This window comes from Mus caroli, unplaced genomic scaffold, assembly GCF_978045245.1.
Source record: "Mus caroli unplaced genomic scaffold, Mus_caroli_1 scaffold_10, whole genome shotgun sequence".
In the NCBI taxonomy this organism is placed as follows: domain Eukaryota; kingdom Metazoa; phylum Chordata; class Mammalia; order Rodentia; family Muridae; genus Mus; species Mus caroli.
This window is the reverse complement of record NW_028227265.1, coordinates 46,130,671-46,202,535: the sequence shown is the minus strand read 5'-3', so window position 1 is coordinate 46,202,535 and position 71,865 is coordinate 46,130,671. Positions and strand designations below refer to the sequence as shown.

The 71,865-nt window shown below is 42.5% G+C and overlaps 2 protein-coding genes across 8 annotated transcripts in view; one reads left to right on the top strand and one right to left on the bottom strand.

The window, feature by feature from the left end:
• Nucleotides 1-11,120: 11,120 nt before the first annotated feature.
• Clgn (calmegin) lies at nt 11,121-47,841 on the top strand. Of its 3 annotated transcripts, none has more exons than XM_085843776.1 (15): nt 11,121-11,258; nt 16,651-16,800; nt 18,155-18,231; nt 18,783-18,841; nt 21,068-21,209; nt 27,893-27,974; nt 29,211-29,403; nt 30,076-30,265; nt 37,219-37,332; nt 37,434-37,584; nt 43,065-43,280; nt 44,094-44,219; nt 44,550-44,712; nt 46,077-46,177; nt 47,081-47,841. In XM_085843776.1, the coding sequence occupies exons 2-15, from the start codon at nt 16,660-16,662 to the stop codon at nt 47,159-47,161; spliced, it is 1,836 nt and encodes a 611-aa protein (XP_085699902.1). In that variant the 5' UTR covers nt 11,121-11,258; nt 16,651-16,659; the 3' UTR covers nt 47,162-47,841. The 3 variants fall into 3 exon arrangements, with proteins under 3 accessions (XP_085699902.1, XP_085699901.1, XP_085699903.1); XM_085843775.1 differs by having other exon boundaries at nt 11,133-11,378; XM_085843777.1 differs by lacking the exon at nt 11,121-11,258 and having other exon boundaries at nt 16,651-16,816.
• Nucleotides 47,842-55,242: 7,401 nt separating this feature from the next.
• Nucleotides 55,243-71,865, bottom strand: part of Scoc (short coiled-coil protein) — a 21,582-nt gene continuing 4,959 nt past the window's right edge. The window contains exons 2-5 of one of the 5 annotated variants that reach the window (XM_085843781.1): nt 62,659-62,880; nt 58,251-58,322; nt 57,822-57,902; nt 55,243-56,308 (exon numbers count right to left, since the gene is read on the bottom strand). In XM_085843781.1, the coding sequence (XP_085699907.1) occupies nt 56,166-56,308; nt 57,822-57,902; nt 58,251-58,322; nt 62,659-62,880 (518 nt within the window). In that variant the 3' untranslated portion in view covers nt 55,243-56,165. Of the gene's footprint in view, nt 56,309-57,821; nt 57,906-58,250; nt 58,323-62,440; nt 62,572-62,658; nt 62,881-71,865 lie in introns of those variants that run through there. The other 4 variants (XM_085843780.1, XM_085843782.1, XM_029480942.2 and 1 more) reach the window with 4 other exon arrangements.

The following is a 71,865-nucleotide window of genomic DNA, read 5'->3' as shown; positions in this document are numbered from 1 at the left end:
CCTCTGCCTCCCAACTGCTGGGATTAAAGGCACGAGCCACCACTGCCTGGCCCTACTAGTTAATCTTATCATTCTCTTATGCTTGCCTATTGTACTGTACACCTGGAATCGAAATGATTATAGGAATTATTTTTGTCTGAAGACTCAGATCCAAATTTTACTGTGTTTAATTATGCCTACAATAAGTTTGCCTAGAATTAAACCCCTCCCAAAGTCTGAGTCAGGTTGACAAAGTCAGTCTGCACTGAGTTTTCCTTCTCATCCCTTCCTGTGGCTTGCTTCTCTGTCTGACAACTGCAAGGAGCACCTCACACACCTGCAACATGTGGATCTTCACAAGAACATTCCAGATTTGAGCTTTAACAGAGTCTATGAAGTACCTAGATGTGTGCATTATTTACATATCAATATTAATAGTGATAATTAGTGTCTCTTCATTCTTGTATAGAGGGGACAGACACCCTCTATTAAACTTAAACACCCCCACCCTGTGGCTGAATTATGACCAGAATAAAGAAAGACTGGCACTAAAATCTGGGCAGCTATTTCTTCCGAAATATTTCAAAAGTACCACTGACATTCATTTTGAGGTGCTTTGTTGACAGTGGACACTTGTGAAGTCATTTATATGAACTGAGTTTCATTTGGCTGATGTTAGACTTCTCTCAAGTCCAGATAAAATGGTGTGTGTGTGTGTAAAGATAGTTCATCCAAATGAATGCCAAACACAAAGCTCAAGCCAGACAGTTTTCATATAACAAAAAAACAAAACAACAAAAACAAGAAAGTTGATGGGAAGTAAAGAGCACAGAACACCCACCAACCCCTGGGGTCACCTGGGGTCGTCACCTCAGCATATATTTTTTGGCACTGAGTATTGAACCCAGGGATTTCTGCAAGGAAGGCAAAGCTTCAAAAACCCCAACAGTTATACTCCACTGTTTCTAAATTGTTTCAGATCACAGCACATTTCCACACTTTTTTGTGCTGTAAGAATAATAATCTAGATAATGATCACATACACACACACACACACACACAGAGTAGAGCAACAAATGCTAAATGATCCAAAATTCCTCAGTGCAATATTAACTGTCCAAGCTTCATCAAGACCACAGCAAAACATGTCTTGGTGTTTATTTCCAGGATGTATGAACCCTAGGGACCTCTTAGGAAACTTATTACATTGAATAAACTGGTTTCAGAAAGCATTTTGTTATTTTTATAGAAGCTGGAAAGATACTTAGAAAAATTCAGCATGTCTTCCATGCAAACATGACAGAGGATGGAGTTGGAGCTCAGGGGAAGAACCTCATAGAAATCCATGATCCTGCAGGGAAAAAAAAAAGATGATAATGCAGTGCATGGGTACTTCTTTGACATCAACTTCCTCTCCTACAATGCTTGTGAAAATATAAAATGTTGTAGAAATTTTAAATCCCAATCTAGATTTTCTACCCTGCCTTTGATCATTTTGTTCCAGGATAAAAGACACACAGCTTTTATTATTTACAATAAGCCTAAATCAGCACCAAGGCTGCTGTTAAAAATCTATTTCCTATCGAGAATGATAACCCCAAGTTGTTATTACGTTTCTTCTAGGCTGCTCTTGACTCCCTCAGAGTCATGCTTCCTCCATTCACCTCTCTCTCATGGTTTGGGAATCCTAAACCCCACCTATGTCTGTTCTGCCCAATGTTATTTGCTGTCAGCATCTTTATTTACAATCAGAACTAACTTGGGGATAAGGTCCCAGAGCTTTACCTAAATCTACATGCAGCAGGTTCTCTCATCTCTGGGGCAACCAGGTCTTGGGGACTGCACTTAATATTACAAAACACAGCAAAAGACCAAACCTCAACAACAAGACAATTCAACTGACAAAATACATTTAGTAATGTATGAGACAGCTACATAGTGCTTAAACAACTGAGATACTGTTGCTCAGCCACCCAAAAGGTTCAGATTAAAGATTAACCATGCTTAACAATGGTGGAGCAACAAGAACTCTTGCATATTGCTGATGGGATCTTAAAATCACACAGCCACATTGTAAAACATAGCTTAGCATCTTCCTTCACAGATACCCCAGGCATCTCATCCATTCTGCTTTTAGCTACTGAAGAGGAGGGAGAACCTCTGTCCTAGACATGCCACAGGTTTGTCTAGAAATGCTTGCAGTATCCTTATTTGCAATAGTCCTGAACTGGAAACTGTACAAATGTCCATTTGAAAAGTAGAATTATAAACAGCTGCACATCAGTACAGTGGGAAGCCACAAAGCAATAAGCAAATGCAAGCTTCGGATTCGAGCATGTGGATGAACCTCAGGCTGAAAGGAGTAGGGGAGTATTTAAACTCCTTTTTTAAAATCACATTCCACAAGTCTGATTGCTAGGGATGAGGTCAAGAAAGCTTTTGGCAGCTGGGTGTGGTGGCACACGCCTTTGATCCCAGCACTTGGGAGGCAGAGGCAGACAGATTTCTGAGTTCAAGGCCAGCCTGGTCCACAATGTGAGTTCCAGGACAGCAAGGACTATACAGAGAAACCCCATCTTGGAAAAAAAAAAAAAAAAAAAAAGCTTTTGACAGTATATATATTTTTTTTGTGTTCCTTGGATATTTGCATATCCCCAACATAAGAAAATTTCACATAAAACATATTTTAAAGGACCAATTAAGAGACAATAGGATCGCCCTTCCGGTCCACTCCAGCACTGGGATGCCTTGCCTGCAGAGTCTCCAGACACCCACAAGGACCCAAACAGGATCCTAAGACCTCTGGTGAGTGGAACACAGCATCTGCTCCAATCCAATCAGGCCGGACCTGAGACTGCATTAACTAGGGAAGCAGATAACCCCGCCTGATCAGGGGCACAGGTCGCTTCCGGTCCACTCCAGCACCAGGGTTCCTTGCGCGTGGAGTTTCCGGACACCCCCAAAGTCCTCACAGGACCCTCCATGGGAACTTAAGACCTCTGGTGAGTGGAACAAAACTTCTGCCAGGAGGCAGGTTCGAACACCAAATATCTGGGCACCTTCCCTGCAAGAAGAGAGCTTGCCTGCAGACAATACTCTGACCACTGAAACTAAGGAGAGAGCTAGTCTCCCAGGTCTGCTGATAGAGGCTAACAGAGTCACCTGAGGAACAAGCTCTAACCAGAGACAACTTAACTACTAGCTTCAGAGATTACCAGATGGCAAAAGGCAAATGTAAGAATCCTACTAACAGAAATCAAGACCACTCACCATCATCAGAACACAGCACTCCCACCCCACCTAGTCCTGGGCACCCCAACACACCCGAAAAGCAAGACCCGGATTTAAAAGCATATCTCATGATGATGGTAGAGGACATCAAGAAGGACTTTAATAACTCACTTAAAGAAATACAGGCGAACACAGCTAAACAGGTAGAAGACCTTAAAGAGGAAACACAAAAATTCCTTAAAGAATTGCAGGAAAACACGACCAAACAGGTGATGGAATTGAATAAAACCATCCAAGACATAAAAAGGGAAGTAGACACAATAAAGAAAACCCAAAGTGAGGCAACGCTGGAGATAGAAACCCTAGGAAAGAAATCTGGAACCATAGATGCGAGCATCAGCAACAGAATACAAGAGATGGAAGAAAGAATTTCAGGTGCAGAAGATTCCATAGAGAACATCGGCACAACAATCAAAGAAAATACAAAACGCAAAAAGATCCTAACTCAAAACATCCAGGAAATCCAGGACACAATGAGAAGACCAAACCTACGGATAATAGGAGTGGATGAGGATGAAGATTTTCAACTTAAAGGGCCAGCAAATATCTTCAACAAAATTATAGAAGAAAATTTCCCAAACCTAAAGAATGACATGCCCATGAACATACAAGGAGCCTACAGAACTCCAAATAGACTGGACCATAAAAGAAATTCCTCCCGACACATAATAATCAGAACAACAAGTGCACTAAATAAAGAGAGAATATTAAAAGCAGTAAGGGAGAAAGGTCAAGTAACATATGAAGGCAGGCCTATCAGAATAACACCAGATTTTTCACCAGAGACTATGAAAGCCAGAAGAGCCTGGACAGATGTTATACAGACACTAAGAGAACACAAATGCCAGCCCAGGCTACTATACCCAGCCAAACTCTCAATTACCATAGATGGAGAAACCAAAGTATTCCACGACAAAACCAAATTCACACATTATCTTTCCACGAATCCAGCCCTTCAAAGGATAATAACAGAAAAAAACCAATACAAGGACGGAAATCATGCCCTAGAAAAAGCAAGACAGTAATCCCTCAGCAAACCAAAAAGAAGACAGCCACAAGAACAGAATGCCAACTCTAACAACAAAAATAAAAGGAAGCAACAATTACTTTTCCTTAATATCTCTTAATATCAATGGACTCAATTCCCCAATAAAAAGACATAGACTAACAGACTGGCTACACAAACAGGACCCAACATTGTGCTGCTTACACAAAACCCATCTCAGGGAAAAAGACAGACACTACCTCAGAGTGAAAGGCTGGAAAACAATTTTCCAAGCAAATGGTCTGAAGAAACAAGCTGGAGTAGCCATTCTAATATCGAATAAAATCAACTTCCAACCCAAAGTTATCAAAAAAGACAAGGAGGGACACTTCATACTCATCAAAGGTAAAATCCTCAAAGAGGAACTCTCAATTCTGAATATTTATGCTACAAATGCAAGGGCAGCCACATTCATTAAAGACACTTTAGTAAAGCTAAAAGGACACATTGCACCTCACACAATAGTGGGAGACTTCAACACACCATTTTCATCAATGGACAGATCATGGAAACAGAAACTAAACAGGGACACAGTGAACCTAACAGAAGTTATGAAACAAATGGACTTAACAGATATCTACAGAACATTTTATCCTAAAACAAAAGGATATACCTTCTTCTCAGCACCTCATGGTACCTTCTCCAAAATTGACCATATAATTGGTCACAAAACAGGCCTCAACAGATACAAAAATATTGAAATTGTCCCATGCATCCTATCAGACCACCATGAACTAAGGCTGATCTTCAATAACAACATAAATAATGGAAAGCCAACATTCATGTGGAAACTGAACAACACTCTTCTCAATGATACCTTGGTCAAGGAAGGAATAAAGAAAGAAATTAAAGACTTTTTAGAGTTTAATGAAAATGAAGCCTCAACATACCCAAACCTATGGGACACAATGAAAGCATTTCTAAGAGGGAAACTCGTAGCTCTGAGTGCCTCCAAAAAGAAACAAGAGAGAGCACACACTAGCAGCTTGACAACACATCTAAATGCTCTAGAAAAAAAGGAATAAAATTCACCCAAGAGGAGTAGATGGCAGGAAATAATCAAACTCAGGGGCGAAATCAACCAAGTGGAAACAAGAAGAACTATTCAAAAAATTAACCAAACGAGGAGTTGGTTCTTTGACAAAATCAACAAGATAGATAAACCCTTAGCTAGACTCACTAGAGGGCACAGGGACAGCATCCTAATTAACAAAATCAGAAATGAAAAGGGAGACATAACAACAGATCCTGAAGAAATCCAAAATACCATCAGATCCTTCTACAAAAGGCTATACTCAACAAAACTGGAAAACTTGGACGAAATGGACAAATTTCTAGACAGATACCAGGTACCAACGTTAAATCAAGATCAGGTTAATGATCTAAACACTCCCATATCCCCTAAAGAAATAGAAGCAATCATTAATAGTCTCCCAGCCTAAAAAGCCCAGGACCAGATGGGTTTAGTGCAGAGTTCTATCAGACCTTCAAAGAAGATCTAATTCCAGTTCTGCACAAACTATTCCACAAAATAGAAGTAGAAGGTACTCTACCCAACTCATTCTATAAAGCCACAATTACTCTGATACCTAAACCACAAAAAGACCCAACAAAGATAGAGAACTTCAGACCAATTTCCCTTATGAATATCGATGCAAAAATCCTCAATAAAGTTCTTGCTAACCGAATCCAAGAACACATCAAAACAATCATCCATCCTGACCAAGTAGGTTTCATCCCAGGGATGCAAGAATGGTTCAATATACGGAAATCCATCAACGTAATCCAGTATATAAACAAACTCAAAGACAAAAACCACATGATCATCTAGTTAGATGTGGAGAAAGCATTTGAAAAGATCCAACACCCATTCATGATAAAAGTCTTGGAAAGATCAGGAATTCAAGGCCCTAACCATGATAACCATGATAAAAGCAATCTACAGCAAACCAGTAGCCAACATCAAAGTAAATGGTGAGAAGCTGGAAGCAATCCCACTAAAATCAGGGACTAGACAAGGCTGCCCACTTTCTCCCTACCTCTTCAACATAGTACTTGAAGTCCTAGCCAGAGCAATTCGACAACAAAAGGAGATCAAGGGGATACAAATTGGAAAAGATGAAGTCAAAATATCACTTTTTGCAGATTATATGATAGTATATATAAGTGACCCTAAAAATTCCACCAGAGAACTCCTAAACCTGATAAACAGCTTCGGTGAAGTAGCTGGATATAAAATTAACTCAAACAAGTCAATGGCCTTTCTCTACACAAAGAATAAACAGGCTGAGAAAGAAATTAGGGAAACAACACCCTTCTCAATAGTCACAAATAATATAAAATATCTTGGTGTGACTCCAACTAAGGAAGTGAAAGATCTGTATGATAAGAACTTCAAGTCTCTGAAGAAAGAAATTAAAGATCTCAGAAGATGGAAAGATCTCCCATGCTCATGGATTGGCAGGATCAACATTGTAAAAATGGCTATCCTGCCAAAAGCAATCTACAGATTCAGTGCAATCCCCATCAAAATTCCAACTCAATTCTTCAACAAATTAGAAAGCGCAATCTGCAAATTCATCTGGAATAACAAAAAACCTAGGATAGCAAAAACTCTTCTCAAGGATAAAAGAACCTCTGGTGGAATCACCATGCCGGACCTAAAGCTTTACTACAGAGCAATTGTGATAAAAACTGCATGGTACTGGTATAGTGACAGACAAGTAGACCAATGGAATAGAATTGAAGACCCAGAAATGAACCCACACACCTACGGTCACTTGATCTTCGACAAGGGAGCTAAAACCATCCAGTGGAAGAAAGACAGCATTTTCAACAAATGGTGCTGGCACAACTGGCGGTTATCATGTAGAAGAATGTGAATCGATCCATTCCTATCTCCTTGTACTAAGGTCAAATCTAAGTGGATCAAGGAACTCCACATAAAACCAGAGACACTGAAACTTATAGAGGAGAAAGTGGGGAAAAGCCTCGAAGATATGGGCACAGGGGAAAAATTCCTGAATAGAACAGCAATGGCTTGTGCTGTAAGATCGAGAATTGACAAATGGGACCTCATGAAACTGCAAATCTTCTGCAAGGCAAAAGACACCGTCAATAAGACCACCAACAGATTGGGAAAGGATCTTTACCTATCCTAAATCAGATAGGGGACTAATATCCAATATATATAAAGAACTCAAGAAGCTGGACTCCAGAAAATCAAATAACCCCATTAAAAATGGGGCTCAGAGCTAAACAAAGAATTCTCACCTGAGGAATACCGAATGGCTGAGAAGCACCTGAAAAAATGCTCAGCATCCTTAATCATCAGAGAAATGCAAATCAAAACAGCCCTGAGATTCCATCTCACACCAGTCAGAATGGCTAAGATAAAAAATTCAGGTGACAGCAGATGCTGGTGAGGATGTGGAGAAAGAGGAACACTCCTCCATTGTTGGTGGGATTGCAAGCTTGTACAACCACTCTGGAAATCAGTCTGGCGGTTCCTCAGAAAATTGGACATAGTACTACCGGAGAATCCTGCAATACCTCTCCTGGGCATATATCCAGAAGATGTCCCAACTGATAAGAAGGACACATGCTCCACTATGTTCATAGCAGCCTTATTTATAATAGCCAGAAGCTGGAAAGAACCTAGATGCCCCTCAACAGAGGAATGGATACAAAAAATGTGGTACATTTACACAATGGAGTACTACTCAGCTATTAAAAAGAATGAATTTATGAAATTCCTAGGCAAATGGTTGGACCTGGAGGGCATCATCCTGAGTGAGGTAACACAATCACAGAAGAACTCAAATGATATGTACTCACTGATAAGTGGATATTAGCCCAGAAACTTAGTATACCCGAGATATAAAAGACAATTTGTAAAACACATGAAACTGAAGAAGAACGAAGACCAAAGTGTGGACACTTTGCCCCTTCTTAGAATTGGAAACAATCACCCATGGAAGGAGTTACAGAGACAAAGTTTGGAGCTGAGACAAAAGGATGGACCATCTAGAGACTGCCATATCCAGGGATCCATCCCATAATTAGCCTCCAAACGATAACAGCATTGCATAAACTAGCAAGCATTTGCTGAAAGGACCCTGATATAGGTGTCTCTTGTGAGACTAGGCCGGGGCCTAGTAAACACATAAGTGGATGCTCACAGTCAGCTATTGGATGGATCACAGGGCCCCCAATGGAGGAGCTAGAGAAAGTATCCAAGGAGCTAAAGAGATCTGCAACCATGTAGGTGCAACAACATTATGAACTAACCAGTTCCCTGGAGCTCTTGACTCTAGCTGCATATGTATCAAAAGATGGCCTAGTCGGCCATCACTGGAAAGAGAGGCCCATTGGACACGCAAACTTTATATGCCCCAGTACAGGGGAACACCAGGGCCAAACAGTGGGAATGGGTGGGTAGGGGAGTGGGGGGGATGGTATGGGGGACTTTTGGGATAGCATTGGAAATGTAATTGAGGAAAATATGTGTATATATATAATGTATATATATATATATATATATATATATATATTAGAAAGCGCAATATATATATATAAATATATATTTATATATATACATAATATATATTATTTATATATATATAAATAAAATATATATATATTATGTATATATATAATATATATATATATAAAAGAGACAATAGGATCATGTCCAAAGGCCACCAGAAGTAACTTGAAGACACCTCTGTAACTTTAATTTTTCAACGCTTCTTTTTAATGATGGTTCTTAAACCCTTTAACCTCCCTTGTAGCCCGTCACCCACTAGAGGTAATAGGTAAAAAAAGATATGGAGAGCCAGGCAGTGGTGGTGCATGCCTTTAATCCCAGCACTTGGGAGGCAGAGGCAGGCAGATTTCTAAGTTTGAGTCCAGCCTGGTCTACAGAGTGAGTTCCAGGACAGCCAGAGCTATACAGAGAAACCCTGTCTTGCAAAACAAAAAAACAAAAAAACCCAAAACAAACAAAAAAGATATGGAGAAATAAACCTATCCAGAAAGGTTCTTTGAAGGAACTTCTGGGCTGTCTAAAAATGGACAGTTCAAGTCACAGGTCAGTAGCAGCAGCTCGATCCACTCGCAAACACTTCACAGATACACCAGCAGTTCAGGTTGGTAGAGTCAGGTTAGCAACAGCAGTGGTATGACCTAGCAGAGACAGCCAGGCCTCAGCCTTGGCTTGAGTCAGCAGGAGGGACCAAGAGGAACACCAAGAAAAGTTCTGACTATGCCTCTCTCAACCAAGCATAGACCAACAAAGACTAGAGACTAACAAATGTTGCACAGCTAGCTCTATAAGCAAGCCTAGCTCAACCCGTCACTGTTAGTTGAGTCCTTTTTATACTCCCTCTAAACATCATGTGTCCTTCATAGGTCCTGCCTTAGCATGTGCATCTGTCTCAGTTGACATCACTCTGCCAATCAGCCCAAGTCTGCAAAAGCAACAAAAACTACAACACACTACCAACAATTCTTTAGTGTGTTTCTATGGAGTCCCGACAGACACAGCTCAACTACACAATGTAAGGCACACCGATAAATATGTCATTATCGAAGAATCCTTTATCACTTGTCCTTTCACATGCTTGCTTTAGCAGAACATCCTCTCTCCTGTGTCTGCTTCAGTGAAACATTCCTTCTTGAGTCTGCTTTAACCTTTCACACCTATGTCCACTTTAACAAAATGCTCCTTCAAGTGTTTGTCCCAGCAAAACACCATCCAACTGACTTTCCAAAGAACCCTTCACACCTCCTTCAGTTAAACCTAAGACAATTTGGGTACCACAGTAACTGCACACGGTGACTGGATAAAACACAGATTCTATGCCTAAATAGGATGGACTCTTGGATGGAGGTGTGTAAGTTTTTAAAAATGTTGCTTGTGCCTAATAAGGAATGAAGACAGTTAAAATTACTGTATTGAAACCACAGTAAAGTTGAGTCAAGAAAAAAAATGACTGACAGATCCTAAATCAAGGGGCAGACTTCAAACATTTATGAACAGAAAACAGAACATTTACGCAGACTCAAAATTTGGTCACACAAATTAATACTTGATACAAACAATATACAGAATTGTAAACATACAGAGAAAAAGAAAGCAGGCAACGCCTTCAAGGAGTGTTCAAGATTAATAACCAATTATGTGTCTGTGGCAAATTATTAACATTAATACTGACAAAATGAAAATGTACAGTTTCATTTATAATGTAATAGCAAGCCAGGAGCATATGTGAAATAGGAAGCTTCCCAGTTGATAACCATGAACAATCATCTACTAGAATACAAAAATATAGAGGGAAATTTCAGCGTATGAATTTGGCACGCCTATCCTGGCACTCTTAAAAACGTTGAGATAAAATTGAAGGAACAAAAGATGTGGATCAACTGATACAGAGCTTGCATAACCCCACCAAAAGGGCTTCAAACACTACTGCATAACAGTGTGGCGGTGAAAATCCAAAAGTCAGGAAGAAGGGAAGGAGGATCAAGAAGTTAAAGGTCATCAGAACAAAACAAGAGAAAGAAAAACAAAAAAACAAAACAAAACAAAATCATCCACCCATCTATTCATCATCCATCCGGGAGCCAATTAAGGCGCGACACGAAGAACTGAGCAGTCTGCGGAGCCAGCAGCCTGAGCTCCAGAGAGGGCCTGACGTTGGAAGGACCGCATCCCCCTAGGCGCGCGGCCGCTGGGTCCCGAGCGGCGGTTGAGCCGGCCGCTCGCGCACTGGGGCTGCCACTGCATCCTGCATCCTCCAGCGCGGCCGCTCGCGCACGCGCAGTTAGTAGTCGCTGCTGGGCGGCTGCCGGCAGGATCGCTCTGGGGAGACGCCGGGCACCGAGTAGCGGCCAATCGGACACCTGAGCTGCCGCTACTGGACACAAGCCCGCAGGACAGGTGTGTAGACCGCGGGTCGCCTTCCTACGGCTTGTTTTCTGGGGACCGGGTGAGAAATCGGATCCAGGTGCCCGGCAGCATCCTCTTCTGAGACTGGAAAGCTCAGCTTGGTGCAGCCAGGTGAGGCTGGAGAATGAGTTCAGGGATGAATGTGCGAGTTAGACTCTTGGGTGGGCTCTGCCAACCTTGGGGACAGAGATCAGCCCTGGATGGAAGGTCCGTGAGTCCCTTGGGTCCTCCCTGACACTGGGGAAGGCCAGGTTGCCCTGCCCAGCCTGGCGCCTCTCTCAAGTCCGTTATCCCAGCGGTTGCCACAGCTGCTGTTGCCACTGTGTGGCCCGGTTCCACGAAGCTCTACCACAATCCCTAAAGAGTTCTTCGCATCTTTCTAGAAAACGCAACAAAACCAACCTGGGCTCATTTGCAGCCCACTTCTCTGTGAAGCCAAAAGAACCCTACCTCCCCCACCCCCACGCTCAAACCTGGAGAAGGTGGCCAGAGAATCCTGGCCACTCCCTAGACACTTGGGTGGAGCCTAACAGGAGCCACTGGAGAGTAACCAGCGTGTGTTGAATCCAGAAAACCTTAATGACTAGAGACTCATTATCTAAAGCCTGTTTACTATCAATCAGATACTTTAGCTGAGTTTAAGTGGCATCTGCCTCACCCAGGAGGAAGAAGCTATTGCAGGGGTTTGTTTGGGGTTAAAGAGCAAAAGGCTAGGAAGTTGGGAGCTGGAGACAGAAGGTATAAACAGAATAAACAAATTAGGCAAAACAAACATTTAAAAATTAAGTGGTCAATGGTTCAATATCTCTGAAGAAGATTAACTTATGTTGAAACAGAATAGTAAATCATGGTTGTTTTTCTTGCCCTGAAAATTTGACATCTCTCTAGGTAGCCCTCTTTTTTTTTTTTTTTTTGGTAATTGTAATTTTGACCGTTTTCTAGTGTACAGTCTGTTGGTTTGGTCATCCAGACACATTGATCCTGTCCCTTAAACTCAAGATAGTCTTTTTTTGTCTTGTTTTGATTGGTCTTGTTGGTTTGTTGTCTGTAAATGGTGGTGTGTACTGATGGATATGCAGCTGGGGTGTGGGGTCAGGGCTCTGGGCTTGTTTGGTGTCAACTAAACTTTCCTTCTTTATTATGTAATTAGAAAACAGGAACCGTCAGCTTTGATAGGACTTTCTCTCAACTCATGGGTGACAAGAGGCCCAGAGAAGGGGACCAGTTCAGTTGTCCTTTGAACAATAGTGTTAGTCACTTAGTGACAAGGTATCAAGGGCAGGGAGCTTTCGAATGCCCTTTTCTGGCCTCCTCTGGCACCCACACATACGTGTACATAACCACACAAGAGAAACACATACATGTAATTAAAGTATATGTGTATGTATGTGTGTATAGATGGGTAGATATATGGCAAATACTCAGAATGAAAGAATGAGTCATGGAAGGGGCAGTATATGATCAGAATTACTAAACATTTTTTAAAGTAGAGTTTATTTTAAGAATTGGTTTTTTGGGGTTTTGTTTGTTTGTTTGTTTGTTTGTTTAGCAAACACCAGACTTACAAGATGGCAGGGGTTGGTTATAAAGGTTAGCAGGAGTGGACATGACACCAACTTACTAGTATCTGTCAGGAAGGCTAGGTCCCTAAGGAAGGCTGAGGAATCAAAATGTGTTCATTCCACAAATGCCCTCCTATTCAATTTAGTTATCAGACACCCCCAGGGGACCAGTGAGACTGTATTCTGTCTATTTTGCTTCATTTGGGGGAGCCCAGGGCCTTGGGGATATAGGCAAGCGTTCTGGCTGTGTTCTCGTTCCCAGCCCAAGTCCATACATTTGGAACCATTTGGTTGACTACAGGTGGTGTCAATTGAAAAGGGAATTAAAGACACAGAACAGCATGTTTACAATTTTTAAAATTACATTTATTAAACCAGATGTGATTCACTAAAGTAATCCTAACACTTGGGAGGCAAAGGCAGGCGGAGCTTTGATTTCTGGGCCAGCCTGGTCTACATAGTGAGTTCCAGCACAGCCAGGGGTACACAGAGAAATCCTGTCTCAAAATAAAAATTATATGTATGTATGTATGTATTTGTGGGGTGGTCGAGTACTGGGACACACATGTGGAGGTCAGAGGACAGCTTTAAGAATCAGTTCTTTCCCCCCACTATGTGGGTCCTGGGGATTAAACTTGGGTCCTCAGGCTTAGCAGCAAGCTCTGTCTGAGCCATCTCGATGGCCACAATATCAAGCATATCTCAATTCTGGGGAAAGAGCAAGTTCAAATTAAGGAAGGTGGTCGTCTTTGAGGGCGAATAAGTCCCCAAAGCTAAAGAGTGACCTCTGAACTATGAGTAAGGTTCAGGACTCCTCAGATAGCTTTCATAGAGAGAAACAAAAAGTATATACAGTGAATGAAGAAAATAAATAAATAAGGACAAAAGGAGAGGACATGACTGTTCCTAGGTGTGCTGCAGGAGCTAGATTCCCATAGACAAGAGGGAGATTAGCCAGAGGCAGAGACGTCTGAGAGAGTTCAGAGTCCTCAGGACACTGAGCCATGTGAGGAGAGCAGGGAGGGGGAAGGGGAGAGGGGAGTCAGGTCCAGCAGCTAGGAGGCCAACAGGACAAAATGGGTAGGTACCCGGGTACCCATTTAGTCTAGATTTAATTGGGAAGAGTCTCTGGGGGAAGGGCAGTTCAGCCCCTGGGCTGGAAAGTTCAGGGTAGAGGGTGGGGTAGGGACTGAGGGATGCTGGGAAAACCAGGTCTGCTTTGATATGTTAAATAGGCACCTCAGACTTTAGCCTGGGCTTAAAACTCAAGTTTATAAGAAGAGCTGGGCTTGGTGGCACACACCTTTAATCCCAGCACTTGAGAGGCAGAGGCAGAGGCAGGCGGATTTCTGAGTTCGAGGTCAGACAGTCAGGGCTACACAGAGAAACCCTGTCTCAAAAAAAACCTAAAAAACAAAAAACAAAAGCAAAAAGAGAGAGAGAGAAGCTAGTGTGTTGGCATGCATCTGTAATCCCCATGCTGGGGAGGCAGACAGCCCCTGGACCCCTGGGTACAACCAGTGTGGAAGGTACGTGAAGGTCCTCAGAAACTGAAAGCAGAATCGGCATATGGTGAGGTGGACAGGAAAGTTGTTCCTTTGTTCATTCTCTTGTTACTGAGACAGAAATACTGGATATAGGAATTTAAGGAGGGAAGGGTTTATTCTGGCTTACAGTCTGAGGGCACACAGTCGATTGTGACTGGGAAGGCCTGGAAGCTGCTCACACAGTGTTTGCAGTCAGGGAGTAGAGAGCTGGTCCTCAGCTCACTCTCCTTTGCAGTTCAGGGCCTCAGCCCACAGAATGCTGTCATCCTCATTAAGATGAGTCTTTATACCTCAATTAACACAATCTAGACACCCCATGAACAGGCCTGCCCAGAAGTTTCTCTCTAGGTGATTCTAGATTCTGTCAAGTTGACAATGTGAACTCTCCAGGAACTTAAACTGAAATTTTATTTTGAAAGAGAAAACATGGTTTCAAAGTGATATTGATGTTCTTTTTTTTTTTCTACATTTATTTATGGGGTGTGTGTGTGTGTGTTGTCTCTGGCCATAAAAATGGCAGTACCTGAGTATAGAAAGCTATTAAGGTAGATTTCTGTTTAGTGGTTTTCAAAATGTGTGTTTTCAAAGGAAACATTAGGATGGCAGCCACCACCTTTAGAAGAAATCAGGGTTATCTGGCTCGAACAGTCATCAAAGTTTTGATCTCAGGAAAAAGTTGTAGCCATTGAAGTAGTTAATGAGAATAATGCTTTTTGTGATCTGTATCATAAGCTGCTCTAATGATATGTAATGTGTATATTATCAAGTTCAAGTGCTTAATGTGTGTAATTATATTTATAGACTTGGGTTACCACTACCAGATTCCAATATTGGACATTTCATCGCCCTCAAAGGATCAGCCTCTAGCTCTCTCCCTGAGCCCTGACTAGCTGGTCTCTCATCTGTTCTCCAGCTCTATAGGTTTTCTGGCTTCTTTAAAGTGGAATGGTACAACATTTATGATTTATTTCATAACTGGCTTTTCCCTAGGCATAGTAGTTTTGTGTTCCTGCATTCCTGTCCTTCTGTTGCTGGATGTTTTCCCAGGGTTTGAGGGCTTCGGCTTACGTCCGTATGCTCATGAGTTGATGGATATTTGAGTTGACTCACATTTGCATCGATACACGAAATGTATCTTATGACCTGTGTCTATGCATTTGTGAGGATTTAGGCTTTGTTTATTTTGACTGTTCTTGAGTGCTATCACTGGACATGTTGAAACCTGCCACATTATTTCCTACTGCTCTTGGTATGGTACATTGCCATACTTCAGCAGTGTGTGAGGGTTTCAGTTCCTCCAGCCTGTGTGGTTTTCAGTCATCATTGTTTGTAACAGCAATTTTGGTGCTTGTAACGCCATCTCTGCCAGGCCCACCCTTCTTAAGTAGACCCATATACGTCTATAACTATCTATTTTCTAAAACGTCTTAGAGTTCTAAGAATCTACCTTAAAATTTTCCCCATGTTGACGTTATCATTATAGAACAGCATGCATGAGGAGGAGGAGGGGGAGGAGGAGGGGGAGGAAGGGGAGAAGGATGTGTTATTGTATGACTCCTTCGGAATCAATGACATGGAACTATCCCAGTGCCCAGCAGTACTCTTTTGGAAGTTTGTTGGCACCCAGGGAGAAATTTTGAATTAGTATATATTGATGAGAGTCCATGAGAACATAATTACACAAGCCAAGCGCTTCAGCTAAGAGGACAGCATGCTGCATTCGGCCTTGGCTGCTCTCAAACACTGCAGTTCTGGTTGTTTGAAGAGACATCTGGTCAGATAACCAGGTGATGACTGTGGAAGTTTAGGAACGATGAGCTGGATAGAACTTGGTCCTCAGCAGACAGCCTGCCCCAGCATGGGACTTGACTTGGCAAAGCATTATTTCATTAAATGTATGATTAAAAATCCCTCAGTTTTTGGTATTTAGGTGTAAATCACTTCTGGCTGTACTGTTATCAAATGTCCAATTTTATATATACTTAAGCTACATTATGTGATATAAGTGTAAATTTAGGGATCGTGATATCTTTACAATATTTGCATCTCATAGACACTTTCTGACATCTTTATATCTTTAAACATTAGCTCTTTGATTTTGGGAGAAGACTTAGAAATGAAAGTTAGAAGTCGATGTTTTACTTGTTCAAGGCTTTCTTTAAATAATGTTGTTAGTAAGTGAAGCATCCTAGAATAAAGAAGTCATTTCTTCCTTTGGGTCTTACCACAGAGCATCCCCATCTGGTTTTTCACTGGCTGCTCTTAATTTCACAGAGAGTCGATATGCGTTTCCAGGGTGTTGGACTATGCTTGGGTCTACTGTTCATCACGGTCAATGCGGACTTTATGGATGATGGTGTTGAGGTGGAAGACTTCAGTGAAAATTCAGATGAGAGTAATATTAAAGATGAACCTTCCTCGGGGGTAAGACGGTTGAGAAGTGAGTTCTAAGCTATTCTTTCCATGGTCATAGGTGTGACAGATCGCTCATGATACTTGTCCTTCCCTCCTGACACCCTCTGTCTTTTCAGTGGCTAGGAAAACCTCACTTTTTTCCAGCTGTGTTCCTTAAAGTGCCCACACACAGCAAAACTGTGTGATTGACACCTAATCCAGTTGTGCTCAGTAAACACAGGGGAGGCATTTGCTGCCATGACAGGAGTTCTCTGGTTAAAGAGGGCAAGGCCTTTAGCAAAGACAAAGGCCTTAAGTTTTGGTTCTTATAATACCATCCCTCTCCAGACAAAATAGAAGGTGCCATAATTCATGGTGCTCGGTGCTTATTTGTCTGTGGGCAGATTTGAACAGGGAAGGGTGGCTACATGGGCTTGAGCTGAGCTGAGCCAGGCTCTGCCTCTGTGCTGTGAAGGTTTACGTTCTGAGGAGATGACTTATGGGAGGCTGAGGAACTTGACAGAGACTTTGCTGCATCTACCTTGACCATTCCCTAGAGCAGTCCTCTGCTTTCCTAGTGCTGCAGCCCTTTAATGCAGTTCCTCGTGTTGTGGTGACCCCAACCATACAATTATCGTTGTTGCTACCTCATTACTGTAATGTTGCTACTGTTATGAATTGAAACAGAAGTATCTGTATTTTCCCATGGTCTTAGGTGACCTCTGTGAAAGGGTCATTCCACCCCAGGCCCCGCCCCAAGGAGTCAAGACCCACAGGTCACGTGGCTCTCTAGAACCTTGTCTCTGGTGCCTTCATATTCACATCTAATACTGTGAAGACTAGAAATCATCTATCCTGTTGTGCCGGCCTCTGTTTAAAGGGCCCAGAGAATTCATAGGAAGTTCTCATAGATCCCTTTGCTTCACCTCATAGTTACTGGATTTTTAATATGCAAATATAAATGTTATTGTCTGTTTGCAGTGAATATTGTGCTTCCCCTGTTAAATTTCAATCTCTGCAAAGGTGTTCTTTTGAAACCAGTTCTGGGATTTGCAACACAATGCTTAAAGTACCAACAGCTGGGGCAGATACCCTGCTACAGGGATCCTTGGAAGTTCCTACTTTAAAACATTGACGAGACTGTTCATATGTTTGGTGAGGTGGCAAGTGGGACAGACTTCCCGCATTCATTCCTGCACATCAGTTGTACAACACAGCAGGCTTCACTGTGCTCTGACGAAGACATGAACTTTGCACCCAGCGTCCATGCCTCTCCCTATCTCTGTCGCCCTTGTGCACTGTGTACTGGGTTCTGAACTGGCAGAATGACGTCAGATGTTGGCAAAAATAAATAACTTTAGCTTTTAAAAATTCTCTTTTCTAGACTTTTAAGTATAAGACACCTCAACCTATAGGAGAAGTATATTTTACAGAAACATTTGATAGTGGAAATCTGGCTGGGTGAGTGTTCCCACATTTTCTTTGGTTTGATAAGTTTTCTGAAGCTATTGGTCTATGAGAATTAGTGCTCCCGTGGCCTTTTGGGATAATTTAAAGCTATGTATTTATACAAAGAGACACAAATTTGGAATGCACACAACATTTGCTTATTCTCTAAGGTAGAGATTAACAGGGGCGATTGACTAGACAGCTTTGAGTTTCTGTTGCAGCCACAGAGATGGTATGCACCTCTGTGAGGGAGAGGGATAATACCTACTGGTTACTGTGCCCCAGACTCCTGCTGGGAGCCAGACGTGTGCTCCATTCCATTTCCCACTGAGACCCCAGACTCCCGCAGATACCAGCAAAGCTGAGCAGACTGAACTCCTGCCCTCTGGGATGGGATTGCTCAAAGGCTGCATTAACTGATCAGCTCCTTAGTACTAGCTCATTTTGAAGGAAAAAAACTGATTGTGTTGGGTAACAACCTCTTGTATCTTTACATGCATTTTTATCTATAAATTGCAAATCTTAATTTAATGGCAAATATCTTTGTTCACTTTTGTTTATAGGTGGGTCTTATCAAAAGCAAAGAAGGATGATGTGGATTCAGAAATTGCTATATATGATGGTAAAATACTTACTTATTCAGATATTAGATAGCACAACCAATGTTTACAGCCTTTGAGATTATATTTTTGTTACGTTATGTTGACCGGAAGCTCCACTCTGCCTTTCACTTGCCCCTCTACAGTGCTTCAGGGATGGCCTGCTCTAACCAGTTGTCTGACTCTTAGACCATGGTTGGACTTTGGCCCCAGTAAGCTCACTTGCACTGAGCTGTGCTGGACCTTTTACCTCAAGCCTGGGCACTCCTAGGTCGAGTGTAGAGGTGTATTAATGAGCACTGTAAGATTGTGGTCACCAGGCAGCCTACAGCTTCAGGCCTTGCCCATTGTCCACAGGATCCCTGATGCTGCCATCTTCAGGCTGGGCTATAGAAATGCCTTTCAGGGTCATATTTCCTTCCCTAGAAGGACCACCTCGGAGAATGACAAAAGAGAGTCTCCCTTCTGGTCCACAAGCAGCCTCCCCAACCATCATGTCCAAAAGGAAGTTCTCCCTCTACTCCAGCTGAGCAGGAGGGGAGTTCCTCTGTCTAGGAGGTCCTCACACCCTGAAACACATGGCTGAGAGCTCTGACACTGCAAGGAGGTTACATCACAGCATGTGCTAGGCTACAATGGCCAATTTCTTGCTCATAACTTCCATAATCGTATAAGACAAAGACCATGCCTGCCTGCCTCTGTACAAAATGTTCTCCATCCCCGCAAACTCTAAATGCCTCCACATGTGTGTACAGTTGAAATGAACCCATTGTCAGACCAATCTTAGAGAATTCTTCCCCTCAGAGAAACAAGGACATGAGACATGCTGCCCAAAATAAATCTAAATAAATACAGTCTTACTTACTTACCGTCAACCAGAATGCCTGACTTTAAGCATCTGTGTCTTTAAGAGAAACCAAGTCAAAGGTTCATTATTTTTAATATGGGCCTTGCTATGTAGCCCAGGCTGCCTTCAAACATGCAATCCTCCTGCCTCAGCTATGAGTAACGGTGTGATTACAGACATAGGCAATAATGTGTTGCTTCCTCCTGAAAAATCTTTCTTAAGAATACTTTAAAAATCCCAATAACTATACAAAACAAGAAAAACTCAGGCTGCTTTGATCATGGGACTTGTGGTAGATGCACTGGTTTTTTAGGGGGGGGAAGCAATCTAGAAGCATTAGTGATTTAAACATGCCCATAAAAATAATTGTGAGTTGAAACATTATAGCAAAATAACCATCTTTTATTAAATTGAGTTTGGTTAGAACAGACAGACATATATCGTTTTTGAAACTGTAGCATTTTATGTAAATTAAACTAAGTTTGGTTTTTTTCTTCTTTTTTTTTTTTTTTTTCTATTCTAAAACAAGTAAAGGGCAACGTCCAGCACAGACCTCTGCGGCTATAGTTAGCCCACCTGGCTTACAGCCTGTGTAGCCCCATGTTCTGACGGCAGAAACAGTCAGATCTAAAAACTGAGAGCCCCGCCCATAGCCCAGCCCAGCTTTGGGGCTTTGAATAATGTACTTTGTTTCATACATACTTTTAAATTTATTTTATTTTAAGTATCTGGATAAGGTAAACTTTGCTCTTGATAAAGAGGGTGCGCTCAGCAGGGTGATACACAGACAGGAAGTGCAGAGGCAGCACTCATAGACCTCATGAGAGGAAACACACTGTTATCACCATTGTTTTATTGAAAGTAGGTCAAGAAAACTTGTGTCCATCCATCTTAGAAGTGTACACAACATGTTATTTATTAGTCTATTGAGGTTTTTTAAATACTTATTTATTTTACATATGTGAGTACTGGTGCTGTCTTCAGACACACCAGAAGATGGCATCGGATCCCATTACAGATGGTTGTGAGCCACCATGTGGTTGCTGGGAACTGAACTCATGACCTCTGGGAGAACAGTCAGTGCTCTTGACTTCTGAGGCATCTCACCAGCCCCCGTCCGTCTTCTGAGTTTTAACTAAGGAAAAGAAGCCAATTTCTGATAAATGGTAAGAAAAAGAAAAGAGAGGATAGGAGAAGAGAGGAGAGGGAAAAAAAAGAAGAGAAAGGACAAGGAGGAAGGAGAGGGGAAAATAACAAATTTCAGGAATTATTTTCTGGTGCATTATACAGTTTCGTTTTCTCCACAATCAGTATTCACAGGAAAGGATCAGAGGGGACGACGGCTGAGAGGTGAAGTTGTCTGTCTTCTGTGACAGCTCATTCCCTTTGCTTTCTCCTTCAGGAAGATGGGAAATAGAAGAACTGAAGGAAAACCAGGTGCCTGGCGACAGAGGGCTGGTTCTGAAGTCTAAAGCCAAGCACCACGCAATAGCCGCTGTCCTCGAAAAACCCTTTATTTTTGCCGATAAACCTTTGATAGTTCAGTAAGTTTTAAGACTTTCTCATTTGTATTAGTCTGCTGTAATTTGACATCTGAATGTATGTTAGGTTTCGTGCTGCACATACACACACACACACACAACACACACACATACACACACACACACAAATCCCACCTTTCCGTTTCCAGGTTCATAGACAAACGCATGTATGCGTAAGCACACCCTGAGCTTTGTGGGGCAAAGGGGTTAGTGATAAACTTTCACATCACGTATCCCACAGGCACAATTCTGGCTCCGTAAAGACTGGCGCATTAAGTCAACACTCGTGTCTTAGCTTTTCTTGTTCCATGCTGTTAAGATAGAAACCTCAAGATATTCAGAACAGAGCTCAAGGCAGCAGATAGATTTCATCAGGGAAATGTGTTTGCAGGCCAATGTCCTTCAAGCATGGAGCTCTTTCAAAGCCCCACGCTGTCTGAAATCTCTTCCCCTTGCGCTGACAGCAGCCCTGGGGTCTGCACGTGCACTGCTCCAAGGTCAGGTAGAGATTCCCAGCCTGCTCTCACCTGCCAAAGTGAGGCTCTGAAAACCCCTCCCTTTCCTATGGCAGAGGAAAGGAAGTGAGCCAGCGTTAATCACAGATTGCCTTGTATTGGAAACTGTTCCAGATCAGTTATGTCCTCCAGAGTAGCAGTAGTCCCCACAGGCCTGCAGACTCTGAGGCTCTCTGCTGGTGCCATGAGCGGTGCTCCTTCCTGGGTTAAGTTGCCTCTTTTCAGCTTAGTCCATTTCGGTAGCTATCCAATCCCACGTAAAGACTATGAGCTAATTAAATTAACATTAGCTACATTGGTATTATTTATTAAGATTTGGTCTGATTTTTGTTTTCCTTGATAATTTTTTTCTTTTTCCTCCCCTCCCATGGTGTGTGTGTACAATTGTGTGTTTGTGTGTGCAGTTATATGTTTGTGTATGTATATGCGTGTCTGTGTATGTGGAGGTCTGAGGTTGATTGATACTGGGAATTATCCTTGATCTACCTCATTCACAGACACGGTCTCTCTGTCTGAAGCATAGCTGGCCTTTGTAGCCAGCTTGCTCTGTGAGTCCCCCGCCTCTGCCCACTGAGGCTGGAGTTACAGGCTGGCCACCATGTTCACCCAGCCACCATGTTTTACATGGGCTCTGGGGGGTCTGAACTCTGGTCCTGATGCTAGGGTGTCGAGCACTTTCACTACTGAGCCATCCCACAGCCCTTCCTTGAGAACTGGAAAGTAGCCTTCCTAGATGTCGCTCTGTGAATGCACCATTCATTTGAAAGGGACTGCTGTAAAGGAAGCCAAGACAAAATTCAAGTTCTCAGGGCTAAGATAAATGTAATGTTTTCAATGTGAGTCACACACACACACACACACACACACACACACACACACACACGCACAAATGATATCTTGTCAGATAAGAAGCAAACAAGAAAATACATCTAAAAATTTCTCAAACAACTGTGAAATTATTATTTTGAAAAAGTAAAGAGGTTCAAGAACTGAAAGCTGTCAAATGGGCTAAAGTGTTGTGTTAATGCTTTTAGTGACACAGGGCTTTTAGTGGCACGGGGCTTTTGCCAACATTTTTGGTGCCCTTTCCTTTCCGTGTCCATGTCAACACGTTTTTTAGCATTCTGTATCAATGTCAACATATGTTTGAGCATGCCTGACCTGAAGTCTGAAATGCTTTGAAATTTGGAACATTTTTCTAATCTCTGATTGCTTCTTCAAATAACAACAGTTTTGTGCTGCTTATTTTCTGTACATTTGTTTTAAACCTTAATTTTACATATGCACAACTGTGTGGTTTTTGATCATTTAATATATGTGTTACAGGCAGTGTGGGATGCAACCAGACATTTCTGTCTCTTTAAACATTTGTCACGTCTTTGTGTTGAGACCCTGTCTTCTGGCCCTTTCTAGGACAGTAAGTTATTGCAGTCACCACTGTTGCAGGGGCCGGAGAACTTCTCCTTGCTGAGTGGATTTTGGTCCTGGTCTTTCTCATCCCTCTTTCCTTCCTCTCCCTTTTGATTCCAAACCACCAATAACTCCTTTTCACTTCTATTCAATCACTATTTTCCTTCCAAAGAGGAATGAGGGCAAGTGGTAAACGCCTTGGGTGGTTTTGCTGGAATTATTTTACTTCACGTGGTGCTCCCTGGTGCCAGCCCTGCTGCCGGGAAGAAAAGTTTACTGAACATTTTTAAGTGGCAGAGCAATTTTCCTTTGGCCATCCATATGGACGCCTCTTCCTTACCCCATGTCAGTGCCACCACTGTAAACTGTGCATGAGGTCATTGAGAAGGGGCTGAGTGAGCGTTGGAAGGGCCAGCATCATGGGCTGATGTGCCTGCTCCCTGTGGCTACGTTCCCAGTCCTGGGAGAGCTCACAGTGGCTCATAGCACAGTTCTGGGCTGCTTCTCATAGTAGTCCCACCATCAATATATAAGGATTGCCTTTTTAACATTATCATAAGCAGTTTTTTGTTGGTTTATTTTTGAGTGGTTTTGGTTTTTGGGGTTTGTTTTCTGTTTTTCATTAAAGCTGTTCCACCTAGGTCAGGTTTTTGTTCGTGTTTTCCTGATTCATGGTAGAACGTGGTTTTTATAATATACTTTATTCATGTGCATCTTCTTTTGAGAAATGTCTGTGTAGGTCTATTGCAATTTTTTTTGAGACAGAGTCTCTCTGTGTAGCCTTAACTGCCCTGGAACTCACTCTCAGAGATCAGCCTGCCTCTGCCTCCTGAAGCATGCATATATTTTTTATTAATTATTTATTTACTTTACATCCAGATCAGTGCTTCAGTTCCCTCTCTCCTCCCAATCCCTCCTGCTCATTTTCCCTCCCCGACAGCCTCCTCCCACTCTCCTCAGAAAAGGAGAGGGAGGCCTCCCATGGACATCAGCCAGCCTTGGCATAGCAAGTTGCAGTGAGAGACTAGGGGCATCTTCTCCTACTGAGGCTTAGACAAGGCAGCCCAGTTAGGGGAAAGGAATCTAAAGGCAGGCAACAGAGTCAGAGGCAGCCCCTGCTCCTGTTGTTAGAGGATTCATATGAAGACCCAGCTGCACAACTGTTAAATATGTGCAGAGAGCCTACGTCTGTCCCTGTGGAGTGCACATATATTTTTTTTAAGATTTATTTATTATTATACATAAGTGCACTGGATTTGTCTTTAGACACACCAGAAGAAGGCGTCAGATCTCATTACGGATGGTTGTGAGCCACCATGTGGTTCCTGGGATTTGAACTCAGGACCTGTGGAAGAGCAGTCAGTGCTCTTACCCGCTGAGCCATCTCGCCAGCCCCCTTCACATATTTTTAATAGGATTTTTGAAAGTTTTTTCTTTTTGCTCTTGAGTGTTCCATATAGTCTGAATATTAGCCAATCATTTCTGATTTGTGAGGCTTATTTTATAGAGTAGACTAGCATGCAGTCTCTCGTGGAGAAAGCCTGCGTGCTGGTGGGTAGAATGTGTATCCGCAGCTTCTAGAGGACACGTGCTGTAACCACCTGTTGGTCTGGAATAGTTTAAATCCAGGGACCCTTTGCTGGGTCTGTTTGCTGCCTGGGAGGGAGTACGAGGAGAGCCGGACTCTTCGACAACCCCCTGCTTCCTGTCCCATCTCTGTGAATCTTAACAGTTGCAGCAAGCTTCCTGAGTGCAGTTCCACAACTGAGCGTCTACACTGCATCTGACCACACTGATGCTTGTCTATCAAGATCAGTAGCCTCTACCAGTTTTGTGCAGCAAACAGTGAGATCTAGGGTGCTGGCTCGGCAGGCTACGTGGACATAATGGTGTGGTGTCATGTAGCATCTTCAGCTGTAAACCGGGTGACTGCGAGGTGGGATTGCAGGGGTGGTGGGGCTGCTCTATCAGCTGGGAACGAAGCTCTTCAGGTGGAGCTCGTTTGTTGGCAATTTCCACAGGTTTACTTCGGTGTTCTTTTTTTTTGGGGGGGGAGGGGTTGCTCCAGTGGGTTCGGGCTGTCATGGTGTAGCATTCCCACCAGTAGGGGCAGGGTGGCGTTTGGGTAGCTGAAGGTCATACAGAGTCTCCAGAGCAAGGACCCCCAACTTTCCTAGTGTGCAGAATCTCCATTTACATCTCTGCTGTAGCCCTGTTTGCGCTACACTCTCCCTCAAACTCCTTTAATACACTTCTTCATGGTGTGGTGACCCCAACCATAAAATTATTTTCACTGCTACCCCATAACTGTAATTTTGCTTGGAATATGAATTGCAATGTAAATATCTGATATGTAGGATATCAGATATGTGACCCCTGTGAGAAGGTCTTTTGAACCTCAAAGGGGTGAGACGACCCACAGGTTGAGAAGTGCGGCTTTAGAGGCTGTGGTGACCCGTTCCTGGCTCTGGGGTAGGATGCTCACCAGTGACGGCCCTGTTAGACGGAGGTGGGCGCTCAAGCTGGATGCCCAGATGTTTCCAGGTGTTTTCAGGAACTGAGGATTGATTTGCCTTGGCTCCTTGTTTGGAGCCTGGGCGAGGCAGTCTGTGCAGGGCAGGCTTCCTGGTGCTTCCCAGGATGAGGGCAGATGGGTAGGATGGCTCGGGACCGCAGCTGGGCAGGTTCTCGAATGGAGGTTTTCATCAGGAACCTGGGTGGTGTCGGGCGCTGTATGAGCTGGGCAGGCTTTAGGGTAATTCGGTGGTGTGAGCTTCCTAAGCTGAGCTATGTTTGTGTGGGCTTCTTCTGGAGCAAGGAGGCCATCACTCATAGCATCAGTTGGCGTTGTCAGAGTCTCCTACTGGCCCATTATCCACTTTGTGAAGCCTCTTTGGAGTCAAAGCTGGTCTTGGCTGGAGAGAGGGGATGCTAGGTGCTGTGTGCTTGACCCTTCTTAACGAGGCGGTCCCAGGTCTACATTGTGCATCTCTGTTGTATCCTTAGTATTCATGCTCTCCCTCAAAACTCCATAGCGATTGTGGGTTTGGGCTTTGATTTTGGTTTTTTGCTGTTTGTTTGGGGGCATAGGCACGCTGTTGTTGGGTCTGAAAGAGAAAAACTGAGTTTTTCAAAGCACTTCCTGGAGGGTCCTTACAATCTCCTTTCATATTTAAATTCCTGAAATGACAACCTTTAAACCACACTAGGCATCATTTCTTATGTTTTGTTCCTCAAAGATATGAGCCCCACAAAGAAACTGTCAAGTTGTGTTTTAAGTAAAACTTAATGCTTTAGGGGAAACAAACAGGTTTGTTTGTTTGTTTGTTTGTTTGTTTTTGATAATTTCCATAACTGAGTGTGACATTTTTTCAACCTTTATTTCTGTATCGCTCAAACCTTAAGTTCTTTAAGTGAGGGCCAAGCCCCACATCGTTGGTAGGTGGGCAAATAGAAGGCAGCTCACACAGGATGTCAGTGGGGCAGGCGGGTCTTTGCTGCATGAGAGATTGTGCTTAGAGCCCCCTCGTGTGGACAGCTTGGGAAATACAGCACAGCACGGGTGGGATCTCCCACAAGCTTGAAAGTTATATACTTAACCCCCCTTCCCTGTCCCCTTCCCTCGCCCCTCCCCCCATACAAGTGTGTATACCAATTGGGATCAAGCTGGCAGACTGTATATGCTACTATTTTTCATCTCGTCCCTGAAGTTGCTTGGGAAACGTTTAGAAGTACGCCATTCATTAAATAAGCAGCATAGTGTCTGCTTTCTTTACTTTATATTTTTGTTATTCTTGTTACTTAACAAAAAACATCAAGTTAGCAACTACTTCCTGGGTTTTCCCATGGGACTCATTTATTCATCAGATGCCTAAGCTTCTGCTTTGTTCTCTTCGCAATGTTAATTTTTTTAAAAAAGATAACCTAAAACAGAACAAAGTTGCTAGAGACTTGTCATATGTTTTAAATCTACGAGAGACTTATAGCTGACACACTAGACAGTGGAGGTTTCCCTTTCTTGTGGTCATTTTAGTGTGAAAACCTAATTATTGAGTGAAAATCTGAAACCTCTTTGCTAGAGAAATTGAATAAACTAAAAGTATTGGGCACAGTTGAGGTGGAGTTGAGTTAAAAAAAAAAAATTAGTCGGGAGGCAGAGGCAGGCGAATTTCTGAGTTCAAGGCCAGCCTGGTCTACAAAGTGAGTTCCAGGACAGCCAGGGCTATTCAGAGAAACCCTGTCTCAAAAAACAAAAAAAACAACAACAACAAAAAAATAGTGTTGAATTCTGAATCTCCAGAGTTATCATTAGGCCCTGAGAATCCTGAAGTAGCTACGTTTGTTTATACAGAACATGGAGGCCAGGGATTGGCTCAGTAGTAGAGTGTTTGCCCAGCTTGTATGAGGCCCTGGGTTTGACACCCTGCTAAGGAGGCTGTAGGGAGAACTTACCACATCATATTTTGAGATTTCCTGTTGCAGTTTTAGTTAAAAATTTCTTTATCCCCATGTTAATACTTTTGCTGAGAAATTATGTAAATGAGATGGTTGGTTTTTCTCCAGTTGGTTATAATTATTTCTAATTATTTTAACACCATGACGGACCTGTAGATTTCTGCCCACGATATTTTTCATGTGAGTGAGCTTGGTGATCATGTAAAGTAATTGTGCTTACGGATGGGGAGAGTATTTCATTATACTTTAACAAGCAATGAGCAACGTTTACTTATCAGCAGTGTGGTTCTTTTTCCCTCCATTTAGATATGAAGTAAATTTTCAAGATGGTATTGATTGTGGAGGTGCATACATTAAACTGCTAGCAGACACTGGTGATTTGATTCTGGTATGACATTTTAATATCTAAGAACACCTTGTTAAAGTCAGTAAGTATTTTAAGGACTGGTTGACAACAACTGAAAATTTATTTTCAATGTCTTTTTTTGTTTCAACATGAGTTTACATGGCCTTTACAGTTCACTGTCAAGATTCATATGCAGTTGCATTGAGTGATGAAAACATCGATTCTGTGCCCTTTAGTGGCATAAATAACTGTGCTCTACCTGTGGGTAGAAGTAAGTAGCAGGTGCTTAGAGATGCTTATGAAGTAGCGACCTGGTGTCTGGAGAAGTCAAATGACAGCACAGAGCCCACATTAAAAGCTGCCTTTTCTTGGTGCTGACACCCAGAAAAGACCAAAGTAGCTTTGGGGCTCTGATAGTTTGGGGACATTCCTTACAGCATTCCACAGTGGGAGCTCTGCCAGGGGTCTGACTAGAACAGAAGTAAGGGTCCGGGGTCTGCTTGAGATGGCTTTGCTGTGGGCCAGCTCCACGGTGCACAGCAGAGCCTGCTTCTGCACTGCTGGCTTTAGGATCGAGTAAGAGGCCGTTTATAGGATGGAGGGAAGCTTGTGTTTGAGGTCTTGTAGGTCTTAGTGATAGAGAGGCAAGAACACAGTAGGCTTGAGTTCCTTTAAGAACTTAATTGGACCCAGCAAATTCTCAGAGCCCCTCTAAGGTAGGGACTGTCATCTCCACATTTGAGGCATCGCTGGGTTCTGGGGGCCCAGAAGCTCACCAGCTTCACGTGCCTGGTGGAGTGTCGGAGCTGCGGGAGCTGAGCGCAGCAGACGCGTACTCGGGAGAGGGATGTTCTGCTGGAGGTACAGACCCCACGGGGAATGAAATCTGGGGGGCCTCTCTTTGAGCACTTTTTTGGGGGCGGGACCAAGGGTCATTTCCTTGAAAGACCCTAACAGGTAACAAGCAATCCTTTTAGTCTAAAGTCACACATGTGCCTGGGTCCCCACGAACTGCTAACATCTGTTTGCGAAAATCGGTTGAAGTTTTTCTGAGCTCTTCCAAGCACCCTCAGGAAGGAAATAGCGTGTTCTTTTCTAAAGTAACACATTTCTCTGAAGCCAAAGTTTTCACTTTTCCATATCCCTTATGGTCTTTGTGTTGCTTGATAAGTTGGCACTTAATATAGGCTGTAAATTCTGCCCATTGCACAGAATAGAGAAAGCCAAAGAGTGCGCCATGACCTCTGGACTAATCGGAGCCATCCTCTTTCTTTGAAGGAAAACTTTTATGATAAAACATCCTACACCATCATGTTTGGACCAGATAAATGTGGAGAAGATTATAAACTTCATTTAATCTTCCGACACAAACATCCGAAAACTGGAGTTTTTGAAGAAAAGCATGCCAAGCCTCCAGATGTGGATCTGAAAGAGTTCTTTACAGACAGGAAGACTCACCTCTATACCCTCGGTACACCTTTCATTCATTCATTCATTCATTCATTCAAAAGTTCTCGTTTCCATGGCGATGCTGACGGCCTGTGTTCCGGAGAAAATAAATGTATCTACCTTTAAGAAGTTTATCTTTGAGGAAAGATAAGTTGTGTCAAATAAGTGGGGTGTTGAGGGTGGGGTGTCAGAAGAGAAGATTCCAGAGTGGACAACCCATCTTTCCTGATAGTGCTCCCTGGGCGGGGTTTATGTACAAAAGTGTACATTTGTAAGAAAATCCATTCTTAAGAGTGATGAATGCTGGGTTGGGAATTCTCAAGTGGTTCTGAAACAGTTTAAGTTCTTTGTAGTATACTTGCAACTCCTTAAGTTGGAGAAGTTTATCTTAATATGAAGAAGATTGGGCTGTAATTGTAAAGAGGGATGTTTGGTGGTCATAAGTCCCCACCGGGTCAGCTAGCTGCTGGGTAATTTTACCTGTGGAGATAATGGAATTTTTCACTGTTGAAAAATGAGTTTAAAACAAATTTTATCTTTATTTTAGAAAATATTGTAGCTAGTGGTTTCAGCAAATTTTGATTCAAAACATAGGGTTTTTTTTTTCCTGGTTTTATCCATAAACTTTTAAGTCATTTTATTCTTTAGAAGATTATCTTTCCATCTGTCAAGTGTTAAAATTACTGTTGTTTAGTGATGAATCCGGATGATACATTTGAAATATTAATTGATCAGAAAGTTGTGAACCAAGGGACCTTGCTAGATGATGTGGTCCCGCCTATCAACCCACCCAGAGAAATTGACGACCCCAGTGATAAAAAGCCAGAGGAGTGGGATGACAGAGCCAAGATCCCCGACCCTACCGCCGTCAAGCCAGAGGACTGGTAAGCCAAGGACTCAGCTGCAGCCTGGTCTGGCCTGTGCCGGCCACAGAGGCTCAGTGACTATTGCAGCTAATGAGACTACTGCTGACTTCAGTAATTTGCTATGAAATAATTTTCAGAAATTGATGTTGCATTGCCCTATCTTTTAATGTTGCTTTTTCTTTATTATGTTTACTTTATTGCTTTTTTTTGTTATTTTTTTTTAATGATATCAGTTCTGTGGGAAGATCCATGAGTTTCAAACACCAAGTCTTTCATTTCAATTCCTGGCCTGTTGTTCTTCTGCGTGTGGTATTCTCTATAGGTGTAGATTGGTTTGGGTTTTGTTTGTTTGTGGGTTTCTTTTTTAGGTTGATGGGTTGGGTTTTTTTGGGGGAGGGGTCTGTTTAATAATGACTTGGCTTTTTTTAATGTGTCACATGGCCTTTTAATACTTTTTTATTGGATATTTTCTTTATTTATATTTCAAATATTATCCCCATTACTGGTTTCCCCTCCAAAAAACACCCTTTCCCTATACCCTTCCCCCTCCCCCTGCTCACCAACCCACCCACTCCCTCTTCCTGGCCCTGGCATTTTTTTGCCCACACTGGAGCATAGAGCCTTCATAGGACAAATGGCCTCTCCTCCCATAGATAACTGACTAGGCCATCCTCTGCTATATATGCAGCTGGAGCCATGAGTCCCACCACATGTGCTCTTTGGTTGGTGGTTTAGTCCCTGGGAGCTCTGGGGGGTCCTGGCTAGTTTCATATTGTTGTTACTCCTATGGGGCTACGAACCCCTTCAGCTCCTTGAGTCCTTTCTCTAGCTCCTTCATTGGGGATCCTATGCTCAGTCCACCTCTGTATTTGAGAGGTTCTGCCAGAGGAGACAGCTATATCAGGCTCCTGTCAGCAAACACTTGTTGGTATCCACAACAGTGTCTGGATTTGGCGATTGTAAATAGGATGGATCCCCAGGTGGGGCAGTCACTGGATGGTCATTCCTTCAGTCTCTACTGGACATTTTGTCTCTGTAACTCCTTCCATGGGTGTTTTGTTCCCCCCTTCTAAGATGGGTATCTACACTATGGTCTTCCTTATTCTTGAGTTTCATGTGGTTTGTGAATTGTATCTTGGGTATTCTGAGCTTCTGGGCTTCTGGACTCACTTATCAGTGAGTGCATATCATGTGTGTTCTTTTGTGACTGGGTTACCTCATTTAGGATGATATCCTCCAGATTCACCCATTTGCCTACAAATTTCATAAATTCATTGTTTTTAATAGCGACATAGTACTCCATTGTGTAAATGTACCACATTTTCTGTATCCATTCCTCTGTTGAGGGACATCTGGATTCTTTCCAGCTTCTGACTATTATAAATAAGGCTGCTGTGAACATAGTGGAACATGTGCCCTTATTACATGTTGGAGCATCTTCTGGGTATATGCCCAGGAGTGGTATTGCTGGGTCCTCAGGTAGTACTATGTCCAGTTTTCTGAGGAACCACCAAAGTGATTTCCAGAGTGGTTGTACCACCTTGCAATCCCACCAGAGATGGAGGAGTGTTCCTCTTTCTACACATCCTCGCCAGCATCTTCTGTCACCTGAATTTCTTATCTTAGCCATTCTAACTGGTGTGAGGTCGAATCTCAGGGTTGTTTTGATTTGTATTTTCCTGATGACTAAGGATGTTGAACATTTTTTAGGTACTTCTCAGCACTCGGTATTCTTCAGTTGAGAATTCTTTGTTTAGCTCTGTACCCCATTTTTAATGGGGTAATTTGTTTCTCTGGAGTCTTAACTTCTTGAGTTCTTTGTATATATTGGATATTAGCCCTCTATTAGATGTAGGATTGGTGAAGATCTTTTCCCAATCTGTTGATGGCCTTTTTGTCTTCTTGACAGTGTCCTTTGCCTTACAGAAGCTTTGTAATTTTATGAGGTCCCATTTCTCTATCTTACATCACAAGCCATTGGTGTTCTGTTCAGGAATTTTTTTCACCTATGCCTATATGTTCAAGGCTCTTCCCACTTTCTCTTCTATAAGTTTCAGAGTATCTGGTTTTATGTGAAGGTCCTTGATCCACTCAGACTTGAACTTTGTACAAGGAGATAAAAATGGGTCATGTGCCTTCTTCTACATGTTAACTGCCAGTTGAGCCAGCACCATTTGTTTAAGATGCTGTCTTTTTTCCACTGGATGGTTTTAGCTCCTTTGTCAAAGATCAAGTGGCCATAGGTGTGTGGATTCATTTCTGGGTCTTCAATTCTATTCTGTTGATCAATCTGTCTATCGCTGTACCAGTACCATGCAGGTTTTTTGTTTGTTTGGTTGGTTGGTTGGTTGATTGGTTGGTTGGTTGGTTTTGGTTTTGTTTTTATCACAATTATTCTGTAGTACAGCTTGAGGTCAGGGATGGTGATTCTCCCACAAATTCTTTTATTGTTGAGAATATTTTCCCTGCTATCCTCGGTTTTTATTATTCCAGATGAATTTTGAAATTGTTCTTTCTAAATCTATGAAGAATTGAGTTGAAATTTTGATGGGGATTGCATTGAATCTGTAGATTGCTTTTGGCAGGATAGTCATTTTTACTATATTAATCCTGCCAATCCATGAGCATGGGAGACCTTTCCATCTTCTGAGATCTTCTTTAATTTCTTTCTTCAGAAACTTGAAGTTCTTATCATACAGATCTTTCACTTCCTTAGTTAGAGTCACATCAAGATATTTTATATTATTTATGACTATTGTAAAGGGTGTTGTTTCCCTAATTTCTTTCTCAGCCTGTTTATCCTTTGTGTAGAGGATGGCCACTGATTTGTTTGAATTAATTTTATATCCAGCCACTTTGCTGAAGTTGTTTATCAGGTTTAGGCGTTCCCTGGTGGAATTTTTGGGGTCACTTAAGTATACTATCATATCATCTGCAAAAAGTGATATTTTGACTTCTTCCTTTCCAATTTGTATCCCTTTGATCTCCTTTTGTTGTCTAATTGCTCTGGCTAGGACTTCAATCACTATATTGAATAGATAGGGAGAGAGTAGGCAGCCTTGCCTAGTCCCTGATTTTAGTGGGGTTGCTTCAAGTTTCTCTCCATTTAGTTTGATGTTGGCTACTGGTTTGCTGTAGATTGCTTTTATCATGTTTAGGTATGGGCCTTGAATTCCTGATCTTTCCAAGGCTTTTATCATGAATGGTGTTGGAATTGAGTCCATTGATATTAAGAGATATTAAGGAAAAGTCATTGTTGCTTCCTGTTATTTTTGTTGTTATAGTTGGAATTCTGTTCATGTGGCTATCTTCTTTTACATTTGTTGAAAGATTACTTTCTTGCTTTTTCTAGAGCATAGTTTCCCTCCTTGTGTTGGAGTTTTCCCTTTATTATCCTTTGGATTTGTGGAAAGATATTGTGTAAATTTGGTTTTTTCATGGAATACCTTGGTTTCTCCATCTATGGTAATTGAGAGTTTTGCTGGATATAGTAGCCTGTGCTGGAATTTGTGTTCTCTTAGTGTCTGTATGACATCTGCCCAGGATCTTCTAGCTTTTATAGTCTCTGGGGAGAAGTCTGGTGTAATTCTAATAGGCCTGCCTTTATATGTTACTTGACCTTTTTCCCTTACTGCTTTTAGTATTCTTTCTTTATTTAGTGCATTTGTTGTTTTGATTATTATGTGATGGGAGGGATTTCTTTTCTGGTCCAAACTATTTCGGGTTCTGTAGGCTTCTTGTATGTTCATGGGCATCTCTTTCTTTAGGTTGGGGAAGTTTTCTTCTATAATTTTGTTGAAGATATTTACTGACCCTTGAAGTTGGAAATCTTCCTTTTCTTCTATACCTATTACCCTTAGATTTGGTCTTCTCATTGTGTCCTGGATTTCCTGGATGTTTTGGGTTAGGATCTTTTTGCATTTCCCATTTTCTTTGATTGTTGTGCCAATGTTTTCTATGGTATCTTCTGCACCTGAGATTCTCTCTTCCATTTCTTGTATTCTGTTGGTGATGTTTGCATCTATGGCTCCTGACTTCTTTCCTAGGTTTTCTATCTCCAGAGTTGTCTCCTTTTGTGATTTCTTTATTGTTTCTACTTCCACTTTTAGATCCTGGATGGTTTTGTTCAATTCTTTCACCTGTTTGGATGTGTTTTCCTGTAATTCTTTAAGGGATTTTTGTTTTTCCTCTTTAAGGGCTTCTACCTGTTTACCAGTGTTCTCCTGTATTTCTTGAAAGGAGTTATTTATGTTCTTCATCATCATGAGAAGTGACTTTAGATCCATATCTTAGTTTTCTGGTGTGATGGTGTATCCAGGACTTGCTATGGTAGGAAGTTGTGTGCTCATGATGCCAAATAACCTTGGTTTCTGTTGCTTCTGTTCTTACACTTGCCTCCTGCCATCTGATTATCTTAGGTGCTCCCTGCCCTCGATATATCTGATTGGAGCCTGTCCTTCCTGTAATCCCAGTTGAGTCAGAACTCCTCAGAGTTCAGCTTTCTCTGTGATCCTGTGATTCAGGATCCTGTGATCCTGAGATTCTGGATGTGTCAGAGTTCTTGACAGTCAAACTTCCTCTGAGACCCTGAGATCCTGATCTGACCAAGCTCCTGGGATCCTGGGATCCTAAGATCCTGGGCGTGTTAGAGCGCCTGGAAGTGGTACCTCCTCTGGGGACCGTGGGGCTGTCTGCTGAGTTAGCGCCCAAGGTGGCCGGGCACTGGCACCGTCCAGAAGGAACCCCATGACTTGACTTTAGGTTTCCACATTGTCAACGTCTTCTATAAAACCTCCATGAGACTCACTGGCGCCAACATGCAGAAGCACTACTTGCCTTCACTAGCCATTGGTGGTGTTTCCATCCTAGGGGAAGATTTCCTTAATTGATTGCATTGGGTTAATGAGCACCCACAGCCTGAGGTTGGATGTGAAGGACGCCAGTGAATCGCTCTTTGTCCCTCACTTATGTTTTGTGATTTCTGCATAGAGACCTCGTACTTTTATTCCTAAGAACCACAGTTTTTTCCCTGTCAATTACATAATCCTTAATTAAGATGTGCTAAATAGATTGTATTTCTTTTTGTATTTAACCACCGTGTTAGGTTGTGCTGTATAACAAATATCCCCAAACTGACCCAGCCAGGACAACTCATTCTGACGATTACCTCAGTGGGTTGAGTTGGGATGAGAGGAGGCCTGGATGAGAGGCTGCTTAAGTGGCTGATCCCAGGTTTCAGTCCTTCCCCACCTGGCCCCACCTGTAGGTGTATGTTCATGGCATCTTAGATCACACATCAGAATAGTGATCTAAAAAAGAGAGACGGCACCCCTAAAATGGCCACCATATTTTATAGCTGAGTCTAGAATTAGCACCCTGTCACCCTTTTGTCCCCTAGCTGGACTGACACTTCACAAAGGTGTGAATACAAATCCTGAGAGTTTAAAATAAAAAAAAGCTTCCTGTGAAACCATAGCATGGTTTTTACATGCTTGTTGAAATGCCTGTCTTGTCTGTACTTTCTCAGTCACAGTGAGGGGCTGGTGCTGACTCACACCCACCTGCTCAGCTGGCATCCTCATCTTCCCAGGACCCAGCAGCATTCTGCACCCCTGATGGGGTTTCCATCCCTGTAGCTTGGCAGAAATGGACTCTTACAGGGTCTGGCTTCTTGGTCTGGGTCCCATTCCTGCCTGGTGTTGGTGCCTCTGTTTGCAGCAGTCACACAGCACTGGGCATACGTCATGATTGCTCCATCCATTCACAAGTTAATGGAAATCCCCATGATTTCCCAGTTTATTTTTTTAAGCTTTATTTATTTATTCCACGTATATGAGTACACTGTAGCTGTCTTCAGCCACACCAGAAGAAGTAATCAGATCCCATTACAGATGGTTGTGCGCCACCATATGGTTGCTGGGAATTGAACTCAGGACTTTTGGAAAAGCAGTCAGTGCTCTTAACCTCAAAGCCATCTCTCCAGACCCCCCCCCCGATTTCCCAGTTTTGAGGAATTACAAGTAAATGTGTAATAGAAATCTGCAGGCAGAACTTTGGAGGGTAAATGCCAAGGCACGGAATTGTTGGACTGTTCTGAGAACGCATGTGTGAACCAATGAGAAGTTGCCAGCCTGTCTCAGGCCATGCTCCTGTGCAGTCCCTCCAGCCTTGTGGGAGGATTTCAGCTGCTTTACATTTAGATCTCTGTGTTTGCATGTTTTTGTTTTAGTTTGGTTTGAGTGTAAAAGCTTTGTGGTGTCACTGTCTCGGCATCTGGTCCTTCACTACAGTGTCTATCAATTCTTTGCTGAAGTAGCATTTTTAGTTTGTCAAATATTTTTATTACTGTATGTGTGTGTGTGTGTGTGTGCATGCCCCACAATGCCCTTGTAACAGTCAGAGGATAACCTGAGGTAGTCATTTCTCTCCTTCCATTAAGCAGGTCCTGGGGATTGAATTCAGGTTGGCAGCAGGCATCTTTATCCATTGAGCCATCTCGCTGGCCCTAAAGTGGGTTTCTTGCAGGCAACACACATTCAATTCTTTCTTTCCTGCTTCCCATGAGTTCTCCCTGCTGTGACATGCTGAAAATGTGTTTCTATAAGTGTCGTTTTTTAACGATAGTTTTCACTGACTACTGAGCAGGGCTGAGTTTGAGTGGCAAAGGCAAAATTGAACTTGCTGAGTATGCAGTGTTATCCTTTATGTAAAAAAGTGTATGCAGTGTGTGCATGGAACAGGAGACCACATACAACAAGAGAACAGTGTGGTGTGTGTGTGTGTGTGTGTGTGTGTGTGTGTGTGTGTGTGTGTGTGTTGGTGTGTGTGTGTGTTGACCTGTAAAATGCCCTTAGTAGGCTCACAGACCAAATGATAGGACATACTGCCATGGTACCTTCTGGACATTTTGACATGTGTATTTAAGAACTTCTTAGAAGAGTAAATTCACTATTATAACAATGTATTTACAGGGATGAAAATGAACCTGCCCAAATAGAAGACTCAAGTGCTGTTAAACCTGATGGCTGGCTTGATGATGAACCAAAATTTATCCCCAATCCTAAAGCTGAGAAACCTGAGGACTGGTGAGCATTCCTTAGTTTCACGAGGTGCCAAGTGTATCTTGATTATTTATTACTTCTCATTGCTTCCTAAAAGACTGGGAGCTAATATCTGATCATTGCAGGAGTGACGACATGGATGGAGAATGGGAAGCACCACATATTCCTAATCCAGCCTGTCAGATTGGATGTGGAGAATGGAAACCTCCCATGATCGATAACCCAAAATACAAAGGAATCTGGAGACCACCACTGATCAATAATCCTAACTACCAGGTAATAGCACTGTTCCCGTTCTGTAGTAAGGTCGGATTGTTTTATCTAATCCTCACCAGTGTCTGCAGCTCTTAGAAGTTTCATTTGTAATTTTATGAAGTTAAAATCAACAGCTGGGTGTGGTGGCGCATGCCTTTAATCCCAGCACTCAGGAGGCAGAGGCAGGCGGATTTCTGAGTTCGAGGCCAGCCTGGTCTACAAAGTGAGTTCCAGGACAGCCAGGGCTACATAGAGAAACCCTGTCTCAAAAACAAAAACCAAAAAACAAACAAACAAACAAACAAAAGACAGAAAGTCAACCAATTTAGGAAAGAGGAGGGGGCTGGGGTGGGGACTACATGGATCTCCCTAGGAGGGGAAGATAGAATAGATGTTATGGGTAGACTTCGGGTGGGTGGAGACAGGAGTGGGTGGAGATCAGATTGAGGAGTGATGAGGTAAAGACAGAGAGTGAAGGGAGAGATGGCTGGGATTGGGGAGCCACTTGGGGGAGAGAAACCTAGTGCAGTGGAAACTTCCTGGAATCTATGAAGGTGATCCTAGTGAGGACTCCTGGTAATGGGGAATACAGAGTCCCAACTAGTCATCTCTGTAGCCAGGCAAGGCTTCCAGGGGTGAGAGCAGGGCACATTCAATTGAGTCATTGGCTAAGAGGATCCCATGGAACTCCCTAAACAAGCCAGGCTGTTGCAAAGCGTTGCTGTCTGAAAGCTGATGGGGGTGTGTTGCGGCCTGCCCGCAGTCCACAACACGAACGGTTTAACTGAGAATGGCAGTTCGAACTGAAAAGAGAGGAATCTAGACGGGGCGGAAGAAACAATGGAGCTAAGACAACATCCTGATCAAAGCTCAATTTTACTATTTTCAGACACTCAGTTATAAAGGAAGGGGGAGGGAACCCAATATCCCGCCAAGTAACTCAGGGTCCAGTAGCAGGACGAACACGTGTGTGCCTCCAGGCAGCAAAGGCAGGTTCCAGCAGTGGGCGTGGCAGGACTAATGAGCCGGTAGCTCCACCCTTGAGCAAGCAGGTTCCAGGCTGGGGGAAGGGAGGCCACATTTCCTCCCATTAGTTAACAAAACAAAAATAAAAAAGGGGGTGGCCTGAGGCAGAAAAATTATCTATGTTCAATAGTTCTGCCTGAGTTCTTAGGGCTAAAGAAAAAAACCTGTTTCCGTGGGATTCCCTAACTTTTTTAATGGTAAACTGTATCTGGCTAAGACTGTCTTAAAAGCACTGACGGAATAGCAGCGCTGGGCTGTAGGCTCTGACTTTATAATGCTAATTAGTGCTGAATAGGTAGCTACCTGTTTGCATTTTAAGTAGGGCGTTGGAACCCTGGCTGAGTTTAACTAAACAAATTTAGAATAACACTGAGCTGATAATCCTCCGCAATTTTGGGTGACAGGCAGGGGAAACAGTGAGAAGGGGGTAAGACCAGCTCTTTAGTACAAGGCCAGTTGGCTTTTTTTATTTTATTTGGGTGGGAGGCAGTGAAGGGCCTGCCCTTACGACAGCAAGGTCTCCAACCTCTCTCCCCCCTATTAATTAAGTTTAAATAGGCAATGCTTAACAGAGGTGATCAAATGATTCTTTTCATCCATAGATGAGTGGGCCTTTAACCTTGACTTGGGTGGACATTGACCTGATTCCTCCTGTGAGCATTATAACAACTCACATCTGTGGCTCTTGGTATCTTTTGGGGAGGGGAGGCAGAGCCTTAAGTATTTTGGGTTTTTAGCTGGAATCAGATACCAACCTCTTTCAAATCAGGTGTGTCGCACAGGGAACTCAGAAACGGTCAAGCTGGACATTACCTCCGCAGTAATCTCCTGCGCCAAGCGGTACCCATACTGTATTCATATGATTATGAATCAGTAGCGCATTTCTGAGTTATGCGCAGTCTCTATGAGACTTGTCAACCTCAGATTTAGCAAGGCCTAGACAAAAATTATGTCAGTATTAACACCATTAATTTTGGTTAAAATAGGAGCTGAAGGTCTTTCCTCTTCATCTCTGTTATTCCCAGTAGCCTGAGGAACTAAGGACACCTTGCAGTAACAGCAAGGGTGAAAAGCCAGAGGTCAGCTAAGGGACTAAGCCCATCTCTATCAAAATAAGAACTAATCTCTGTAAATATATATGAAATTTCTACTTCCCTAGCTCTCCTGGTAAATCTAAATCTTATCTTAGACTGAAAAGCCACATGCTGGGATGTCCTTGGAAGGGAGATTAGCAGTACCACCTGTTTGCTCTTAGGGGCGGAGAACCGGAGAATGTAGATTGACCTGCTTGAGAAAAGGAAGAATTGTAAACAATGAGAGTGTAGCAATGTAAATTTTCTGTTTGGAGAAGTCAAGGTACTTTATTTAGATGCAAATTGTAAAGCTAAAGTTAATCTGGCCTCTTGTAGGGGAATTGGCTCAGAGGAAAACAGTTTTGTTTTGTTTTTTTTGTTTGTTTGTTTGTTTTTTTTTTTTGAGAGCTTCCACTCCCAGCTGAAATCTAAGCACAAGAGGAATTTTAGTCTTTAGAATGATACTTACGAGAAGAGACAGAATCTGTGTTTACCTGACGAATTAATCTCTCTGGTAGCCACCGTGCTTCATCTTCATCTCGTGAAAAAACACAAACTGAGCCTCTTTTCCAGATTAGAACTGGATCTGGACCCTTCCATTTATTAGTCAGGGCGTCCTTCCATTTTACCAATGCATAAGAATTAGAAGTAACTGGGTGTCAGTGGCGTTCAGCTGCAGACTGACCTTTAATGTCAGTTTGCAAAAAGTTTAGGACAAATAAGGTGAAGGCAAGATGAGCCTTTGGTGACTTTGGGGGAAATGCTCTGAATTAACTTTGCTAGGTAATTTAGAATATAGGAATCTCTAATAATTGAACTGAATATTAGACCAGTCTAAGATTGAGTTAGAATGGCTGGTCACACTGAAGAAGAATGAAAAATCATTATGACTCTATTAAATGACTAATTTTACTAAGTCTGAATATACAGTCTCTGATGTACTATTGCCATAAAGTTAAAAGGCTAGAAGCTAGTCTAAACTGGAAAAATGACAAGCAAGGATTTAAGGTAAACTTCCCTTGAGAAGCATTAGTTAATAAAATACTTTCCACTTAGGAAACAATATATACTGAAAGATTAAAACTTTGGCTTCTTGTAAAGAAGCAGAAACAATAAACATTTTTCTTACATAATGTAAAGCTATATTAGCCATACGTAGAGGCAAAATTTTCTAGTGATTACCAGTTTACTAGAAGCAAAAATTTTTGAATTTAAGCATTATTTTAAACATCTGAATAGATCTGTAACACTGTTAAAAATAAATTTTCTTGAACACAGGGAAAAACTTTTTTAGGCATTGTTTGCAAAACAAAAGAAAGGGCCACAAGCTGCTCTGGGACTGCCCAGAGCCCTGTATTGACTCAAAGGTAAAATACTTTTTAATCTGAGCATTAATCTTAAATTTGCAATCAAACTGCAAGCTGCAGTCAATGGAACAATGGCAGTTTTAACCATAATTTTTAAGTTTTTGTGCAAGGTTAGGATAATACCTACAACTTTGGGAAAGCAAAACCTATGTTTAAAACAATTTATCACTGTTAAAATCAATATTAGAAGCATTACTATCATATTACGAAGTTTGGATATCAATTAATACCTATGAATACCTATTAAAGCAAGCTTTAACGCTTTAATAAAGAGGCATTGCTTTATATCTTATCTTAAATTTTACTATTTAGGATAGGAACCACATTAATCATTTTTTGAGTTAAGAAGATCTTTTTTTGAGGAGGCCTTCTCTGATAGGCACTCCTCCTGAGATACCACAAGTTCCGCCTGAGGGCGATTTAGCCCTGGAAAAGTTGCATCTTTTATAGCATCATTTACAAGCGCCCAGAGACCTAGGGTAAAATTATCTGTCTGGGCGATATTCAGGGCCTCACCAACTTTCTCTCAGGTTCCACAATCTATCGTTTCTTCTTCTTTGAACCATGGACAACAGCTATCTATCTTATCTAAAAAATCCATGACTTTGAACCCTTCCTTCTTCCACCTAAGCAGCTTTCTAAAAAGCTGCGGCACACCGCCTGTCTCCGTATCTAGTTCCGATGAACGGTTCAACTGAGAATGGCAGTTCGAACTGAAAAGAGAGGAATCTAGACGGGGCGGAAGAAACAATGGAGCTAAGACAACATCCTGATCAAAGCTCAATTTTACTATTTTCAGACACTCAGTTATAAAGGAAGGGGGAGGGAACCCAATATCCCGCCAAGTAACTCAGGGTCCAGTAGCAGGACGAACACGTGTGTGCCTCCAGGCAGCAAAGGCAGGTTCCAGCAGTGGGCGTGGCAGGACTAATGAGCCGGTAGCTCCACCCTTGAGCAAGCAGGTTCCAGGCTGGGGGAAGGGAGGCCACAGGGGTGAGGGGTGGGAGAATGGGGGCAAGAGAATTGTACCCAGACACTTCCCGTGAACATGGAGAGGTTGCACTAGTGCCTACCTGGAGTCCCCACCCTACATTCTAGTCTCTGTGGTGCAGGAAGGTACACTGTAAGCGACAGAAATAGAAACATGGATACCAGCCCAGCCACAAAACCTTTGACCTACAGTCTGTCCTGCCTGCAAAATATGCTAGGTGGGAGTGGCCAGCCAGTGTCTGATCTGACTTAAGGCCCAGTCCATGAGAAGGGACTCATGCCCAGTATTGCTCATGTGACCCAGAACCAGAGACTCAATAAATAGCACAGACCCCTAGGGTAAAACCAAACAGCAACAGTCTTTTAAGATAACATATCAATAAAAAAATGAATGTAGTATCTTTTGTTGGACGTGGTAGCACACACCTTTAATCCCAGTACTCGAGAGGTAGAGTTAGAAGGATCTCTGTAAGTTTAAGGCCAGTCTGGCGTATAGAGCACACAGACAGACAGGGATATAGAGATAGAATGATGGTTTACACACACAAATGTGGTTATATATTCTAATTCTTCACTACAGTCTTTCTTCATAGCATTCATTTATCACAAAGTGTGTGTGAGTGTATGTGTGAGTGTGTGTGTGTGTGAGAGTGTGTGTGTGTGTGAGTATATGTGTGGGTGAGAGTGTGTGTGTGTGCTCGCGTGTGCGTGTGCCTGTGATTGTTCTTCATCTTCCTGTTTTTGAGACACTGTCTCTCAGTAAACCTGGATCTTTCTGACTCGAGTAGACTGACTGGCCAACAAATCCCAGGGATCCCCTGCCTCCATCTCCTCAGGGCTGGGATTACAGCCATTGTCTGACAGCACCAACTTTTTAAACAGTGCTAGAGACTAAACTCAGCTCCTATACCTTCACGCAGGGGCACACATGTTACCACCGGAGCCATCTCCCCATCCCTTATAAAAGGCTTCCTCTTGTGCTCCTTTTTATTTGTGTGATGACTTCACTTTCCCTAAGGGTTTCTTCATTTGTTGCTTCTTGCAGGGCATCTGGAGTCCTCAGAAGATTCCCAACCCAGATTACTTTGAAGATGACCACCCATTCCTCCTGACTTCTTTCAGTGCACTGGGCTTAGAGCTTTGGTCCATGACTCCTGACATCTACTTTGATAATTTTATCATCTGTTCAGAAAAGGAGGTGGCCAATCAGTGGGCTACAGATGGCTGGGAACTGAAGATAATGGTGGCAAATGCTAACGAGGTGCGACAGTGACCACGGACAAGTAATGTAACTGTGGGCGGGCCTCAGGGGACTCACTCCTGGCTGTGGGTGATACCGATGCAGTAACTACTAAATGCCAAGGAAAGGGACTTGAATACATTTTATAGACAGAATATCGAGGTTTTCTGCATAGACTTCATGGTGAAATTCAAATTATAATAGCCCTAATGAGATTCAAAGTCCAATTGTGTTTATAACATTAAAAAAGCCATCTTTGTGCTTTCAGGTCAGCCTGCCAAGGCTGAGCTGTAACAGGAATCTGTACGAATTCCAACTGTTTTTACTTAGAGAAATGCCAAGATACCTAACGTCAGCATTACTGTGTTTGTTTCCACTGCTGTGCTGTGTGCTCTAGGCTAGCTGGCCTGTGAGCTTGCTGACTCCACACCCCACCTCACCCTGGGGGTGCTGGGATCACAGACACAGGCCACTGCATCCGGCATAGTATGAGGGTGTCAGCACTTTAATCTACTGAACCATTTGCCCACGACCAGTTGGTTTCTTTAGACACTTGACTGTTACAAGTGAAATATGTTGTGGCCTCAGATTTTATTTTAATAAAATAAAATTCATACACAAGGGCTACTTGTGAAATTGTTCATATAAAAAGAAAAAGAAAGCACAATAATCCCTGAGTAATTTTATCAGGAAGTTCTTTGACAGAACATATTATCAAAGGTGTCTTTTTCAGTGTGTGTGTGTGTGTGTGTGTGTGTGTGTGTTCACTGGGCAAGAGTGTAAGATGTACATAATCTGTGGAAGTCTGTACCTCTGTGCTGATGTCTCCCGCAGCCTGGTGTACTCCGACAGCTGGTGACAGCCGCAGAGGAGCGCCCCTGGCTCTGGCTCATGTACCTGGTGATAGCTGGCTTGCCCATTGCATTAGTTACTTCCTTTTGGTGGCCAAGGAAAGCAAAGGTAAAGGAAACACCTTGTTTTCAGCTTCGTTTTTTCAGATTTGCTTGTGTTCCAGGGTTGTGTGGATCAAGCAGTGGAATCGATTCAATGCGAACGTAATGATTTCAGGTTCCCGTAAGATTTACCGAGGTTATTATGCACCTCATCAGTTAGTGCAAAAACAAACAAACAAAAACAAAACAAAACAAAAAAAACCCCAGGTAGATAAACACTTTAATGGAGAGGACACACGTTGTCCATTTCAATAATTACTGTCTGTGCACTAAGAAAAAATAAAATAAAACTAATGCTTAGCTTTTAGTAAAACCAGCGTTTGTTAAACTACCACAGAAAAAATATGAAGACACGGGGCCTAAAAAAACTGAATTATGCAAACTGCAAAGCAAGGCCGCTCTGGAACAAGAGGCAGAAGAGGAGAAGGCCCCAGAGAAGCCAGAAGATGTGCAAGAAGAAAAGAAGCCCAGTGAAGCTGAAGTCGTCATCGTGGCAAAGGGTAAGACTGTGTTGGTGACTTGGGGCACCTGCCCCGGCCTGCCAGCACTGACAGAATTGTCTGCCACATCAAGAGCATGTGACTTTGAGGGGGTGGCATGATTAGCCATCCCCTGAGAGGGACAGCCCTCTGAGCAGTCACCATGTCTGCCCTGCTCGTCCTTAGGGCACAGGCTCTTGTGCTTCCGAGAGCACAGATGAGCTGCAGTGTGTGCACAGTTGTGTGCCCAGGCATACCCTCACCCGATGGGGCACCCACAGTAGTCACACAGTTCCACCCAAGCCTAGCTTGATGAACAGTGGGTTCCTTACAGTGCATGGGTGACTCAAAGGCAGCATGCATGTGTGCGCATGTATATGTCATGGAACGGAACACCAGAAGTCAGAGGACAAAGCACAGGACTAAGTTCTTTGAGAAGTACTCTGTGTGTGTGTGTGTGTGTGTGTGTGTGTGTGTGTGTGTGTGTGTGTGTAAGTAAATTTAGGTTGTAAGTTCTCAGAGTCTTTGTAACTTACTAGTGCGTTATATTGATGTTTCTGCCTACTTTAGAGAGCATTCACAAATAACTAATTTGGGAATACTTAAATATCAAAGGGGCCTTGTTTTAGAAGGCAGTTTTGCACTTCTGCACTGTCCAGCACTGTGCGTGTGCAAACGTGAGGAAAGCAGAGATAGCGAACACGTGCTGGCTTCCACTTCCTCAAACTTCTGCTTCCTCAAACCTAATTCTTGGCAAAGTAAGTTTTTACTTTTTATAAGGACTTGTTCTCTTTTATGTGATGGAGTCTCCTCCTTCTCTTGCTCCTCCTTCCTCCTCCTCCCCTTCCTCCTCTTCCCCTTCCTCCTCCTCCCCTTCTTCTTCCTCCTTCTCACACCTGCCCCTCTCCGTCCTTCTCTCTCTGCTCTTTTCCCTTTTTTTCTCCTCCCCTCCCTCCCCACCTCCTCCCTGCCTTTCCATAAAGACAGTGACAGAGCTGGAGATCTGGCTAAACAGAGTCTATAGGAGAATCAATAACTGAAAAAGGTAGAGGTACCCACGGGCTCCAAGATAAGTGGACAGCACAAAGGCCACCTAAGTGAAGGGGTGTCGCTAAGACGTGACCACCAGACAGCTGAATCATTTGGGTTTATTATTATTATATCATAATAATTTTGGGAACTCGTCCTTTGCTTCAAAAAGATTTATTTATAAATGTAAAATAATGAGTATTTACAGATAGCTCATTTTATTCTTTTCAGTTTTGAAGGATTGAAATAGCATTTTAATTTTAGAATTTAAATAAATCCCCATTAATTCTTAATACTTTTCAGTAGCAAAATCCTAACTCATGGGGTCTCTGCCTTTAATGAAATCTATATTCCAGAAGTAATTGGTGAACCGGAAGAGAAGAATGAGGAAGACAGAGAAACTATAGAAGGTCCAGAGGAAGTGAGCAAGTTGAGTAAATCTGGATCAGAGGATGAGGTAAGCCCTCCTCACAAGAGCAAGCTTTCTCCTGGCCTCCCTGTCTCCAATTCTCCAGTAAGTGAAGGCAGAAAAATGCTGACATGTTGTTACCTGGACACCTGATGGAGGAGCAGGTCACCTGTGCCCACCACACACAATGTAAAGGTAGACAGACTGCACTGGTGAAAATGATCGTAGCTCTATTGTAGAGATGGACAGAGATGGCTGAGTATGTAAAATGCAGTCCTCCTGTGGAAAGCACAGAGCTGCAGACAGACTTGCCCCCATCCACCTTCTAGCCATTTTGTTCTCTTGTTTACATTTGTCAATAAGCTAAGTTATTTTTAAGTAGCATCATTTTGTGAAATTGGTCTGAATGTTGCATTGTGAATGATGTTAGCTCCATAATGTCTTCATGCATGTACTCTGCTCTTAAAGTTTGCTTTGAGGTACAAACACATCCTGAAAGTATAGAGGGGGAAACTGTCCTCGTGTTCCTTTTTACCTCTCTTCTCATTTCTTTAGAAACTTTCATTCCAGAAGTTCTGAAATGGTCTCTGTAAAACCAGGTCAGGATTCGTTACTCACAGAACCCCTGAGATGAAGTCTCTATCAGTGGAAGTCGCACAACTAACTTCCTATGAGATTGAGACCATGTTCTGAGTCATAAATAATGCTGTGGGGCGAATACTCGTGTTCTTTGTCACGTGCTTACTTGATAAGCAGGGTTATTTGGGAAGAGACATCAGGCCAGTGTGAACAATTAAAACCCCAAGGCATCTTTGTGAAGTACAGGAGCCTGTGTCACACAGCACTGGACAGTTAGCACACACATTTTAAAGAATGCAGAATAAGTCTGCTGTTGTCAACTAGTTACAGATTACGTGAAAAGAAACTTTCCCATCATTCATTGTTTTCCAGATGAAGGACGCTGATGAGAGCACAGGATCTGGAGACGCCCCACTGAAGTCATTACGGAAGAGGAGGGTACGGAAGGACTGAAGCGTCAAGTATCGAAAATCCCGGAGAGAGAGATCTGGCATCTAGAGTCAGGGTGTCCAGAAGGACAGTGACTCTGTGCATCTGCACAAACTCTTTCTAAGTATCTAGCAATGTTACTCTTTCAGACACTTCTTTCTATCTTTCTTTTGGGGGGTGGGGGGAAGTAACTTTGAAGTTAACTGGTCTTTGAATTTAGAATAAAAGAAAAGTGGCACATTACATGAGAGCCAAGAGATTCGTCTCCTTAGAAGTTACAGCTTAACAGTTGGAAGGAAGGTCGTTTTGGTTTTATGGAGAAAAAATAATGTGCTTTTTGTTCTCCTGGTATTGGAAACCTGCTCCTGGGCTCTCCTCTGCGGGCAGAAGCAGGTTAGTTCTATCCTGAGCTGTAGGTTGGCTCTGTTGTACAGGCTGAAGGTGATAGAGTCCGTGAATGATCGTTCGATGCTGTCAGCACTATAAAGAGTGTGTGAGTGAGCCACACTTCCCTGGCTTGAGTTACACTTTTCTTAAGTCAGTCCACTTAGCTTAGAGACTCCCTGAAGAGGTGCTGTGTTGGCAGGCGTGTCAACTGAGCGACTGTTTAAGAGTCACTCACTCCATCACCGGGAAATACACAAGCATAGTTTACAAGATAATAGGCTTGTCAAAACCAAATAATGTACACTTTTTTTTTTCAAGCTCTTGTAGCCACTTCATGCCCAGTGGCTTACCTCATTCACCAAATTGGGTGTGCACTCACTGCTCTTAGAAATGAAATTTAAATATTTTCCCATCTAAATTATATCCTTCATATGGCTCATTACTGGAGAGGTTTCTTTTATTGGTGTGGGATTCTAACGGTTGTATCCAATTCTGCAACTATGTCTTTTTACCATGCTTTCCTGCTGACAAGGTCACCCTCAGAGCTGCATCTGAAGTGGGAGCCCAAACTACCTTATCAGCAGTATTGCTGTATTTAAAATACTTTATTGACAAACTTTCTACACTTAAGAACCAGGTGTCAACCCTTTGAAAGGCCATTCAAGTCCACCTGAAGACCAGAGGATGACTTTAGTGCTGAGTCCCTGTGGAACTTGTTGTGAGTTGGAGTTTGTTTTGTAGAGATGCACACCCCACCTTCTGACTCCCTCCCATAGGAACATTCAGAACTCACACACTGAAAACAAACCCTAGCTTCACCTCCTTAAAGGGGGCTGAGCTGAGCCAATGGCGTTGTTTGCATCTTCCAGATTGGCATAAGAAGGGGAGGGAGTGCTTGCCCTGTGGCCATGCACTGACGTTGATAGACTCCTGGTGAACTTGTAACACAGCTAACCATAACTAGAATGTACTTAGCAATAATAGGGCTTAACATAGCTTTCAAGGGCTCCTTTTTTTCCCCTTTGAATTAGTCACTTGAAATAATTATAAATAAAAATATATCTCAAAATAAACAACTATGCTTCAGATATTTATACCTTGGTATAAATCAGGCTTGACCTGGGACTTGTGTTAAAGCTGTTTTAACTCTTGGCTGCAGATTGACTCTGCATGGACATTTGACTAAATGTCAGGAGCTTGCAGTGGTAATGTCTGAGCAACCGAGTTTTATTTTTATAGTTTGTCAATACAAGGGTTTACTCTGTAGCTCAAGCTGACTTGGACCTCCTAGACCGCCCAGGCTGCACTCAGATCGATGCAATCCTCCTCTCTCACCCTCAGTCCTGGGGCAGCAGGCGAGGAGCCATGCAAACATCACTACAAACTCCCGGCTGTGGATGTGCTGTGGCTGACAGGGCACTAAACTAAAACCCTGTGGGGGACACATGACATCTATGCAACTGAAAAGAGTTTTAATAGCCAAGTGGCTTTTTTCTTTATTCTAGTCTGATTTTATTTTTTATAATTACTTGAATTTATCATTTTCCCTAATAAAAGATAAATATATATGTATGTGTGTGTTGCTTTCTTGGTCTTTTTCAGCTTTTTAGTAATTTTCTTTCTTTTTTTTTTTTTTTTTTTTTTGAGACAAGGTTTCTCTGTATAGCCCTGGCTGTCCTGGAACTCACTCTGTAGACCAGGTTGACCTCAAACTCAGAAATCTGCCTGCCTCTGCCTCCCAAGTGCTGGGATTTAAGGCATGCACCACCAATGCCCAGCATGATTTTCTAAAGATTTATTTTACTTGTCTGTTCATGTACCTGGATTTGTGTGTACACGGGTATGCAGGTATCCATGGAGACAAAGGGAGCACTGGTCATGAGCTTCCTTCCATGTGGGTGCTGGGAACTGAACCTGGCTCCTCTGCAAGAGCAGCCTTGCTCTTATTGGCTGAGCTGTCTCATCAGCCTCTGCCTTCTCTCCTTGAAAATACTCTCACGTCCATTGACCATTCTCTAGAATATCAATGTTGGTTAGTCTCCATTTGGAGGAATACATGGTGGAAGTTGTAGTAAATAATTATGAAACATCCCACTGCGGGGTTTCTATCTGCCTTTGACCATTTATGTTCTCAGATGAAAGACACACACACAGCCCTATTTTAATATGCCTTAATCTGCACAATGGCGGGGCAGCTGCCTACCCTCCATGCTGTTACAATAACAGGAAACCACCACTCTTTACTGTGTCCCATCTGGGCTGCTCTTGGCCAGCCCACATGGCCGTTTCCTTTACTCCTACCTCATGCCTGCTTGCTCTCCCTCCCTCCTGGTCATACTTCTTCCACTGAGGCTCCTCCTCTCCTCTTCACACAAACCCTCCAAGACTCAACCCCACCTATCTCTCTTCTGCCCAGCTATTGGCTGCTGGCATCCTTATTCACCAATCAGGATTAACTTGGGGGCGGACTCCAGATCCTGGGCCACACTTAGCATTGCAATTGACAGTAAAAGACAAAACCTGAACAGAAGTGCTTGTACAAGGTGAACCACTGTGATGGATTCAGTATACCACAATGTCTAGAATTCTTCAAATGGTTTCATCGGGCCAGGGAAGCCCAATGGGTAAAGAATAAGGAGAGATCTGAGTTCCAAAGTTCTCTGAAGAGATTGTGTGTGTGTGTGTGTGTGTGTGTGTGCACATTTAAACTAATTTTGTATCTAATAGAAACTGTTCAGAATAGTCAACCCGAAACCTAAACTCTGGACACTTACCTATATGGTTCTCGTCTAGATTTTGGCTGTATGTTTTACCTTTAGCAAGTTGTAAAGATGAAATATAGGGTGACTCAGACAATTGCTTAAATCTTTTATATAAAATAATTTGCAGAAAACATATATCCAATAATCTTCAATCATTTATTCTCAAATCATATAGGTACTATATTTACCTATGAGGTGGTTAGGAAATGAAGTTCTTAATTTTTTTCTACTACTGTGATAAGACACCATGACCAAGGTACTTATAAAAGAAAGTGTTTGTGTTTAAGGTTTCAGCCTTAAACACAGTGGTCTGCATTCCTGTCATGAACATTTAACCATGTGATGAAATATGGCTGCCCAGTGCAGATATTTCAGATATTACCATTCTGAGATAGTTCCCCCCTTTTGTGGTTATCCCCGGGCTGTTCTTTGGGAGGGGCTTTTAGGATCTTGTTCTGGATTTTATGGTCTGTCCCTGGAGCTAGTATCTTCTGGACTAGTTTCTGGGACTCAGGATCTGTTCCTGGAGCTGGTGCTTTATGGCCTTTTGTGAAATCAGGCCTGGTCCTCAAATGGAGACAACTGGGGTTCGTGTTTTCCTTCCAGCAGCAGGGATAGCTGAGAACTTATGTCTTGATCTGCAAGTGAGAGGCAAAAGATACACTGGGAATGGCACAAATCTTATAGAACATCAAAGCCCACCTCAGTGACACATATCCTTCAACAGAATGACACCTCCTAATCCTTCCCAAACAGCTCCCCCCTCCGGGAACCAAGTATTCAAATATATGAGTCCATGGGGGCCATTTTCATGACAGGTTAGATGAGGCAGGCCGACGGAAGAGAACGTTAATTTGGAAACATTCAAACGTTTTATTGTTTTTTTGTGGTGGTGGTTTTTTTGTTTTGTTTTACTTTTTAGTTATGTGTATGTCTGCATGGGGTAGCATGTACCCCTGGAGCTGTGGTTACAGGAAGTTGTAAGCTGCTCATTCAGGTGCTGGGAACTTTGCAAAAATGATATGAACTTAACCACTGAGCCTTCTCTCCGTTGCCTTTGGAAACATTTAGTGTCTCCTAAGACCCCAGTGCAGAGAGCAGTAAGGACAGTCTTAGGTAAGCCCAGGACAACTAGAAAACCATCGTTTCACAACCACCACTGTATCTTCCACATTTTGGAGGGTGTAAAATGAATGCAATCTGCAGTCTTTGTTATCTTGTGGTTACCTTCAAGTTTTAGTAACAAACATTTGATAACTCTTCTGTAAACCTTAAAACAAAGTTAATAAATACTTCGTATAACTGATTACCGCACATGATTTCAGCTCTGTCAACACAGATAAGCTCTCAGCTGAGCATGGTGGTACACACTTTTAATCCCAGCACCGGGGAGGTAGAGGCACGTGGATCTCCCTGTGTTTAAAGCCAGCCTGGTCTACACAGTGAGTTCCAGGGCTACATAGAGACACTGTGATGGAGTAACAGAAGTCTTTGGTACCGTGAACTTGTCATTTAGATTTCACTAATTTCTGGTTTTAGTGGAGTCAACTGTAGTCTTCTGGAAGAAGCAGCTGAAAGGCAATAGTATCATTCACAGCTGTCCATGTGACAGTCTCACTTGACAAGCAGTCTTAAGAATGAAAGCAACCTCTGATGGTCATCTTGGTTATGACAGCATTGAAGAAGTTCCTAGCAACAATCAGGGATGAGGACTAACTCAAGGCTGAAGAAAGTATTATCAAGCAGCAAAGCTTCTGACTGTAAAATTAATCTTAAGTTCTAAAATTCTACTCTCACCTTTATCCTAGGAAAAAAAGGACTGGCCAGGAGGCATTACAATCTAGCTGGAAGTAGATGCTAAGTGGCTTTTACAAAGTGGCTTTTTTAAAAAAGAAAAAACAAAGTGGCTTTTAAATGGCTCTTTATACAAAGCTTATTGCTTTGTATAGTTGCAGAAAGGAAAATCTCTGTTCAATTAACTTCACAACCCTGACACTAAAAACTCACTCAGCAGCCCAACCTGACCTCCACCGTAGCCTTTTGTATGCTTTGTATGCTCACTTCATCCCATTTACCACTAATTTCTATGGATTCTCATGCAAAAACAAGTTGCCAATAAATCATAACATTTTAAAAAATCTGAAAAATGTCAAGTTCTGGAGCATCTGGCCCTTTAAGTCCCAAATAAGGGATTGTGGTGTGCAGCAGAACTGTAGTCAGCAACAGGAACATGAGTGTCTGTGTTGAAAGTTGCTCTTCTTTGGGACCCAGTAGGGAGGAGCCACCATCTATCTGACTGCTATCATAATAATACAATCTAGGTGACTTCTAAACAATAAACTTGTTTCCACAGTTCTAGAGGCCAAGGTGAAGCTATGTGTCTTGGTGTTCTATGAAGAGACACCATGACCTCAGCACCTTTTATAAAGGAAAACGTTTACTGGGGCTGCCTTACAGTCTCAGAGTTCAGTCCATTTTCATCAAATCAGGAAGCATGGCAGCATGCAGGCAGACATGGTGCTGGAGAAGGAGCTGAGAGTTCTGCATTTTTTTTCATATTTTTAACTTTTTGATTCTTTGTGAATCTCACATTTTGTACCCCAATCCTACTCGTCTCCCCATCCCTTCATACCTGCCCTGTACCCCACCTCATAAAAAAAATTGTTATGGAAGCTATAGTATGTGAGACTGTGTCCCACAGTATACCCTTTTGTTCACACTCCGTTACTTACAAATGTTCATTGCAATGAGTTCTTGGTCTGGTTTGAGGCCAGGACTATCAATACTGGATCCTAGGACTCCTCTCAGATCTGTCTTTTTACCCTGTGTCACAGAGATCCCACAGCTTTGGGTCTGCAGGACCTGTCCTCTTTAAAGCTCCAAAAGTCCAGAGATGATATGGATGTTGGGGTGGGCCAACTTAAAGCTCTAGATTTGGGCCTGGGTTGTAGCTGAGCTGGTCAGACCTCCAGCTCTCCAGCACCCAAACAAGTTCTGCAGAATTGCCCTGGCTTACCCAATGCCAGTCAGCAAGGGGCAGAACCAGCTCTTCTGCTCTCATGCCCCTGCAGGTCAGCTCACCCACAACTACTCCAGCAGGGACAGCTTTATTGTGCTGCCCAGGCGAGGTGCAGAGCCCACTCTCCCAAAGTGTTGCAGCTGGTGAGGGGCAGGGCTAGCTCTCCAGCTCTGCAGACCCCAGGGCCAGCTCTCCCACCTGCATTTCAGTTGGTCCTATGGTAGTTGCCTCTGTTACAGAGTCAAGTCCTAGAGAAAAAAGCTTGAGTCGGGGCGAGAAGAAAGTTTGACTGTCCCTGACACACAGACTGAGAGTACAAAGATAAAAGGTTTCAAAGCAAGATGGCTCAGGTTAGGGTACAGTCCAACTACATGAGCTTGGTCCCCAGAACTCACATGGTAGGAAATAGGACAGACTCTTGTAGGCTGTCCTCTAGCCTCAGTGCATATAGCAAACAGATGGAAGAGATGTAAATTAGGTAAAAAGGCTTCAGTTTTTTTTTGTTTGAGAAAGCTATACTAGCCAAAAAAAAAAAAAAAAAACAAACCCTTGAGCTTGACTTATAATAAGGGGCACCAAGCTCTTGCCAACAACTGGATGGTTTTCTCAACCTGAGGGGTGGAGGTGGGGTGGTATGGAATAACTTCGAAGGGGAAAGCCACAAAAGCTAGTGAGAAAGGAAAGCCTTGGTCAGACTCAGGGTCTATCTTCAGGGACTTGTGCCCAAGTTCCATTCCACCACTGCCTCAGATCTGAGTGTCTCTACTCCACATAGCACACTGAGAGCTTTCTACTTGGCTATCCTGTCCCATAATACTCTAGACCAGGGAAAGAGTGAGAACAGATAAACTGAGAGATCTCAAGGGAGATCTTGGATTTTGAGCTCAATCCTTAGCTGGATTGGGGCGGGGAGGTGGGGTGCTGGAATGCTTTCTCTGTGAGGGAACATAGTTCCAGATACTTTGTAGCAAGAGATCAAGCTGTGGCTAGGACTGCTATGACAAGTCCTTCACTTCCGTCCACAGGGAAGAAATCACACTGCTCAGCCAATCCAAGGCTTTGGAGGTAAAGAGGCCTGGACCATTTCAAGAGAGAACTCTTCATACCTAGGTTCTGTGCACTCACAAACTCTTTCCTGTAAATGGAATGAATGGTGTAACTGATGATGCAGAAGCCATGACAGAACAATCTACGCAGCAGAGCCCTCTAGCCTGGGAACAAGTGAGGCTAAGGAGCCTAACCCTAACCCAGCCCCCTTCCCTAGAACTTCAACAGAAGGGTAAGCTTCTGCAACACTGTGCTACTAAAGACTGCCCTGGAGCAGTCTTGGGTGCTTAAATAAGATACGCTATTACAATGTGACACTGCAAACCCAGGATACCCAATGCACATGTACTTAGCAAGTGTATCAAAACACACACACACACACAACCTCTGAAACAGCTTTTTATTAAACAGCAAAGCAGAACTTGAACACAATTTTAAATATTTGTAACAAGGTCACAAAAGGGTTGCAAAATGTCTGCAATGTGAGGATTACACATCCATATAGCTAACGTCACTCATCAAGGCTTACATTACTACATTAGATAATTCCACAAGTCAAAGCAGCCCAGCCTAAGAGCCACCAGCTGCATTGGTGGATCTTTCCTATTATAAGACCTTACTATTATTTCTGATATCAGCTCCTTATCAAATGGAAGCTACAAACTAAATTCTTAAAATTTGTTAAAAGAATGACTAAAATTCTGCAAACTAAGTAGCTGAGTTTACAGAAATTCTGGGAAAACAACTGAGATAAAATGCTGAGGTTAATAATCATCACATATACAAAACTCTCTTATATTCATGATTCTGATACTAATATACTCTCAATTAATTTTGCAAAAGTTCATTTCCTGGGTACAAATAAACCTTGAGACCAAACTCTTAACTAGTCTCTCTTAATCCACTTACATTAGACTCAGTCCACTTTCATATGTCCCCAAAGTGCAGCTGTGGGCCAGAGGTAATACACATTTAGAGGGAAAACACTGCGAGCTGGTTATTTCTGTTAATCCAGTTTTCCTTCCTATTCCTATCTTTTCTCAAGTTTTTTTGTTTGGTTGGTTTATTTTGTTTTTTAATTTCTCACACACATATGACCAGCATTCCTATCTTTTCAACACCAAATGAACTATTTTATGCAATAGGGAGTTTTTAGCTTCTCAGGGTGGCAGTTTACATTTCAAAGAAAACCCTTCATTTTCTATAGCTTCAATCTACTTTCAATTGATTAAAGAGAAACCAGCAATCCTATCTTATGACTAAGTATCACAAATGGCAAGCCTTAGATAAGGAAGTATCTTATTTTGGTTACGTGTCCACAATTCTAGTCCAGGTTACTCTGGTAGGAGAAACTACTGAAGTTACCGTCAGGGAGGGAGATGGGGAGAGGAGGCAGATGGGGAGAGGCACAAGACGGTGCACAAGGTACAGAAGCTGTGCATTCAGTACATGGTTTTGGTCACTTTTCACAACATGGTTATTTTTTTGTATATTTTACTAGTTAGGCTTATGATAAAAGACAGTGCTAAACCTATATATATGTAAGCAAATTGGCAAAACATTCATCTTCAAGTTTCATAAATATCTGTAATTCTAATATAAAGTCTCTACATGTGCACATTTTCATAGACTAACGTATACATATAGCGTTAACTCAGAGATGCTCCTGTTCAGCATTAGTGTTACCTAGATCTGACATTCTCTTTATAAATACTCAGGGAAGAACAAAGATACTCTAACTTTTGGATCATATCCAAGCCTTAAGGGGGAAGAAAAAGAGCAGCAATCCATAGAAGAGAGGGGGGTGAACCCTTTACTTCCTTTTGCTTTTTGTATCAGTTGTTTGAAAAACACTAGAAGCAGACATGAGGTTTTCTATATATTGTCCAAGAACTTGATTTTCCGACTTTAGCTTCAGATTTTCTTCCTTAACTGCATCTACTCTTGCAGAAAGATCTGTATTCAAAATAAATACATAAAAATACAATTACCAATAAAATCATGGCAATGACTCCATGTTACGAAATGCAGACCAGGCTGAGGGGTGTGACTCGTGCTACAGCCCTTGCCTAGCATGTGTGATACCCTGAATCTGATTCGTAGCACTAACAATAAATAAATATCACAATTTGTAAGTTTTCTGTTTTTTAATTCAGATTATTGGGGAAAAGGCTTAGGTTAAAAAAGACTTATACTGAGTACAAATGAGAAGACGGTGATTGTTGACAGTGTTCGCCATGGGACTAGGGAGCCTGCAGAAAGCGTTTGTTTAAACTCCTGAGGTGATTAAGAAAACACTGTATTTCTACAGTATGCGTGTCCTCCCACACATAACGGTCATGTCTTTACTGGAAATGTTTAAGATGCAGAGCTTATCACAACTGGATTCATAAGTTGGATAAAAGATCCAAGCAGCTGGTCTTTTTATAGTTTTATACTAGTTAAAAATTCAAGAGATACAGATCCTAATGGACAAATAAAAAATTATATCCATTCACATATTTAACAAATGTATATTGACCAACAGAAGCAGACACCATTCTAGAAGCAACAGAGAAAAACATGGTTGTATGTGAGCACCTGTGACTCAGTAACATGGGACCCAGGTATCAAGAGTCACAACTTTTCTAGAGAAAAAGCAAAAAATGGCTAAGGGTCATAAAAGCAGATTAGAAGCACTTTTAGAGTTAACTCTTTTGCTACAGGTAATTTGACCAGAGTTCTGAAGGAACTCAGGAAACGGGCCACACAGATAGTAACTAAAGGAAGAGATTTAGAGCAGCATTTAAAGTGATTACAGAGACTCAGAACAGCAACACCCTGTTCCCAGATAACCTGAGGTGGGATGTACGACTGCTACTGTCAAGTGAGAGAGAGGCTACTGCTCACTTTGTGCCCCAAACAAACAAACAAACAAAAACACCCCACCCAATACTTAATGTCATTAGACATCAAAAACCAGGTAAGTGGTAGTATTAATTTTATGGAAGGAAGTTAAAAAAAAATGAAGAAAAAAACCTCTAAGATCAATTTTAATCTCTAAAAGTAGTGTTTCTTTTCATTTCAATAGAGAGTTCTTGAAACAAGCTTAGTAACACATTGCCAGAATTTAAAAAGAGCACTCACACCAAGTCAGCACATTTGAAGGCCTTAAAGAAGAAGAGCACTGACTGTCTGAGTGGGGCACCTGTGTCCTGTAAACCACAGCCAAACTGCAGACAGCAGGAAGAGAGAAAAAGAATGACTGGAGCAGCAGTGTGACTCCCTGGGTAAAGACACTGCCACCCAAACCTCATGGCCTGAGTTCAAGTTCAAGATCCATGGGATAGAAGCAATGGAAGTTACCCTCTGACTTCCACTATGGTACTCTGGCATGCGCATCTACCATACTGACAAACAAAAAAACTATTAACATGGACTTTGAAGTTAACTAGATGCCATTCATTAAAACTACTAAATGCAATCTAACCTTCAAGTGTGTGTTGGAGTTCCAACACCTGATTAATAAGTCGAGTCTTTTCTTCCAGTTCCACCTGATTTTCAGCATCAACTGCTGTAATAAAAAGTGTTAAATTTACCATTAATAAACATTGTGTGAGGTGTGGCATGTAACACTTAAAATTCTGCAGAGCATTGTATAACCATTATCTTAACTGTCTTAACACAGCCCTTAGTTGACTTACACAGAACCTCTACTTCACAGCCTTAAGCAGAAAATAAGAAATGAACTTGCCACAGTTACAGAATGGAAGCCACCTTGGATGCTTTCTACAGTGCAGGGGAAGAAGTTAGCCAAGACCTAAGTTCTAAAGACTGTTTCTCTGCTCTTTCCATTGCTTCATGAAGCATAACTATCCAGAAAGCCACAGCATCCAAAGCCAGAGGATGAAGACCTCACCGTCCATGTCAGCATTCATCATCTTGGGTAACAAACTTTCAGCTCTCGGACGCAAACTCTTTAATGAATGGTCTGTAAGAAGAAAAAGAAACATAACAGGAAAATACACACTTGTTTTGCAGAAGACAACATCTTCTGAATGCCCGCTCTCCATGCTTTACTGCTCTGAAGTATTAAGTTTGTATGCATACATCAGCAAAGGACAAATAGTTCCAGAGAGAAGCATAAGAACAGATGATGCTGAGCTGCTCAGTAATCAAGACCCTGAAGTTAAATGCTGCACTTAAAATTATATCATGTGGCATGTGCTAGCAAAGGGAGATGGAAATTTAAATACTTAAAACAGGAGACATCTTAACTGCAATCTTGGGAAATTAGGATAATACTTTTAAAGAAGTAGTCAGAAACATTGTAAATCTTTTAAGGACAATTACAAAGAGAAGCAAAGGTACACACATAAAAATCTTCCCGAGAAAGAATGCCCAGGGTACAAATATGAAAGTGGACTCTCAGGCAGCTCTCTCTGAAAGCTATCGAGATCCTTACATAGCACTACTGAACAACTGTAAAGTTAAACACGCTCCCCAGTGCACAGGAGCCTGCTCTCTCACACTTTCTACCTCAGTTTACAGTCTCTGTCCTTCAGAGAAAGTAAATTACCAGGGTTTTTGTTTGTTTGTTTTAATTCTATTTTTAAAGTTATTCAACCTATTAATAGTATTTGAAAATCACGAAGAATTCTTCTAGTCAATCAGATGTATGAAACACTGCATGGTCATTTTTTGAAAGTAGTATTCCTTCCATTTAAACAACATTCAATTTTACACTGACGTACAGTTGCTTGGCATGTACATTCATGTCGTGTACATGTTTATGTGTCTGTGCATGTCTGTGCATGTCTGTGCATGTGTAGAGGCCAGAAGGCAACTTTGGCTGTCTCCCTCAATCTTTCTTCCACTGTTTTGTTTTATTTTAAAGACCTTGAACCTGGAATTCACTGGTTCAATTAGTGTTTGTGAGCAAGCTTCAGAGGTCTTACCTCCATCTCCCAAACACATGCACACTGCCAAGCCTGGAATTTGTGGGTTCACTGAATGCAGCACACGTGTACACACACAAACACACACAACCTTACACAATTATTTTGTAACTTACCAGCTGCCCTGGCTCTGAAAGGAACATTAGTCTCTGAGATCTTTAAAAGACTTTTCTTTGAAAATCACAGGAATCTCAATGCCTGTGTGTATCTAGCTTGTTAGTGGATGAGAACCTTTTGTAATTTAAATCCAGAATGCAGAAAGGGGAGAAGAGACAGTAAGACTTCAGGGATATAGCAAGTGCTAGCCCAGGATTAATTTAAATTACCCTTGCATGTTCACACTGTATCTTCTAAGACTTCTTCTCGAAACAATGTTTACTTTAGCACAGTGATTAAAAATCCTCACTCTTTATTTAAGCTCAGAAATTTGGTCAAGTTAAAAAAATCTCAGCCTCAAAGGACACTGTCAATAAGACAAAAAGGCCACCAACAGATTGGGAAAGGATCTTCACCAATCCTAAATCCGATAGGGGACTAATACCCAATATATACAAAGATCTCAAGAAGCTGGACTCCAGAAAAATCAAATAACCCTATTAAAAAATGGGGTACAGAGCTAAACAAAGAAATCTCAACTGAGGAATGCTGAATGGCTGAGAAGCACCTGAAAAAAATGTTCAACATCCTTAATCATCAGGAAAATGCAAATCAAAACAATGCTGAGATTCCACCTCATACCAGTCAGAATGGATAGGATCAAAAATTCAGGTGACAGCAGATGCTGGCAAGGATGTGGAGAAAGAGGAACACTCCTCCATTGTTAGTGGAATTGCAAGCTGATACAACCACTCTAGAAATCAGTCTGGTGGTTCCTCATAAAATTGGACATAGTACTACTAGAAGATCCAGCACTATCTCTCCTGGGCATATACCCAGAAGATGTTCCAACAGGTAAGAAGGACACATGCTCCACTATGTTCATAGCAGCCTTATTTATAATAGCCAGAAGCTGGAAAGAACCCAAATGTCCCTCAACAGAAGAATGGATACAGAAAATGTGGTACATTGGCACAATGGAGTACTACTCAGCTATTAAAAAGAATGAATTTATGAAATTCTTAGGTAAATGGATGGATCTGGAGGATATCATCCTGAGTGAGATAATCTAATCACACACACACACACACACACAAACCCACACATGATATGCACTCACTGATAAATGGATATTAGCCCAGAAACTTAGAATACCCAAGATACAATTTGCAAAACACATGAAACTCACGAAGAAGGAAGACCAAAGTGTGGGTACTTCATTCCTTCTTAGAATGGAGAACCAAATACCCAAGGAAGGAGTTACAGAGACAAAGTTCCCAGAAGAACCTAAAGGAACAGCCATCCAGAGACTGCCCCACTTTGGGATCCATCCCATAAACAACCACCAACCCAGACACTAGGTAGTTGCCAATAAGAGCTTGCTGACAGAAGCCTGATAAGGCTGTCTCCTTCGAGGCTCTGCCAGTGCCTGGCAAATACAGAAGTGGATGCTCACAGTCATCTATTAGACAGAGCACAGGGTCCCCAATGAAGGAGCTAGAGAAAGTACCCAAGGAGCTGAAGGGGTCTGAAGCCCCATAGAAGGAACATCAATATGAACTAACCAGTACCCACAGAGCTCCTTGGAACTAAACCACCAAAGAAAACACATGGTAGAACTTGTGGCTCAAGCTATATACGTAGCAGAGGATGGCCTAGTCGGTCATCAATGGGAGGAGAGGCCCTTGGTCCTGTGAAGTTTCTATGACCCAGTATAGGGGAATGCCAGGACCAGGAATGGGAGTGGGTGGGTTGGGGAGCAGGGGTGGGGGAGGGAATCTTCGGAGGGAAAACTAGGAAAGGGGATAACATTTGAAATATAAATAAAGAAAATATCTAATTAAAAAAAATCTCAGCCTCAGTATCCTCATCCATAAAATGGGCCTAATAACTGCATCTGGGTTTGTTCTGGGAATTTAATACATCCAGCTATGTGTTTGTGTACTTAGTAAGTATTCAACAGATGTTAATGGACCTTTTCATCTCTACTCTCTTGTTTTGACCACAGAAGAAACTTTAGAAAAATCATGTGGCCAAAGGCCTCATATTAGAACTCCTAATATGGCCTAATCTGAGAGTGGCTTAATTCACTTCACAGTAGTTCATCCAGAATCAAGGATATAGTCAATGTCCACTCTGCTCTTCCCATCATTCCACCTCAGCAGGCCTTGACATCTCAGATATGAGTTTGACATTTCCCTAATCTCCTTCCACACTCAACCACCAGACTTCTCTTGAACCTGCAATTGGTGTTTTCCATCCGTCATCCACTCACCAGTAATAGTTTTTTAAATTTAAAAGTCCACTGCACTACAGGAATGCACTAAACACTTTACATATATAGTTTTATCACAACAGAAGAAAAATGCAATTCACAGATGTGGATACTAAGCCTTATAAAGGCTAGAGGCCTTGCCTCGTGTTTCATAGCCAAGATATAATTAAGGTCCTAAACTGAGTTTGAAAAACTCGACTCCTTTGGCGTTTCCGCAAACAAAACAAATATAAAATTTCATCTGCTTCAAGCTGCATCCACTCCAGTGTGATGTTTCTATCAGTTCATGTTCTGCTTTGACATTTTAGGGCTTTCAAAATCGATGGAAATCGAGGAACTACATCGTCAATAAGGATCAAACTTAAGTTAGATCCCCAGGGAGCTAGCTGCATCCAGTTTAATCATTGGAGCATACAGACACTAGGATTCCTACGCACAGCTTTGAGTCGCAGAAACGGATAACGGTTTGGGGACCTCCGTCCTTCTGGCTATTGCGACGTCAGTCTCTGGTGGTGTAACAGAAACCTTGGCTTTTCAGGAAACTATGATTTCTCCTTCCCAAACCTTACTCCTCAATATTTATTCCGCAGGACGCCTGAGAAAAGCTGACAAAGAAACAAACCCAGGTTCTAGCAAAGACGTCCCACCCCAGACATGCACGGGCCACCACGCCTGCAAAGCAATCCTAGCACTGGAGAGGCTAAAGCAGAAGAATTGCAGCGAACTGGAAGGTAGCTCGGGCAGCAGAGCGTCTTCTCCTACCACCCGGTCCCATCGCACCCCCACGGCGTCCGGGTCCCGCACCGCCAGGCTCTTCCCACTGAGCCCGCGGCGAGGGGCCGGGAAGGCGGCTGCGCAGCGCTCGGCGGGGTGTCGGGCCTCGCGGCGCCGCGATCCAGCGCCCAGGCCGCCTCCCGGGTCCCCGTTCCATCCCGCCCCGCCCCACAGGGCCTCGGCGGACTCCCAGGCCCAGCCCTCGTCGCCCCGAGCCGCCTCACCTTGCGTCTGAAGCGCCGGGAGGAGGCGGGATGGGTAGGAAGCCTCAGGCCGCGCGGCTCTCCGACCAACTGACAGCGTCAGCTCCGCCCTTCCCGCCCACGGAGCGTGCGCCGAGCGAGGAGGCGTCCTCCCACCAATCCTAACTGGAGATTGCACGCCTGCGCACTGGCTGCTGGACGTCCCGACAGTCCTGTGGCAGAGCACCGGGGTCCACCTTTGCCCTAACAAAAGGGCATTGAGGCCCAATCAGGATTGTTGGGCGGGTTCTAAAAAAGCAGCAACCAATCATGGCGCAGAAGAGAAGATGCGCCAAAGAAAGCGGTCCTCGCTGAGCATCTTTTGTCTCGCCAGGAACCTGGAAAGTGGGGTGGAAAGTCACTCTAGGTTAAAAAAAAAAAAAGAGGGGGGGGCGAGAGTGAGGGAAACAGAGACAGAATTTCTGGAAATTGCCGTGACCAGACTCTAGGAGAGAGATATTGCGTTCACTTTCAAGAACAGAGTGAGCAGAACAGTGCAGTCGGCTGTCCCTCAATTCTAAAAGCACGGTTTCCTTTTTTTTCTCCCACTTCTAAAATTAGATAACTCACAAAGCGTATACCATTAATGGATGTTTCTCTTCGTACCCCATATTCAACAAAATTTTTAAACTTCCGTTCACCCGACCACTTCATGATTCCTTAGATCAGCAGTCTCCTGATCTCAGTCTCAGAAAACCCAAGGCTTAGTTAACATTGTGTTTCTTATTCAAGTGTACATGTACAATGCCAGACTTTGGGTTGCTAGGTGGTTTTCGTGACACTTCATTATAACCTAACCTTTGAAACAAGCACCTTGCTGTTAGCGGTCAGTGACCACAGTATATTCTTACCTGCAAAGCATTCTTGCTTTGACTTTATCAAAACCTCGGAGCTGTAGAGGCCAGCTTACAAATACTTTCTTCTTGGCTTTTCTTTTTTATATAAGATTCTATTTTTAATTGCATGAATATGTGATGGTGTGTATGTACTTGCTCGTGCCTGTGCAAGGTGCCTGCAGATGCCAGAAGAGGGAATCAGATCCCTGGAATTGGGGTTACAGGTGGTTGTGAACCATCTGATGAGGATGATGAGAACTCACTCAGCCTCCTGTGAAAGAGCAATAAGTACTGTTAACTTCTGAGCCATTTCTACAACTCCCGGGTATCTTAACACAATCTAGCAGGATTTGCTACCAGGTGACCGTAAACCTTTATAAATAAAGTACCTACCATTTAGTGTTTGAGACGAATGTATTTGGCTTGGACTACAATTCAGGATTTGAAGGAAGGAGAATATGGGAAGAGAGGGAACCTCCAGGTAACGCTAAGAGGAGTGCCAACAAAATAGAATGAATATGGGCAACATTCAAAGAAGGATGGGATTTTCCAAGGTAGTGAAGAACAAACTTTCTTTTCAAATGCACATGGGCCAGTCATAGAAATGGGCTTGAAAAATTGTTTTGGGTTTTAATTGTTTTATTGTATATGTATTTTACTTGCATTTATTTCTCTGAAACACTTGGGTACCTGGTGCCTGAGGAAGCCAGAAAAGAGTGTTGTGTCTCCTGGAACTGGAGTTACAGACATTGTGAGCTGACATGTATGTAGGTGCTGGAAATTGAACCTGGGTCCTCTGGAAAAGCTGCCAGTGCTCTTAACTGCTGAACTGTCTCTCCAGCGCCTTCATTTTTTTTTTAATTATATGTATGTGTGCCAGTGTGCACATGAGTGATATGCCCTCTGAACCCAAACAGGGTGTTATCTGATTCTCTGGAGCTGGAGTTACAAACTTTTGTGAGCCATGCAGCATTGGTGCTGTAACCCAAACTTGTGTTCTCTACATAGGATCAGTTCTTGATCACCTCTCCAGCCCCCCAACTGATCTGTTGCCTGAAAAGAAACATCAATACATTTAGAATAGCTTACATAGTTGGAATCATACAAACTATTTTCTCTGCCTACCTAGAAATTAAATTTGAAATCAATAAGAGAAAGATATTTTGAAGTTCCTGAATAATTGGAAATTAAAATACATACTTCAAACAAACTGTGAGTCATGGGGTCAGTTGTGGAAAAATATTTTAATTAGGTTTCAATATGAACATATCAAAAATATTTTAATTAATGTGAACATACCAATACATTTAATTAAGTTTAAATGTAAACATCAAAATTTATGGATGCAGCTGAAGGAATGCTTAGGAACATTTTTTTTTTTTTACTATTACAGGCTTATTTGGGAAATCAAGGAAGTTTTCAAATTATAAATATAAGTGTTCACTTTAAGAAATTAGGAAAAGGCTGGGCAGTGGTGGCACACGCCTTTAATCTCAGCACTTGGGAGGCAGAGGCAGGCGGATTTCTAAGTTTGAGGCCAGCCTGGTCTACAGAGTGAGTTCGATATATGTGTGTGTTCTGATGCTAAATTGAAGTCCCATCAAGCCAAGCATGTGCTTTAACACTGAGTTAAAACAGTGGGTTGGGTTTTTTTGTTTGTTTGTTTGTTTTGTTTTTTTGTTTTTTGAAATGGTCAAATTTACAATCAAGGAAAATTCATCCAGAAAAAGAGAAGGAGACATTACAAATTACCAATATCGGTGATGAAAGCCTGTAGATGTCAAAGACTATAAAGATATTACAGCAGCCTTGGAGCAGGGTCTAGAACTTGGAGGAATCGGGTGATTCTTTGAAAGAAAAAACACCACCCAAGCTCACAAGAACAGATGACACCCAGAGCCCATATCTCTATTTTAAACTGTCAGTGATCTGTTCCCACAAAGAATATTCCAGATCCAGAAGGATCTGTGGTAAAATTTTCCAAATGTTTAATAAAATTCAACTCTGGTCAAAGTCTTCCAGGAAACACAACAGGAGAGACCATTCTCCAAGTCAACGTAAAAAGCCAGCCTCCTGCTAAGACAGTGGCTCACAACCACTTCACAGGGATCCCCTAAGACCACTGAAAAATGCTGCGGGAAATATTAAAAAAAAAAAAAATGAACCGGCATGTTCCCGAGCTTGTGCCTCTGCCCCAGTGGCCTGGCTGGTCATGCACTGGTAGGCAATGGACGTTTCTGAAATGCAGGCTATCTATGCAAAGTAATCTGGACTGTTCTCCATTAACTACTCTCAGCCATTTGTAATTAAAATAACTGAAAACACCCTAGCAATAAACTCAGAGCCATGAATTTGTTATTTGGCCCTTAACTCACAGGCTTAGTCCTCTCAGATCAGTTTCATAATAACAGCAATAGAAGGGCTGGCTCTAAGCCCTGTACTTTTAAATTTTTAGTATCAATAGAAGAAATTTATACCAATGAAAACCTTGATTTTGCATCAAAATAAATTCTGTACCAAAATAAGAAATTATGACTTCAGCTTAGTAACAATTAAAAAGACTTCTACCAAATGAAATTATGGCTATGCAATCAATTCTAGCTATTCCTCCCTGTTCCAATTATGACCAGGTCTACATTCCCTAGAAAGACAATCTATAATAACCCCCTCCAGCCCCAAAGCCCAGGGGACTGGGATGACAACTCTTCATAACTTCATAACTTCTTCAAGCTGAATATGGGCTTTGAGATATTTTTGAGGTGGGGGCAGAAGGGTAGGGAAAATGGGGGAGTTGGTTGACCTTAAGAAGACCACACCAATGATTGTATTAGTCTCTGATGTCTGTGTCCTAACTGGATCCAGCTGAAAATCCAAGACATCAGGCGTTCAGCATGTCTGACAAGTAGATTTGCCAAGAAGGCTCTATGTTCTGAAATATACAAATCTCAAGACAATGTTTTACTATCATCAAGATAACCTTTTTTGTTTGATTCTCTGGAATCTAGCTCTTCAGGGGGTCTCCTTCTATCAAATCTGATCCATAGAACTCTGGAAGGTGTAAATACCTTAATCACCTTTTCCAAACACACAAAGACAAAACCTTTTTCTCAAAGCAGCATAGCCTTGAGCCAGTAATCAGAAAACCCTTTATTTACACCTCTCTCCCAGAGGGACAACATAACCACAAAACTCAAAATCACACCCATTTTGAAAATCAAAACACTACAACAAATGAAGTAAACTAAGATACTGTATGTGCCTATACGAGGCCTTTCCTATCCTGCCAAGCAGGAAAAGACACTCAAAATTGTAGTGGAGCCCATGTTAGCAGAATATGAGCTTCCTGTGGCTGGTTAAATAATCTATACCATCTTTCCATTTGGCTCTCTATCCAGAGCCACAGACATATTTTATTAATACCTGTATAATATCTGCCTGTTGAACTCTCTACCTGGAGCCACAGACATAGATAATTAATACCTGTTCAAAGCAGGCAATGATTATCACTGTACAGTCTACTCTGGAGTCAGTGACTAATATATTCCTAGTTCAAATTAAAACAATTCAAAACAAGTTAAGTAAACTAAAATATTGTATGTGTCTATACTTAGGCCTTTCCTATGTTGCCAAGAGGATATAAAACCCAGTATTCCTGTGGAGCCCACGTTAGACAGAATGTGAGTATCCTGCAAGGCAAGTAAAGCAATTTTATACCATGTCTCTGCCTAGAGCAGCCAACTTGTTATACCATGGGCTCTCTGCCAGGAGCCACAGACATTTATTTTATTAATACCTGTTCACTGCCCTCTCTACTTGAAGTCAGTGGCTAGTTTTCCCTATCCTGGTTCTGAAATGCAGGCAAAATTCCCCAGGTGATTCGGACAAAGTCTGTATATAAAACTATCCTAAAAGCAAATAATCCCAATTTTATAAATTCACAGTTAAATCAATCTCTGCCCCAAGAAGTAGGCAACTTCCTTTCTACAGCTCTCTGACTCAGAGCAGCCTGCAGTCCCCACAACAGGGGACCTCAGAGCCTGCATTCTATGTTTCAGTCTGCTGCGATTGGGTCCACGTGACTCATCTCAGCACTACCCAGCTACTCGCTTTAAAAAAAAAAAGAAAAAGAAAGAAAGAAAAGAAAAGAAATAAAATAAAACTCTAACTCTTGAGTTAATGATCTTACATTTCTAGTGGATTCTTGCCCAACATGTTGGGTGCCACCTGTTGCAGAAAATATTTTAAAAATAGAACCAGCTTGTTCCTGCTCTTGTGCGTCACAGGATAGCATGAGGACAAGATGTAGCTACGAGTGTCTCCCAGTTTCAATGATGGACCCATAAGGATTCGCCACTGGAGGATTTAGATTTAATAAGGTTTACCAGATTAGGATTTTAGTTGCCGTGCCCAACGATTGAGTTACCATCGTTTCTGAACTAAGTTTGTGTTGTGTTTGCCTTCAGGCGGCAGCTTGTCTGGGTTCAAGAGAGAAAGGTATGATGGCAAAGTGTGGGTTTACCAGATGTGCACCACAAAGGCCATGGGGGATTTGAAGCACAGGGTTGATGTGGTAGTGACCCACCAGTGGGAACTTAGCAAGCTGGATAAAGAGATTTTGGAGCTCTGAACCAAGAGTCTCCACAAAATAAAAACAGATCGGCCATTGCCTGCCAGTGCAAGGCTGGCCAGGGTGCCAGGACAGAGACACAAAAGTGGGAACATGCCAGTTCCATTTTTTAAATATTTTCCGCAACAGAAAAACATAGATATTTACAATTCACAACAATAGCAAAAGTACAATTATGAAGTAGCAACGAAAATAATTTTATGGTTGGGGTCAGCACAACATAAGGAACTGTGTTAAAGGGTCACAGCATTAGGAAGAATGAGAAACACTGAGCTAAGAGTAAACATGGAAGATCAGAGTGGACACAAAAGGCCTTAACAGATGCTCAGAAAATCCTGCAGCGAGACAGACTGAATCACTGGGGTTCCTACCCATGGCAAAGAAACTTACAGTCTAAAGCTGTAAGTTCTACAAGTCCATAAGGTACAAAGGACCCAGTGTAGACAGAATCGTTCCTCAAAGGAAGAGAGGGCACACCCTACATTATCTCAACACTTATTTTTAACCAAATTTAATGAAATCAATAATGGTGTTGGTATAAAGATGTCCATACAGAAACAAAACTGAATAGGGCCAGGAAGAAGTGCTCACATTGATTCATATAGCTAACTGATCCTCACAGTGGTATCAAAGCAATCTCATGGAGAGAGGCTTATCTTCAACAACAATGCTTCAACAACTAGATATCAATGTTGGGAGGTAAGCCTGAACTTGTACCTCACAGCATAAACACACACACACACACACACACACACAATGTTAATTCAAATGGACATGGTCTAAAATGAAAGCTTAGATTATCAGTGTTTTAGAAGATAGAGAAATCTTTATCAGAATTATACTGGAAAATCTTTTTTAACTTTTTAAAAAGATTCTATTTATTTTATGTATCTGAGTGCTCTATCTGCATGTACACCCATGTGCCGGAATATGTATGAAGTGTTGCTTTGAAAAGCACAGAGAAGCCAGGGTTACAGTTTTACAACAGAACCGTCCCACTAAGTAGCAAAGCTCTAAAATGCTGGGTTGCTAAAAAGGTTTTCTTCAAATTGTCCTAAGTCTCATTGTTATCTACGAGCTGAGATAGACTCTCAGTAACCCTGTGAGATAAAAGAGGTCAGTTTTTGGAGTTCCCCAGCTTCTGTCAAGGTCTGGGATCTTAAACCACTTGCAAGCTGATGGGCATCTTGTTTTACGGCTGCTGAGAGGCCTGGGCGAGCGACTTGAGCCTCTACTCCTCACACCCGTGCATGAACTTCTTTCTGGGTTCCCCATCCACGTCTCTGGGTGTGGGGAGGCTGCAGCTGGCCTCCATATGTAGTGTGTTGTGATACAGGGCCAGAACGTTGATCTTGGAGATCTACTGCTTCTCCAGAAAGTGTAGCAAGCTTTTCTTGGCCCAGGGCTGGCCCAGGCATTGAACAGTTACTCTGGAAACACTGTCCATCGAAGTCTGAGAAAGGGCTTCACACTCTTGGTATGCCCACAAAAATACAGTGATCCCCAGGGTCCATGGCCCCCCAGAGTCCATGGTAGCACTTCTCTCAGCAACCTTCTACCTGAATTGACTTCAGTTCTGTGGCAAATTCCTGTCCCCACCCCTCCATTATATAGCTCTAGGGAAATTTCTCCAAATGTCTCAGCCTGGGAGGGTTCGGGAAGTTTAAAAAGGAGAAGTCCACTAGCCAGAGGCTGGGCACACATCAGCAGGAGTGATGGCACTTTAGGAATGCCTGTGGCATGAGTCAGGTGGCCTTTTGTAGCTTACTCCTTCCTGGCTTTTCTTTTACACCATTTAACCTAACTTCTCCACACTTCCAAATAAGAGCCCTGGCTGGGGTGAGGGCACAGTTGGTAATTTACCGGGCTAGCATGAGGACTCGAGTCCAGTTCCTATGACCTGTGGAGACCACCCCATGTGTGGTAGTGAGCACTTTTTTTTTTTTTTTTTTTTTTTGGTTTTTTGAGTCAGGGTTTCTCTGTATAGCCCTGGCTGTCCTGAAACTCACTTTGTAGACCAGGCTGGCCTCAAACTCAGAAATCCGCCTGCCTCTGCCTCCCGAGTGCTGGGATTAAAGGCGTGCGCCACCACGCCCGGCTGGTAGTGAGCACTTTTAATTCCCTTGTTGGGGAAGAGACGGTTAGTCCCAGGCTGGGTAGAGACTGTCTCACAAGCACTAGGTAGAGTGGGCCCCTTAAGGTTGCCCTGTGGCCTCCACAAGCACACTAACACAGGGGTATGTGCACCAACATAGAAACGCATGCACATATGGGGATGTGAACAAAAACCTACATGTGGTTTGTTTTAAACAATTGGCTAAACTGATCATTTCTAGCCACAGGGAACTAGGCCCAGACCACCCTCTGCTTGTCCTGGTGAAGGCAGAAAATTCTGAAAAGCCTTGCCGCTAGGGGGCCAAGGCTGGTCTAAAATCCAGCAGGAACAAGCTTAAGTCTTAAGAGAACTTAAGCTATGGGGGAAAAAGAATTCCTGAAATTAAGCAAAGAATCCAGTATGTCTCAGACTCATTCCCAACAAGAGTCATGAGCCTGGGTTTTCCTTGTGACAGTGTGAGTGGATCAAACAAACGAGCAGCTCTCAGTGGGAGGGAACAGAGCACACGTCTCTCTCATCCACAGACGAGACATCTGCCTGGATCATTGGTACAATGTCTTTTCCATCCCAAGAGCTTTGTGCCAAAATAAATGTTACTAGATATTTGCTAACAGCCCTCATAGACCACAGTCCCATCAGCAGTTTAACATTTCATGCAAATATATTTGTGGTTCTCTTTTAGATTTGGTGTAAAAGGCCTATCATGTCCCCTTAGTGCTGTATTAGGGAAATGACAGCCCTAGGCTCAGGCAGACACATATTATAATCCCAGCACTTGGGAGGCAGTGTCAGGAGAGCTACAGATTCATGACCAGCCTGGACTACCTGGCCCGGACTGCACCGCAAGTCTCTGTCTTAAACAAAGCACATTGACCTTTGCTGTGCCACTTCAGAAACAGAAACAGAATTCTGGTTTTTCCTTTTATGTCTGCAGGGAAGATGGGATAAACAGAAGGGGAGCGTTCTGGCCTGCATGCATAGCAACTGGAGCTGAACAGAAATCCCTGCATCTGATTTCTTATATTCCTGTGTTCTGTCCACAAATGGAGCTCCACTGCCCAGCACCTAAATGCAGTCCGTAAACTCCATCTGGATGGGTATTCCACCCTGGGGTCTTCATTTTTCTGAGTTGAGAGAAGCATGGGTGCTTGGCATGAAGGGACGGCGCTGGGTTGCCACACTGTCTTTTCCCCCTGAGAGTTCAAACTGCTTTCAATAAAAAACAAATTTAAAAATTAAAAACACCTCACTACTTCTCACTGCACCTGGCAGTGGGGCAGAGAGCTCCAGAGGTGGTGGCTGTCCAACTTAATAGAGCATGCCTGGACAGCTAGGGGCTGGGGGGGGGGGGGGAAGTAACCTCAATAAAAGAAAGAGCCCTAAGGTCTCCATGTTGGGGATGGTACACTACTGACCTCTAGTGGTAAAACTAATTCAAAAAACATTTCTTCTTCATACGCAGAACTTTATGCTTCATAATTTACTCATACGTTATGTGACATTTTCTGCTTGTTAAATGACCTTGTCGGCACATGGAGATGTGCGTTTCTTTGTACTCAAAAGGCATGATTTTGGAATTTCCGATAGAACATTTTAGCTGGTAAGTTGTC

Excerpts from the sequence above, each read along its gene's own strand:
- Clgn (XM_085843776.1), top strand. The coding sequence starts at position 16,660 with ATGCGTTTCCAGGGTGTTGGACTATGCTTGGGTCTACTGTTCATCACG. Across the intron at positions 27,975-29,210 it reads ACACTGGTGATTTGATTCTG|GAAAACTTTTATGATAAAAC; the intron begins GTATGACATTTT and ends CTTTCTTTGAAG. Across the intron at positions 30,266-37,218 it reads GCCGTCAAGCCAGAGGACTG|GGATGAAAATGAACCTGCCC; the intron begins GTAAGCCAAGGA and ends ATGTATTTACAG.